This window comes from Anopheles ziemanni, chromosome X (assembly GCF_943734765.1).
Source record: "Anopheles ziemanni chromosome X, idAnoZiCoDA_A2_x.2, whole genome shotgun sequence".
In the NCBI taxonomy this organism is placed as follows: domain Eukaryota; kingdom Metazoa; phylum Arthropoda; class Insecta; order Diptera; family Culicidae; genus Anopheles; species Anopheles ziemanni.
Genome location: NC_080707.1, coordinates 3,188,773 through 3,249,720, shown reverse-complemented (window position 1 = coordinate 3,249,720; position 60,948 = coordinate 3,188,773). Strand labels below are relative to the sequence as shown.

The 60,948-nt window shown below is 50.6% G+C and overlaps 11 protein-coding genes across 11 annotated transcripts; 4 read left to right on the top strand and 7 right to left on the bottom strand.

The window, feature by feature from the left end:
- Window positions 1–1,314: 1,314 nt before the first annotated feature.
- LOC131290547 (integrator complex subunit 6) lies at window positions 1,315–5,919 on the bottom strand. The gene is made up of 3 exons (XM_058319702.1): window positions 2,796–5,919; window positions 1,972–2,693; window positions 1,315–1,863 (listed from the first exon to the last, which is right to left on the bottom strand). The coding sequence occupies exons 1-3, from the start codon at window positions 5,839–5,841 to the stop codon at window positions 1,315–1,317; spliced, it is 4,317 nt and encodes a 1,438-aa protein (XP_058175685.1). The 5' UTR covers window positions 5,842–5,919.
- A 2,867-nt stretch (window positions 5,920–8,786) lies between these two features.
- Window positions 8,787–10,400, top strand: LOC131290546 (T-complex protein 11-like protein 2). Its single transcript, XM_058319701.1, has 2 exons — window positions 8,787–8,803; window positions 8,876–10,400. The coding sequence occupies exons 1-2, from the start codon at window positions 8,787–8,789 to the stop codon at window positions 10,398–10,400; spliced, it is 1,542 nt and encodes a 513-aa protein (XP_058175684.1).
- A 958-nt stretch (window positions 10,401–11,358) lies between these two features.
- LOC131290545 (regulator of telomere elongation helicase 1 homolog) lies at window positions 11,359–15,171 on the bottom strand. Its single transcript, XM_058319700.1, has 4 exons — window positions 14,974–15,171; window positions 14,035–14,904; window positions 11,497–13,408; window positions 11,359–11,429 (listed from the first exon to the last, which is right to left on the bottom strand). Exons 1-4 carry the CDS (start codon window positions 15,169–15,171, stop codon window positions 11,359–11,361), a joined length of 3,051 nt encoding a protein of 1,016 aa, XP_058175683.1.
- Window positions 15,172–15,842: 671 nt separating this feature from the next.
- LOC131291317 (brefeldin A-inhibited guanine nucleotide-exchange protein 3) lies at window positions 15,843–23,513 on the bottom strand. The gene is made up of 7 exons (XM_058320514.1): window positions 23,426–23,513; window positions 23,130–23,263; window positions 21,873–22,513; window positions 21,479–21,793; window positions 19,538–21,265; window positions 19,011–19,446; window positions 15,843–18,881 (listed from the first exon to the last, which is right to left on the bottom strand). Exons 1-7 carry the CDS (start codon window positions 23,508–23,510, stop codon window positions 15,843–15,845), a joined length of 6,378 nt encoding a protein of 2,125 aa, XP_058176497.1. The 5' UTR covers window positions 23,511–23,513.
- Window positions 23,514–25,703: 2,190 nt separating this feature from the next.
- On the top strand, window positions 25,704–26,354 carry LOC131290544 (uncharacterized). The gene is made up of 2 exons (XM_058319699.1): window positions 25,704–25,798; window positions 25,878–26,354. The coding sequence occupies exons 1-2, from the start codon at window positions 25,704–25,706 to the stop codon at window positions 26,179–26,181; spliced, it is 399 nt and encodes a 132-aa protein (XP_058175682.1). The 3' UTR covers window positions 26,182–26,354.
- A 2,354-nt stretch (window positions 26,355–28,708) lies between these two features.
- On the top strand, window positions 28,709–32,592 carry LOC131291325 (sodium-dependent neutral amino acid transporter B(0)AT3). The gene is made up of 9 exons (XM_058320523.1): window positions 28,709–28,801; window positions 28,876–29,147; window positions 29,404–30,008; window positions 30,087–30,334; window positions 30,396–30,503; window positions 30,727–30,930; window positions 31,017–31,174; window positions 31,939–32,202; window positions 32,263–32,592. Exons 1-9 carry the CDS (start codon window positions 28,709–28,711, stop codon window positions 32,459–32,461), a joined length of 2,151 nt encoding a protein of 716 aa, XP_058176506.1. The 3' UTR covers window positions 32,462–32,592.
- A 1,551-nt stretch (window positions 32,593–34,143) lies between these two features.
- Window positions 34,144–35,271, top strand: LOC131290542 (general odorant-binding protein 45-like). Its single transcript, XM_058319697.1, has one exon. It carries the CDS (start codon window positions 34,144–34,146, stop codon window positions 35,269–35,271), a length of 1,128 nt encoding a protein of 375 aa, XP_058175680.1.
- A 1,162-nt stretch (window positions 35,272–36,433) lies between these two features.
- LOC131290540 (general odorant-binding protein 45-like) lies at window positions 36,434–37,318 on the bottom strand. Its single transcript, XM_058319694.1, has one exon. The coding sequence runs from the start codon at window positions 37,313–37,315 to the stop codon at window positions 36,434–36,436; it is 882 nt and encodes a 293-aa protein (XP_058175677.1). The 5' UTR covers window positions 37,316–37,318.
- A 1,167-nt stretch (window positions 37,319–38,485) lies between these two features.
- On the bottom strand, window positions 38,486–39,325 carry LOC131290539 (general odorant-binding protein 69-like). The gene has a single exon (XM_058319693.1). It carries the CDS (start codon window positions 39,323–39,325, stop codon window positions 38,486–38,488), a length of 840 nt encoding a protein of 279 aa, XP_058175676.1.
- A 1,585-nt stretch (window positions 39,326–40,910) lies between these two features.
- LOC131290537 (general odorant-binding protein 69-like) lies at window positions 40,911–41,750 on the bottom strand. The gene has a single exon (XM_058319692.1). It carries the CDS (start codon window positions 41,748–41,750, stop codon window positions 40,911–40,913), a length of 840 nt encoding a protein of 279 aa, XP_058175675.1.
- A 1,259-nt stretch (window positions 41,751–43,009) lies between these two features.
- On the bottom strand, window positions 43,010–43,931 carry LOC131290536 (general odorant-binding protein 45-like). The gene has a single exon (XM_058319691.1). The coding sequence runs from the start codon at window positions 43,889–43,891 to the stop codon at window positions 43,010–43,012; it is 882 nt and encodes a 293-aa protein (XP_058175674.1). The 5' UTR covers window positions 43,892–43,931.
- Window positions 43,932–60,948: the final 17,017 nt, after the last annotated feature.

The window sequence follows — 60,948 nt, the reverse complement described above, 5'->3', positions numbered from 1 at the left end:
CAATGTGAATCTTGCCAAACTTGTTGTGCATTGGTAAATTAAAGCGATCTGATTGTGAAACGTACGGCTCACCTGGGTAGGTGGTTCACACTGATTTTATGGACACCAACACATGGGGGGGTTAACCAGGTGCCGAAGGAGGCTGGACTCTACTCGGCCTTCGAGTCAGGTTCACACCTCGGGATACGAGTTAATTTTTTACGGTGATGTGATTAAGTTTTCCGCCCTGCTAAACAAACATTTTGTGAATCGAAACAAAACACTTTCACTTAAAAATAAATCCCCGCCCACATGGAGGCGACACATCGCGGATTAATGTTTATAGTAATAGTCAGAATACGATATGTCCCACGAAACAGGAATATATTCCCCAAAGACCATTTTCTTCACTATATAACGCACATAACAATAATAATAATAATAATAATAACAAACACGCAACTCTCTATCTATCTCTCTCTCAACGGGCACCCCCCTTAAAGGGATGGGGGAGCAAATTCTTCAATTTATTACCTTCACATCATCGTATGTACATTTTGCAGGGGCAGACGGTATGTCCTTAACACGCAATGGAGAGACATAAGGGGGCATGGGGGGGCAGGGGCATTAGCGATTTTTTACATTCGTGGTTATTGTTCGTCTCGCTTTACAATTGGCTAATTCATCGGGGCATAAGAGTACAACGAGAAGGGGGCCTCAGGTTGTGTCGACAACGGAATTCTAAGAGTAAAAAAAAAGAACTAACATGTCAAACAATGTTGTAATATATCGAGTTCGAATTGGGACAAGAAAGTTGTTGATTATTCTACTTGTATGCTCAACTGGTCCGTCCTTCAATCGGTTCTTTGGGCGGGTGTTATCAAGCAGTTTCTCCGTGCCGTATGTAGCTTCTTACTAAAACCCGGCCAGGAGCCTGATTAAATACCCGCACAAATTGGCGATTTAGGAAGACGGTGTATGTTTAGCATACACTCTGTTGGCGGTGCATGGGCACTTAAGGGGCAAAAATGGTCAATACTATCACCGATGCACGTAGCTTCCATAGTTCATTTTTTGTTTTGATTTTTTTTTTGTTGTGGTTGTTTTTTTGTTGGTTAGGACTATAAAATAGAAGGATGGGCGAAAACCAAATGAACAAATTAATGTAAAGATTGAAAAAAAAACCTAAAACGATAACACTCGGTCGGTTATCCTCTCTCGGAGAGAACGCGGTTTTGCGCAGGACGATTCGTTTAGCTAAACCCGGAAGTGGGTGACAACAGACTACGGTGGTGGGGGGGGCGGGAGGGTTACGGCGGAGGGCCGTGTTTTCGCTCAGGAACTCTGGGAGCTCGGCTCGTCCAGCGCCTCGGCGAAGTGGTGGTGGTGGTGATTGTTGTGACTAAAGTTGGCACCGTACACGCTGGTGATGCCGCTGCTCATGAACATCCCGCCGCCGCCGGCGCCAGTGCCGGCGCCACCGACCCCGCCGGTGGCGGCCGCTCGCGCGAGCTCGGCGCGGATGCAGGCGAACGCGTCGCCGGTCGGATGGTACGGGCCGGTCGAGGCGGTGGCGGTGATCGGTGAGTCGGTACCATCACCGGGAACGTAGGGTTTGGCTGAGTCGAGCTGCAGCTGCTGCTGCTGCTGCTGCTCCCACCACTCCTCGATGCAGGCGGCCATACGGACACGCCGGAAGCGGCGCGCCTCGTGGACGGCCATGTCGATGAAGCGCTTCCGGCACGCCCAGTTGCCCTGCACCAGCTCGAGGTCCTTCATGAGCTCGGTGTAGTTGCGGCCGGGCCGCCGAATTTCGCGGAACACGGCGGCACGCATCCGCATGTTGTGCTCGTCGATCCGCTCCAGCTCCTGCTCGTCTTCGTCCTCGTCGTCGGGGCTGCCGCCGCCGCCGCCGCCACCACCACCACCACCACCACCACCGCCGCCGCCTCCACCGCCACCGTCGCCACCTCCGTCGTCGTCATCCTCGACGCACGAGTACAGCGCTACGTTGTAGTTCCACGTGATCGGATGGTGGATCGGACCGCCGCCGTTCGTAACGATCGGTGCGGCCGTACCGTTCGCCATCGCCATGCTCGTGTCCGGCTCGGGGGCCCTACTACCAACCCGCACACCCTCGTGCACCGATCGCTCGACGACCGACCCGTCATCGTCCCGATTGTTCCTCTCCCTGTCGTCGTCCGTGCCATTGTGGCACGTTTTCAGGATGTTGGATATTTTCTGCACGTCCGCCATATCGCTGCTGTTATTGCTGCTGCTGCTGTTGTTGCTGGTGCTGCTGGCATCGGCGAGGGAAGACACAACCGACGTAGATGAGGCGGGGGTGGAAGAGGAGGAGGTGGAGGTGGCCCACTGTGATGCGCTGCGTTGTGCTCGCTGGAACGCCAGCTCGAGCAGCTGTTGCGGGGTTAGCGGTGGTGGTTTGGTCGTTGGTTCGCTTGGCTCCAGCTTGGCCTCGGCGCTGGGCTCCACCGGAACCACTGTGGGTTCCACCGCAGTGGACGTCTGTTCCGCCAGCTGTTTCGCATCCTCTCCCTCCGCCTTGAGCCGGGTGGTCTCCTGCTCCTTCGCAGGCTGCGGCGGGTGTTCGGGTTGCTCCTTCGGTTGCTTGGTGAGTTTTGTCGGGCCGCGTGCCTTCGACTGATCGATCACCACCACATTTTGCAGTTGCTCCACAACCTGCTGGATTTCCTCTTGCACGTCGCTTCGCTCAACGGACGGCGATATCGGTGGCGGCGGCGGCGGCGGCGGTGGCGCCGGCGACTGCTGTTGCTGGTCGGATGCGTTGCCCTTACTTTGCTCCAGCTCCTTCGCACACGGCTCGGTGTCATCCTGCGTCACGGCGTCAGGTGGCGCCGGCTCCGGTTGCGGTTCCAGCTCGGCCTCGGGCTCCTGCTCGACCAGCGCCGTGTCGCCCGACGTATGTTCGACACACTTCGACGGGGCGTCAGACGAATCCGCATATTGCTTTTTGTTCGCCAGCTTTGCGAGCGACGAATCCAGCGGCTGCAACCGTGGCTTCTTGCGGCTGTGCTGAAGCCCGTCGTCGCCGTCGGCGGCGGCCTGCCCATCGGAACGAGGGGGCGACTGGCTGGGGTCTTGCTCCAGCTGCCTCTTCCGCGCAGGCGACGACACATCGCCCACTTCCGGTCGCTGCTCGCTCCCGTTGTTGCTCCCGTCGTCCGCCGCCGGTGCTGGTGCTGTTTTCGATTGCTTCGCTGGTGGCGTCGGCTTGGCCTCGCTCGCTGCCACATCCTCACCGACGCTGGCCGAGGCGAGGGAAGGAGGAAGGCTGTGCAATTTGTCGGCTTTAATTGAACTACTTGGTGTTGGTACGCTGAGGACGATGCCGGCCGGTCCAGCAGCATCAGCCGGCTGGGGTACGTCATCGATGTCGGTGACCTTCTCGATGGGGCCGATTGTTGTCTTATCCGAGGCGGTAAGCGAGAGGAGGGCTATAGCGGTGTTGATGGAGGTGGTGATGCTCGCCTTCGGCGGCAACTCGGACGTCGTGTCACTCTCGCCGCCACCATCGAGTGCCATCACCAGGCAACCCTCGGTGTCATCCTCCGTGTCGCTCGTGTTGTTGCTGGTGAACCCGGAACAGGTGCTTTCGTCGTCCGACGACAACTCGTACGACGATGAGGCGGAGGAGGTCACAGCCGACGTTGTTGAGCCCGTCGAGGCATCCATCGCGGATCGCTTGAACACATAGTCCTTCCGAATCGGTCCCGCCTTCCGCTTGCGGGTGGCCCGCGACGACGACGACGATGACCCGCCGCCGCCTCCCGCCTCCAGCAAGCTCTTCTTCATGTGACTGCTCTGGTGTGGGCCGGGGCCTCCACTGTTACTGCCACCCCCGAGACCACTCGGACCCGCACCGCCGCCCATGCCACTCGGCCCCGCACCCGATTTCATCGGGGCCATGTCGTTCAGATCCGCCTCGTCCACCATCACCATGTTTTTGTCCTTCTTGTACGGGTTGCCGAACATGTGCTGGCGCACGTTGGTCGGCTCGAGCTCGCGCAGCGGCGTCTCCTTGTTCTTCAGGTACTCCTGATAGTTGCCCATATCCGCGATCGGCAGACAGTGGCCGGAGTCTTTCGTCACCAGACTGATGCCGTTCGGTGGCTCGCGGAAGAAGATTTCCCGCATGCGCGCTATCTCGTCGATCAGGTCACGCCGCGGAATGTCGTACGGGTTGCGGTAGTGCTTGGTCGAGGCGGTCTGCGCGATCGTCGGCACGACGATGTTGTAGTTCTCGTAGTTGACGATGTCGCCGTGCACCTTGGCGAACGTATCCTTCAGCATCGGGTGCGTCACGATGTCGCGCACCTTCTGCACCGGCGGCCCGGCCACCAGCTTCGCCGTCTCGAGCTGATGGTACGCCGGTTTCGGCTGCTTCAGCTGCTTCAGCACGCGCATGCACAGGTTCTCCTGGTCCTGCTTGGCCGTGTTCTTCATCTGCTTCAGGTAGTTGGCGACCGCCGGGCACAGGTAGCTGTCGAGGTTCTCCGGCAGGATGTACTGCACCAGCTGGTACGGCACGTTCGGCGTGGTGGCGAGCGCCCGCCGCAGAAACGGACAGTAGTACTGCGGAATCGTCTTCACGTAGTTGGTAAACTTGTACACCCAATCGTTCGGCGGGTTGAGGTTAAACTTGTGAAACAGATCGTTGATGAGCGGCAGCAGCATCTGGTAGTTGTAGGGCAGCACGTACAAGTGCACGATCGGCAGCGTGCTGTTCGGCTTGAGGTAGCCGAACGGCATCTCACCCTGCATGCCCGTCGACACGATCAGCGGCCACACCTTGTTCGACTCCTTCTTCGAGAGGATCTGGAGCGTGAGCGGGCTCGCCTCCAGCTCGTACTTGTCGATCGGGAAGTTGCGCGGTATCTGCGGCTCGTCGCAGCACGGCGAGATGATCTTGATTTTCGGATGGGCGTCCCGCGGCGGCAGACTGGTCAGCTTCGGATCGGGCCAGTACGGCTCCGGTATCGGCCAGTAGCCGACCGGGAACGTCTTCTGCGATGGGTGTTGCTTCGGCACGTAGATCATGCGCTTGGTTGATTGAAACTGCAGGTGGTCGGCCGCCTGCCCCGACTCACCGTTGCTCGTGATCAGTTGATCGAAGTGAATGACGACGCCCGGCTGCACCTTCTGCACCAGACTCTCGATGCACTGGTTCAGCACGTAGTGCGACTTGATCTTGTACGACCGCCCGCCCGTCACCTCGCACATCTTTTCGATCATCGAGTCGTCGTGCGGGACCTTCCCGTCCGCCCGCTCCTCGACGCGATGCCCGGGCATCCGCAGCACCAGCGAGAAGAGCCGCTGGTCCCACCGGAACGGTTCCTTCGTCAGCTTCGTGCCCGGCATTTGCGTGTGCAGTGGCAGCACGATCTCCTGGTGCACACCGTTCCGGAACGTGTACTTGCCACCGTCGGTCAGCACGATGATCACCGACGGCTCGAGGTAGAACGGGCAGCGCCCCTGCCCGTACGTATCGATGCCCGATTGCATCCGGTTGAGGTTGAGCAGATCGAACGCATTCTTCAGCGCCTCGCCCATCGACGTCAGCCCGTTGCTCTGCAGGTTCTTCAGCTCGTTCATGAACGTGGCGTGGTTCTCCTTCCAGCCCGCCTTCACGTTGTTCGGCGGGTCCTCGAACGTCAGCAGCATGTACCGGTCGCCCATGCAGTCCTGCGAGCGCTGGCGAAACTTCAGGAACGTCTCGACGGCGCCCTTCGCAATGTCCAGATATGTTTTCTGCACCCCATTGACGTGCGCCCGCTGACACATCGAGGCCGAGGTGTCCACCAGGAACACTATGATCGTCATCTTGCCTTTTGTTACATCCACACACGACGAGCCGTCTCTCTATATCTATCTCTCGCTTTCTGTCTACTCTGTTCGATTCTTATTGCTCGTATCAATCAACATGTGGCATAAACGGGACATTTTCGTACGACATCAACATAAAACTCGTCTCTTCTACTACTTCTTGTGGTTGGGGCTCAATTTAAGCTGAAACAAAATGGAATGGATTGGGAGTTAGAACGTTACCATAGCAAGGCACGCAGTTACAGTCCGATATTCAGCTACAGCTACAGCGCGCGGCGTGCTACACAGGCCGACACCAACCGCAGGAATTTTCGCGCCAACTCCCAATTTGAACGGCACGTCACCGTCGGTCCGTCGTACGTTATTATTTCCCCGTGCAGGCGCGTCTTCTTCGGGCAAAACCGACTAATTCAGCTTGTACCCTTATTTATTTTTCTTTCCCTATTTAGGCAGCTGAGCGAAAGCCCTTCTAGTTGAAATTGATTGTGATCCGCCCTATGCAGGGAGTGGGACTTATCTGCTCCTGGCCACACTACACTCGCATCAAACTGGAGCAGTGAAAACTGCCTCGCATTGGCGATGAACAGACGACGCGATTGTTTGTCAAACTGGGAGCGCGATTCGCACTTTCGCGTGTAGTGGGAAAAGTGGTCAACAGGCAGTAAACCGTACCGGCAATCCTTCTCGAGCTCGAAGGCACCGAGCAGCTTCCAGTCCGTGCACGTTCATTCGCTTTTCACCAACCACCTTAAAACCACCTACCTATCGGTCGTCAGTGGTCGCGCAGATCAAGATGCGTTTCTGACGAACTGGCGTTGTCATGAGAGGACACACAACCCGACGTACAGTGGAAAATGACACATGCATGTGACTGAACTATTTCCCTCTGCAGTTACCCATCCCCACCCCGCCCAGCACCCTGTCACGTCCCTCACTCCACAAGCGTACACTTCATCCGTTGCAACCATCCGCACATACGTATTCTTCGAAAAAAAGGGCTACGGGTGAGAATGAAATCGGATGACTGTGTAAACCGCGATTGCACACCACGTACCAATCAACCAATTCCACGATCGCTGCCTAGCACATATTGATTTTCGTTCGTTCCCTAAAAACTAATCCGAAGAAAAAAAAACCGTGCACCTTCTGTGTGTTGCTACGAGGACAGTACCGTATCGATGCGAAAGGTTCAATGCAAGCTTACTTGTTCAGTTAAAACGGCACACACAGAGTTCTCTATCGGATCCCAGGGGTCGCGTATTACAAACTCAAATCCGGTCGATGCTGCCGCCCTACGCGTTTCCGACCATCTACCTGCAATATCGCGCAAGCAAACGGCGAGAGCGCCCTATTTCATTAATTTGCCCCGTCTTCTGCAGGTAACAACGCCGTGTAGAGTGCCATGAGATTGGTAGGCAGGCAGGCAGGCGGACGGTAGCTGTCATCTGTTCGCCCTCGTTGGCTCGACAAATAGGCATAGTTTTTTCACCGGGCTGCACGGGTATGAATACAAGGCACTGTTGCAATCCGTTTTGCTATGATAATCCCATTTCCTCTGGAAATTCTTTCCTCCATTCGAACTAAGGATGGGTGTTTTACAACGAGATTTGCTAAGCAATTCCCATTTGATTGTCGTAGAACACAATTTAAACCGAAAGGCAACCGATTTTGCGGTACCGTCGAAAGGCCTTTTGTTGGTGCCAAATTCGTTTCATATCGTTGTTTCTCAAGTGGGAGAATTATTGCAAAGGTAATTGCGTACCAAAAACCAGCCACAACGAATTTAACGTTGAAATTCACATGCAGAAATCGTTACTAGCTGCCATTTCGAACGAGCAGGATTCATTACGGGAATGAACATTTGCTATGTTGGACGCCATGATGACTTTTATTCATCACTAGCGCAGCATCTGCTAGCCTACGGTTAGTCCTCGAAATTTTGCGCTGCGCATCATTGTCATTTCAGGAACTTTCAGGAACAGACGTGATTCAGCGGAACCGTGCTTGTTCATCAGAAACGTGCGTAAACTTGCGTTTGAGCAATCGACTGCACATTCACTCTGTGTATACACAAAGGATTTGGGTAAGACTTACTCGTCGCGTCGAAGATGCATTTTCGTTACGGATGCTAAATCTAAGCAGTGTTTTCGTGTAAAAGTGCAAGTATTGTGCAGTATTCAAGTTTTGCTGCTGGCTAAATAGTATATCGATTGAAACCAAGTGACCGAAAGCTGTCTTTGGAGGAATCTAGCAGGTTGTTGTTCCATTTCTTTTGATTTACGTGTTAATTACGTCCAATTGACGCAGGGGTTGATAATTTCCAAGCATTTAGCGTGAAAAGTGAGATGAAAATCGGAAAATTTCATCGGGCAGAAATATCGTCCCGTTTTGTCGCCTAATAAGGCAAGGCCACCTAGATGCGACTCCTTTCAGGTACAACTGCGCAACGGAACACAATGGTGACTTTGTTTCTCATTGTTCGTTCCGCGAAGTTTGAAGTTTCGCGTGTTTGCGCGTTTAGCGTAAAAACTATATAGTTTTTAACGGTTGGAAAAAATTAGCAGTCTACATTATTTTGCAATACGGAAAAAATATCGAAAATAGGAAATTCATTCGTACGGGTACGCGCGCGCGTTTGGTAGTTTTTGTGTGGGGAAAACGTTATTGCGAAACCCATTTCTCAACGCTTACTGCGTTTCATCATTAATAGTTTTTGGGAGCATTGGCGCGAAGTGGTGCACGAAGTTCGTACGTTATATAATGAAAAGCCAGCCAGGTTGCGCAGTTTTACCTGCATCTCAAATGTCTTTCCGTTAGTGGTGGTTAATCGTTGTGCAAGGGACTAATAAAATTCAACTTTTCCTTCACTCTCTCTAGTCGCAAGCATCTCGTTTGAAAGGAAAATTTAGTGCGAATACCACGGAGCACGTATTATAAGGAAGATGCCAGACAACACACGGTAAGTTGTGTTTTACAGGGATGAACCTGTATGATAGGAAACTAAGTGATTGTTTTTCCACCTACCCACCAGACGCGAGCCACACGCGGCCAAGGAAGAAGCAGCGGCGGAGCAGAAGTCAGGCCAGCCCAAAGACATCACGCCGCTCGTATGCAGCCTAATCGACAAGCTGACGGTGAAGGCCGATAGTAAGCTGCATGACGTGGGCATCACCTTGCCGGCCAATGGGAACCAGCCGGAACGGTTCGTCTCGCTGAACGATCTGCTGCGGGAGTACAAAACGATCGAGGACCTGCAGCGCCTGCACGAAATCGCCGTCGACGATGAGTTCAAGCTGACGCAGGCGAAGAGCAACGATCCGCTGTACGAGATGATCGCGCAGACGATGCACAACGCGTTTTGGGACTTGATGCGCGAGGAGTTGGCGCAAGATCCGCCGCAAAAGGAGCGCGCCATCAATTTGCTGATCGACATCCGTAAAGCGTTCCGCGCGCTGTTGGAGGGTAACAACGACGGCGCTTTGCGCCAAGTCGAGGCCCTTCTGGACCCGGCGAAGGTCCACCTGGCGATCGAGCATGATGTGAACGCGGTGGGCTTGTACACCAAGTTCATCATCGACTTGATGGGCAAGGCGTGCTCGAAGGCGCGCGACGAGATGGTGAAGGAGCTGGAGAAGAAAACCGACCTGGTCGATCGGCTGCGCGGCATCATGGAGTTGCTCGAGCTGATGCAGCTCGACATGGCCAACTTCGAGCTCAGCGAGGCTCGCGGAGAGGTGGTGAAGCACTCGATCGAGTACGAGCGGGCAAAGTTCTACGAGCTGCTCCAGCAGTCGCATCCCATCAGCTGCCCAGCAACGGAGGACTGGCTGCGTCGTGCCTACCGACGCTACATGTCATTCAATGCCCCGTTGCCCATGCGCATGAAGAAGATAGCCGACGCCAACGACGACGACGACGCCGCCGCCGCCGCCGGGCCATCAACGGCACGCCAGGAGCCTGCTCTCAACGTTATGGCGGTGATGAACTACGCCTACGGCGAACTGTTCTCTCCGGAACCGGAAGTAATGATCCCGGAGGTGTTCAATCTCGACGTTGAGCGCGTGAAGCGGATGCGATCGGAGATGCTTCGCCTCGCCGTTTGCGCCGCCACGGTCTACATCGCTTCCCAGGGTGAAGTTCCGCTCCCGGAGGAGCAGCGGCAGCAGCTGGCCGACCAGGTGATGATACTGGCTAAGGACTGCTCGACCGTCGCCGCCATGAAGGAGCAGCTGGAGAGCCTGTGGGTCCAGGTGCGCCCCACGCTGTCCGCGCGCGTCACCGCCGAGCAGGAGGTGGCACTGAAGGCCGAAATTCTCAAGCTAGCGGGCGATCGCTCGCAAGTCTACGTTTTTCTCCTGTCCAAGATTGCATACTATCTGGCCACGGTAACTGACTCGCCGGACGGTGGCGCCGCTATCCCCGTCACCTTCAAGTATTATGCCACCGAGCTCGCCAAGCTGGGCAAGGCCTACCGAAAGCTCATTCGCCATAATCGTGCCGTCCACGGCGACTTTTACAAGCAGATCTTCGCCAAGCTGAGTAAGGAGAAAAATTAATTCAATTAGTTTTTCATTCCCCACTTTTCATTTTTTTCACTCTCTACTAACATTCATTCAATATGTATACTGGTCTGCGATTGAGGCGAAAGGATTTATGAATTTTTCCCCCCACCTTATATTAGCCCGATGTTTGTCATTATCATTAATATATTTAGTCTTTTCATTACACTTACCATCGAAACGGGGGAGGCCCGCGGCCACTCAATAGTTTCCACAGCGCTGTGCGTTCTGCCAATGTGCTAATAAGATACTAGATACTACGAACTCTTAGCCGCAAATCGGCTACAAGAAGATGAATTGCGCGAAAGAGCGTGCCAAAGAAACCCACGCGACCATAAAAAAAAGAAGCACGCCCAGCAGGAGCTAACGCGGGTTATTGTTAGGGCTTCACGAAAGAGGGTAACTTTCACCGCGGACAACAACAACACGACCGGGAGACAAACGTTGTAGAAGGTAGCGCGGAAGAATGCCTTTAGATAGATAGCACCTACCCTTGTGCATATATGGTGCTATCCATTTGAAACGATCTGTGGTAGGAATATCAAAACAAAACGGAACTCAACGAGGGAACTTTAACATGAGGGGATAATTTTACAAAGACTAATACAAAGGCGTGATTGGCGCGGATAATTGCTGTGTTGTGATAACACATGTATAAACAAATCCTTACTATATATATATATATATAATATTACCAGATTGACACATTAGAGAAATAAATATGAAATTTATCTTAACAACGTTTTTGAAATTTATCTTAACAAATTCTGTAAATTAGGCATGTTGCTGTAGCGTTTGAAATGTGTGACTGTCTGACGGTTCACTGTGGCACTGTGGGTTCACTGTTTCACTGGCGTTGTTTTCGTTTCACTGTGGCGGAAGAAAATGTGCACATTCAATGCTTTGTGGGTTTGAATCGTAGCTCCGCGGGGAAAATGGAAACAAATAGCGCCGCTCACAGCCCCATCCGCGCGAGATGCTCGTCGAACAAATGTTTCTGATGCACCTTCACGAACCGCCGCATTGCTGAAAGGAGGAAGCGAAGGTGGTGAGTAATTAGATGCTAGTAGAAAGGCCCTCCCCTTGCCCATACCTTTTAGCAGATAGTAGCAGCTGGGGTTCTCGAAGCAGGTACACATGTTCGCAATGAAGACGACGAATACGCCCTCGCGATGGTACTGGGCTAGGGAGTGCAGGAACAGTTTGTACTTGACCGCATCCATCGAGCCCTTGACCTCCTTGAGAAAGTCGATCCGGTTCACGGGCGCTTCCCGCATGGCCGATGGGGCGCTGGCTTCGGCTTCCTGTTTAACCACCGCAGCCGGCACCGGTTGACCGTAGCGGATGGGTTCCGTCGGTACCATCACCAGCTTGCGCTTCTTGGAGCGTGCCGTCTCGTCGGTGGAGGTTTGATGGTTTTCTTGGCTCGACCGGCGCTCCCGTTTGTAGATGGTGATGAGACCGGGCTCGGGGGCGGTGGCCCATGTGTTGACCGAGTGCGTGTTGCAGTCGAGCTTGGAAAGAAACTTCCCGCTGGGGTGAGTGGAGGTGGTAGGTGGTTGCGATCGACCGGCTGGTTGTTGTAGGTAATCGCTTAGCTGGAATGCAACGTTGGCTGCCGGTGGCACCGCTTCCTGCTTGCTCCGGTACGTCGGTTTGACGTCGGTCGGTTGCGATGACGCTGGCTCCAGCTTGACAGCCGTCTCCCGCAGCTGTGCCGGGGTTGCCGTCTTTTCGAGGTTGCGGAAGAAGCGCGACAGTTCGCCGATGGTGGAGCCGAACGGGGCGCCGGTGGTCCCGCGGTCCTCGCGCAGGTGGCCCTGGACCCAGGAGGAGAGCTGCGCCTTCTGGCGGTGCTGCTGGAAGCGCGTGTCGCACAGCAGGATCGCACCGTAGTCGTCCTTGTGGCGGATGACGCGCCCGATGGCCTGATTAACGGCGCGGGCCGCCTCGAGCGAGTACCACTCGTCGCCGGAGATCATCTCGTTCTCGCGCGATCGGTTCGCCTCGAGGTACTGCTTCTTGAGCATGACGCGCGCGTCCATCAGGGGCGGAAAGGGCAGCCCCGTGATCATGACGGCGCGCCCGTTCGCGTCGGCAAAGTCGAGCCCCTCGGACACCTTGCCGCGGCAGACGGCCATAAAGATGGCGCCCTTGCTGGCCGGCTCCTGCAGCCGGGCGTAGTACTCCGCCATCGTGCTGGCGAACGCGTCCTTGCCGCGCGGCTCGATGAACACCGCCTTGGCGCGGTTGATCTGCGCCCACATGCCGCTCGTCTGCCACTCCTCGACGCACTTGTTGAGCATCGGGTAGGACGGGAAGAAGATCAGCAGGCCGCCGGGAATGACCGGACAGAACGAGAGCACCGTGCGGCCGAGCGACGCAATGTACTCCGGGTTGTTGCGGTTGGTGTAGCTCGAGTTGAGCGTCACCCGGTCCGGGCCTTGCGGTACGATCTTCACGTACACCTGCTGGCGCCCGATGATGTGCGGGTTCTCCAGCGACACCCCGACCGGGATGCTCAGTTCGTTTATGAGGGGTTTCAGTGGGGCGAGCGTTCCGCTCGTCAGTATAATACTGCGTATGCTCGCACCCGTCAGCTGCCGCATGCCGAAACCGGGATTAAAGCACCAAAAGTTCACGACCCGCCCCGCTTTGCCGGCGGCCTTGTCGGTCGACGATTCCGACTTTTTGCTCCACTTAGTCGACAGCCAGCCGTCCGTGCGCTTCGTCGACGTTCCCTTGCCGTCGGCGCCGCCACCGCCGCTACCACCACCGGCCTTCGCGTTCTTCGACTCCTCCTGCTCGACGTGCACCTTGAAGCAGCGCTCGACGGCCTGCTGGTACTCCGGTCCGCTGCCGGAAAACACTATCTCGAGGAAGTCGGCCACCGCCTGCAGGCCGGCACCGCGTCGTACGAAGTTGTTTTTCTCCGCCCGCGACGTGGTGTACGCGACGAGCGACGCGAGCACCTGCAGTATCACGTTCGCGTTGCCAAACTTCACCTTAAAAGAGACGGAAGAGGAACGGTCAGTTGGCGGCAATGGTAGGGAGGAGCGTTGAAAGCATACAGACACCCAATGCAAATACAACTTCATGCGTGCAAGTTTGATAACTGATTCCGATGAATCCGATGAATCGGTGAACTTTGTTGTGACAAGCGTCCTGCTCTTGTGAACTAAGACAAATTGATGCTCCCAGCAAAAGATTTTCTTTTTTCAACCACTAGGCATAGGACCAGGCTTAGGCAAACATATTTAGATATGATAAAACGGCAGGATGTAAATGTTTCATGGGGTTGTAATAGAAAGAACAATTTTGTTCAAATACCTGGCAATCGGAATATCGAGAAGGTCATTCCGGTGAAACCGCACTGAACCTGGCATCAGCGAAGTGGAAAGGGATGAAGGACAATGGGCATTTGAAATAGTATCGAAACCATTGTACAACATTTAAACAATGCAGTATTGAGGTAAAGGAACTCATTTGGTTCAGGATTTTTGATCGAACAAGTAGATCCCAGAAGACAATTTACAAAAGCAAAAAAATGTCTCAGATTCAGTGTTTCTGTAATAGGTGGGACTTATCATTATCCACTCGAAATAACACACTGTGTCCGCCCTTCACTTACGTTTGCCTTCTCGAGCAGCTCGAAGACGTAGGTACCCCCGAACGTGCTGCCCTTCTGCGAGAACTGGATGGGAATGTCATCGACCGCCTTCTCGATGCCGAGCAGCATTTCCTTCAGCAGCACCAGATCGTCCATGGTAAACTCGAGCTTCTCGCCGTCGCCGTCGGTGTCCATGCCGGCCGCACCGCCCGCGTCCACAAACGTACTGATGATCGACGACGTGTCCTCGATGGCGAGGGCAATGTCGGACGAGCGGATGTGCGTCGAGCCGGACTCCTCGCACATCTTCTCGACATTGTGCGCCTCGTCCAGGATGATTACGCTGTTCTGCACGCTCAGATTGTTTGCCTTGCGCGCCTTCGCGTCCAGCAGATAGTTGTACGGCATGAACAGCATGTCCGCCTTCTCGACCAGCTCCTTCGAGAGGTAGAACGGGCACGCCTTCATCTTCGTGCCGACCGTGATCAGATCCTCGATGTCGTGTATCGGCACCTGGTTCACCTCCGGGTGGTCCTTCACCTTTTCCACCCGGCTGTAGAACGAGCAGCTGCGCGCCTTCACCTTCTCCCGGCAGAGGTTCGTCTTCATGGCGTTGCTGTCCACCTTCGAAACCTCCGGATGGATGCACAGCTGGTCACGCGAACCGAGACTGATGGCACGGAAAAAGTTGTAGCTGGTGCTCTTCAGCTCCTGCATCGCTTGCGATAGCTGCGAGTGTGTGCGGGACGCATAAACAACCTTCGCCAGTCCCACTTTGGCGCTTTCCATCAGCGCGAACGCTTGCTCCGGGGTTAGGTTATGGTTTTTCATGTTACTCAATTCCAGGGGTTTCATATCGAATTCCTCCGGCCGGCAGGACTGTGACTGTGACTGAACATAAACATGCATTACTACAGAGCCGTTTTCAAACCCTTACCCTACCCCCCTGCGTATGTTTACCTTTGATCGTACATGCTGCAACCACGCAAGGGACGAGCACAGCAAGCTTAGCGTTTTTCCCGTCCCAGTTGGCGACTCCAGCACACCGTTGGTTGAATTTTGCAGACATTCGATCACCTTGGCCATGTAATTCTTCTGCACCTCGTACGGCTCGAAGGGAAACTGTACCGGTATGCCATTGATAGTATATTCCGGCATAATGACGCACGCAGCAAAATGAACGCACACGCGAGTGCTAAACACAGATAACTAATAACATGGGCCACAGAACGTAAAATGAACGCACACGCAACTACAAACGCGAGTGCATTTCACAAAATATCTAATTCACAGCCAACTTTAATTGTTTCGATACGAGCGCGCGTTTTTGTAAACATGTTAGAACATGAATTTGACAGCCAGTGACTGTCGTTTGCATTGCACCTTTGATCCCATAAAGGCTATACTGACAGCATTGCTGTCAGATAGACGTTTGACTTGCTGTCAGATAGACGTCACTGACCACCGTTGCTATGTCATGTAATGATTGCATTGCTTTTAGATAAAACGAATTTAGCAAAACTTAAAGAGATTTTCTGGATACAATAAAATCATACCCTCGGAAAATAATCGTAATAATACTCGGGCTATAATTTTACGCTATTGAGGGGGAGTAAAACAGCAGTAAAGTGTGAGTGATGTACGTGGTTCAGAAATATATATGTATATTTCACGTTTTTATATTATTTAACATGAATATTAGGTCCATACAATAATATGATTTTGTATATACACAATATGAAGCAATTTGTTATCTGATTCTGTTTTTGAAGCACTTACTTTAAAGTGAGACCGGGGTTTTGTTTTGAAAGCAGTCCACTGAATATAATTTAGTTCTGCACGTCCAGCGAAAGGAACGGGTTCTTCTCCTCGACGAAATGAAAAGCTTCCCGGATGCGGGGCGTAAGCAAAAGTTGCAAAAATTCCGACTGCTCGCTCGGCAGCAGTTTGATTAGCTCAATAGACGCGACGATGAGCTGTCGTAAGGCAGATGTCTTATACGATACGTCCTTCTGGATGCTGTGCGCTCGCTGCTGCTCGATTTCCGGCGGAATCGATTGCTTCTGCTGCTGCCGCTCGCCGTCGGGCGCTGGCGGCGAGGATGAGGAGCTCGGCTGTTTGTCTGGGGTCGCCTTTTGCTCCTGCGCCTCGTGCGTCTGGTGCTGCTGCTGCTGCTGCTGCTGCTGGAGATATATTGATGCGAACTCTTTGACCTGCTCCTGGTGCTGGCCGGTACCATTGTTATCTGCCTCAACGCTGGACTTCCGGTGCATGTTGGGCGCGTCCAGCGGAGAGCCTTCATCGCTGGTTTGCTCGGACAGAGCGTAGCAAACAGTGCCTTGGCCGTCGCCAGCGCATTGCGAGCGGTTGTCCACTGTCGTGAGACACTGTTGTTCACCTGGCTCCAGCTTGATGGTGGCCTTGCGTCCGCCAGCCCCATCGGAGTCCGTCTCCAGGTGCACTATGAAGTGGTCGGCAATGAGCTCCCAGAGGTCCCGCAACGCCAGCAGATAGTGCAGACACTTCTCGTCGCCCTTCACGGCCTGCAAGCTGCTCGGGTACTGATCGCAGCACGAGCTGAGCATATAGCGGACGTCCTCCACCGTCAGGCTGTAGATACGCACGTTGTTCAAGTACATGTCGACCAGCGCCATGTAGTGGATGATCCACGAGGAGTTCATCTGTTTGTACAGGTTGGCGGCGTAGTCGATGCCGGACACCTTCTGTATGAGGAACTTCAGCCCGGGGCGCGTGTCGAACTCGATGGCACCGATCAGGAACTGGCGCAGCGCCCGCAGCAGTATCTCCTTGCTGTGCGGACCGAGATAGAACAGCAGCTTGGAGCTGGCGCCAACGTTTGACGTGCCGGGGCTGGTGGAATCGGCGCCACTGTTGTAGAAGCACGAGTTCAGCTCGCTCGGAACGTTCGAGAGGCCGCTAAGCAGAATGTTGGCTATCAGCTGCAGCAGCATCTGGCTGGCTAGCATGCCCACGATCAGGTTCCGGTATGGTATGCGAATGATATAGCAGTCGACATTCAGCCCATACGCAGACGACCCGAACGAACCGGACTGTGCCGGTCCGCCGGCGTTGGACGGAACCGGCGTGGTATTACACTGCAGCGGGTAGAGCAGGAACGAGTACGACCTATCCTCTTGCAGCGCGTTGGTGCTGCGTGCACCCAGCGACTCCCGCTGGCTGTCCATCAGGAACACCTGCTGGGCCAGGGAGTTGATGCGCTGCTGCTCGTCGGCGGTGCTGTCCCGCCGAGCGGCCACCTTTACGTTCGCACAATCGCCATAGAAGCTGTTGGAGTTGCGGTTGAATGCGAAGATGAGCTGCTTGAGCGGTGCCATTGAAACCGTGCTAGCGCGGTGTACGGCCGAGGCGATGATCACCCACTGCTCCTCGTCGAACAGGTAGCCGGCGGAGAAGATGATGTGCTTCATGCACGACACACCCACCCGCGCAATCGTCTCCTGCGACTGAGCGGAACACTCGATCAGCACCAGCAGGAGCTGCTTAAGCGCCAGGATGGCCGAGCTGGGAAGCTTTGCGCCCGACGACGGACTCTGCGCTCCCTTCGAAGACTCCGACGGTCCGCCGTCACCCGTGCCGACTTTTGACTGACGTGCCGACGTGTACTTGAGGGAACCCCTGACAGTTTTGTGAGGCTGCGACTTGAGGGGCGTCGCGGCGGACAGTCGCGATCCGTTGCCGAGCAGCGTCGACTCGCTACCGATGACTACGCGATCCTCGAGCGTCTCGAGCGTCTGCGATTTGGTGATGAAGTCAACCACCAGATCGGTGGTCATGCAGCAGCAGTGCTTGAAGTTCTTCTCGATTAGCACCCAGTTCTTCTGCGCCTTGTTGACGTACCGCAGCCAGTCCTGAATCATCGGTATCAGCAGGTGGTTGATGCAGTAGAAGCCAAACTCGACGCCCGGGCTGACCATGAGCGACTTGAACAGCTTGAAGATCGATTGCAGGATCGGGGACTGGTGCGCGATCGGGCACACGATCAGCGAGTTGGTCAGACCGTCGAGCAGCAGGAACCAGACCTTCAGCACGCCGCTCGGTCGGTCCAGCTCGTCGATCTTGCGGATCGACTCCTTGTCGATGTGCAGGGAGCGGTAGCTGATCATGCACTGCTCGTTGGTGCTCTGCAGGTAGTCCTGCCCGAAGAAGGTGAAGTTCTCCATCGAGTTCGGAATGTTCGCGTCGATGATGTGCGTGTAGGTGATGCCCTTGATCTTGTACGTAGAATGCAGGTTCGGGCACTGGGGCATGTTGTACATGAAGTCCAGTATCGATGCACAGCGCTCGAGAAACTTGAGCGCGTCGTACAGAAAGTCGCCCGAGCGCATCACTACCGGGCCAACATCGTCTGGCGAGGAGCCGGAGCCGAGCCCATTGCCAGCGGTGGCATGCTGCTGATGGTAGTCGACTGGTGTAGGCCCGCTGCCGGAGATCTCCAGGTACGACAGCAGGCACAGGATACAGTCCAGGCCCGCGTTTGCGAACACCAGCATGTTGTCGGTCTCGAGAAATACGCGAAAGATGTCGATGATGTTCGACAGATGAACCGGCCGATTGCGGGCCGTGCGGAGCGTGCCAAACAGTGGCCTCCAGCCGGAGCGAATCTCGGTCCGGTGTGCCTCCACGATCTCGTACAGGCAGCCCACGATCTGGTCCTGCACGTCGATGTCGCACGAGTCCATGCTGAGCAGGTTCTCGAACGGCTTGAGCAACGCCTCGTTGAAGTGAAAGTGTGGCAGCTCCGTCTGCTCCACCAGCAGCGCGGTTATGATGTCGTGGATGTACTCGATCGCTCTCTTCGAGATGCTTCGATCCTTGTGGCAGGCAGCCTGCAACGATAGCGGATGGGATCAGTGCAAGCAGGCAAGTGATAGTGATGAGAATTCTCCCCAAAAATCTGAAGAAAGCTCTTAGGAAGAGGGAGCTAATCAATCTGCTCATCACAACACCATACTTACGTCCATCAGGTGCGGTCCGGTGATGGCCCAAACTTTCAGCACGTGCAGCAAGGGGCGGGGTCCGCGGAACACCTTGAGCGTCACGTCACCGACCCGATGCAGCAGCAGGGACAGCGGCAGCGAGTCATTCTTCACTTTCCACGGGCGCCCGAGCCACCACGACTTCTTGCCCTTCTTCATGGACGTGCTCCGATAAAGCTGTTCCCGCGATGCCCGGCACAGGCTCTTGAGAAACTGCTGCAGTGCGGGCAGGCTCAGCCGCTCCGCCGCCTCCGAGAACAGGATGTCGGCCTGATGCGATAGCGCGCACAGCATCTTGGCTGTGTCGGTTTGCGTCAGATTGACGGCGTCGTTGCCCGTGTACGCCTTCAGTATTGTAATGACGTTGATGTTCGTATTGGTATTCGGGGCCTGCAGGAAACTGTACACGTCGACACTAAAAAAGAAACAGATAGACTCTTTGTTAAGTGCTCCAATGTAACGCTTTGTTGAGCTAGGTCTCTGTGGTTTTGTTATGCCTAGCTTACCACGTCTCGTCCTCATCGACGGAGTATGGCGAGAGGTGTAGCCGGTCCGACTGCTCGCGTCCGTCACCTTTCGCATCCACCGATGATGCATCCTTGCACTGGCCCACACCGGAGGAGGATGCATTGCCTACGTTCGGGCCGGCGGTGCTCGAGCTGAACAGGTCGTGCTCCAGCTGGGTGACGTGCCGGCAGACGGAGAACACCGGCAGCCAGCAGTCCGCACTGTGCGAGCCCAGCTCCAGCCCCCCGGAGAGTACCACGTCCATCGACAGCGCATGGCTGGCCGGTATCTTGGGTCCCGCGTTCTGACACACGTTGGATGCGATCAGGTTGATAATCTTGCCCGCAAGGTGCTGCAGGCTGAGCGCGTTGCTCAGGGTGGCCGCCGCGTGCAGACCGTCCAGGCTGAGGGCGTACAGCGTCTCGCCCGAGCTCTTCGATTCCTTCTTCACGCGGAGCGTCTTCTTCGAGAGCTTCACCAGGCGGGCCGTGTGGGAGCTGCCCGCCTCACCCAGTCCGGCGGTCAGCACCGCCACCATCGAGTCCCAGCAACAGGTGAGCAGCCGGCGAGCGATCTTTCTAGCCGCCTGCTGCTTCAGGCTCGACTCGCCGCTCCCGTTCGCGCCATTGCTGTTGCTGTGGATGCGTACCACGGACTGCAGTCGCATCCAGTCGGACAGCATCTGGGTCGGGCCGATACCGCCAGCGTCGTGCAGCATATCGATCAGGGCGCAGTGCGTGCCCACACCGGGCTCCCCACCGCTGTGACTGTGGTAGGCGAGCGATTTAGCCGCGTGCAGCGGGTTCGCTGCCAGGATGCACTGGTATAGCTCCCGTAGCCAGGCCGATGACAGGTACACCAGGATGCCGGAGTTCAGCACGGACGTGACGAACTGCTGCTCCGAGAGCGGAATCGCTCCGGAGCGACTGGCACCGTCGTCGTAGTGGCCGGAGCGGGTCAACTGCAGGGCGAGCAGCAGCGCCGAGTACGTCGCCAGGTAGATGCCGTCGGCGTTGAGCGCGGTCAGGGTGCCGTAGTCGGCCGGTTCGGGCCGGTCGCGGACGCAGTTGCGCTGGCACACCTTCGACGCAAACTCCTGCACCGCGTCGTCGATCTCGATGGATGACTTCAGCTTGAGCAGCGCCGGCACCAGCTCGTTCGTGAGCACCGAGGCGAACTCGCGCGCATGCAGCCGGTCGCAGTCGCCATCGGATCGGGAGCCACCGGAACCGGATCCCGACGCCGACGACTCCTCGATGTGCGACCAAAGCCAGTTGCCCTGGCTCGTCTTCGAAGACACGTCGTCCCCGGACGAGTGAACCTCGTCCTCGGGACCCTCGGTGTCGCCCGAACCGACCGAACCCAGCTCCGGATCGATACCGGTACCGGAATGCTCCAGTCCACCCTCGGCATCCGACTCGGACGAGGACTCGAAGCCGCTCTGGCGTAGTTCCGCTACCGCGTCCCGGTACGGCGGTGGCAGCCGCGTCATCGACTGGTACGTCAGCGGACCGGTGTAGTCCGCGTCGGCCAGCAGCGGGTAGCGCTGGTTGACCGCTTCCGCGATCCGGTCGCCGAGCAACGCCTCGTCGAAGCTGCCGGACGACAGCACCTGCAGGCTTTCCAGCAGCGCCACGATGCACTCCACGCTGGAGCTCAGGGCGGCGTACACCGAGGTGCTTCCATGATGCCAGGCAGCGGCACACTCCTCCATCGCGTCAATCACTCTGCAAACGATTAGAGTTTGGAAAACGAGCCGGATGAGAGAGTGATACATAATCACAGTTATTGACACCTCATGAAGACCTCTTCAGCCAATTTTCGGAACGATCTGATACGATGTTGCTTCTCTTAACCTCTCATTGATCTGATGACCTGATGTCAATCAATGTGTAGAAGGCCAGCAACAGTTAGTTCAGCCGAAAGAGCGCCATACTTACAGCCGAAAGAGCGCCATGTCGTCGCTGCTGCTCTGTGACTTGTCCGGATAGAGTATGATGGCGAGGTCGATCAGCCGCTCCGGGCTTTTGAAGATTTCGCGCGCGTACCGCAGCGGCTCAGCCCGGTTGCTCGGCACCGGCAGCAGCAGCATCCGATGGAACAGCGCCTCCAGCATCGGCCGCAGGCTGCCCTGGGCTCCCGCTATCCGCAGCAGCTGGATGCTGGTCAGGTAGATGCAGCGTGCCTGCGGTCCATCCAGTCCCGGGCGCGTGAAGAAGCCCCGGTTTTCGCTTTCGATCAGATGGATCGCGTCCCTGTGGGTAGCGTAGAATGTTCAATAAACAAGAAGCAGATGAAAATGATCAGATCAAAAATGGAGGAAGCATCGGGTACCTGTAGGTGAACTTCTTGTCCTTGTTGACGCGCCCCGGTGAGCCCATCGTGGCCGCCAGCGTGGGGCAAAACTTTTGCCACAGAAAGGTGGTGAAGTGCGGGTTGGCGTGCACGTCCGCGGGCAGCGACACCACCAACGTAAGGATGCACTCCATCAGGTAGAGCGAGCTGCCGGCGACGGTTTCCGCCGCCTTCGGGTTGCCACCGGCGGCCGGCTCCGCCAACCGGCTGCAGAGCCACTGCATCACCGGGATCACCTCGTTGTAGACGGCCGCCGCCATGCCGAGGCTGATGATGCCCGTCGGATCGAGCCGGACGATCTCCTCTGCCTCATCCTTCAGGAACGCGCAGAACGTTCGCAGGCACTGGCTGCCGGCGGCCAGAGAGGCCGCCTTCACCGCCCGCGACCCGTTCTCCCAGCACTCGCCGCACTTGGACAGCACCTCGATGAGCAGGCGGCCGTTGAGGGTGCAGGTCTGCGAGCAGGCCATCGCCAGGATGAGCCGCAGCACGTTCACCACCGTGTCCTCGTTGGCGATGGTCGACAGGCTCGACGTGGCCCGGAGCAGCTGGGCCGGCAGCCACAGCGAGTCATCCTCCGGCTCGAGCCCGATAAAGAATCTCTCATCGCGGATGATTCTCTACCCGTTGCCGGAGCGGGTGAAGGCGAGGGGAAAGTGTTTACTTTATTTACATCAAATCAACACAACTAGTAACGGTAACACAATGCGTCACCATGCGTCACCACCAAACAAACCAACCATTATGCATCAAAATGCTACACTGAGCGAGCTATGAATAGTAGAACGATGTTTGGGAAAGTTGAAACAATCTGCTTCAAAACTTTCTTAGTACGACCTGTACTTCGGTGTCTTTTTTTACATTTAACACGTGAAATGCTTATCTTTTCTTTCAATACATTTTAAGAAATAAACTTTATGGAAAATTGTTGTTCCAAAAATATACTAAAAACAGCTTGGGCTCCTAGGAAACACTATCGAACCAAACCATTTTTTACCAAAAAACTTCCCAATACATCTCATTTCATAAAATATTCAAAAATACTTTAGTATGAATTTAGACTTTAGTACTCAGACTAATTTTATCTTCCTTACTACTTTCCATAATTCATTAGGTTCAAAAGTTTCCAACTGGACGTATCCGGTGTAGAAATTCCGAAAAAAAACTTTGTGCTACTGTTGTTATTTCGCTCAGTGTAGAATACTTAACTACCAGCTGTCAGCTGGAGCCACTTACATGCAGGCCATTCAGGCCATACGTGACGAACTTGGGCCGCTTCGTTTCCAGGGCCATTTGCAGCGCGGTGAAGCACACCGAGCGCAGCTCGTACGAAGGATCCCGGTGCATGCCATGCTGTCTGGACAATTTTTCTGCAATATGTAAAAAAAAACAAGGGGCGGGCAAAGGAGCCTCTACTGTAGTCCTGCATTGGCGACTGTGCCCCAACTCGGTGGTTGCTCCTGCTGCAGGGCTTCGTGTTACGGGCGAATGCATTCCTGCCCTTCTTCGTTTTCTTTTGTTTTTCCACTTACCGTGTGCAATTTGTGCGGCTTGTTTGAGATTTTGCAGCTTGCTTCCCGTTGCCTCCTTCACGATCGACATCAACAGTTCCTCCATGGTGTTTGAGAGGGGTTGCGGTTGGCTCGTTTACTGTGCGATTCTCCTTTCCGACACGCAAATGGTGCTCTGTTTGTTGATGTAGCACGCAATTATGTATTAAAACATAGAATAAATTATTCACTGGCTTCACTGCGATATAATTCCACTACAATACTTTAAGTTTTCCCACCAACAAATACAGAATTATCTGTATTTTCATTGATTTCAGGTAGGACCTAGGTTTGAGGTTTATTTTTTAACTATTATTATTCGATTGCAAAAAGCCTACAGTAATGCAATCAATGCGATATGTTATCACCTTTTGCTACAATTGTGGCTGCTCGGCTAGCTAAACACTACTGCTCTATTGCTCATTGCAGTGAAAACACTTGCAATTCCTCACATATGGTTGCCAAATCGGTATGGAACATTGTGCTGCGAAGGACCACTGTGCACCGCTCTGTTCTGCTGTTCTTCTATTTGCAAATCGCCAGTGTTGCAATTCGCTACAATGTAACGCAAGGCGATTGGGAAAAAAACTACTAAAATGTCCTTTCTGTGTGCCGAGCGCCCGCAAACCACAAGTTGTAAACTTTCTGGCCTTTTTTTTGGCTACAAGAAGTGCTGGAGTTACTGGATGCGCATGCCCGTGCTGCGATTGCATCGTAAAATGGATCCGTCAGAATACAGATCGATAAATGGGTAGAGTAAGAAGCGAGGAGTTTACTGTAAAAATGCAGTCGACATAAACCTTCCTGCATACCGATGCCGATCGTAGATTAAATAAAGTAGCGGTTTCATTACGCCGTTCGGTTCAAGAAGGAAAATTTGAACACATTTTCCTTTTTATACCAGTTTGAAAAGTTGTGTCCAGTTCCGCTTCCGCTCACCTTCCGCTTTAAACATCTTTACCCTACATTATGGCAGCAGCGGTATGTTTTTATGGCAAGTGACATTTTGGTTTGTTTATGCATTGTTTTCCGGCGTATTGTTGGTTGAGTTTTAGCTCAGTTCCAGGTCGGCGTCGCATCAGAGCGGATGGTTAGCAGTGCACGAGGTTCCTGAAAAGGGTTAGCTGAAAAGTAAGGTTATCTTAGGCACGGCCGCGTGGTGTCGCCGAGCTGGAGCTCAAGTCAGAGAAATCCTAGCCGACGCACATCTCGTGCTGTTTGAGTAATCAAGCGGATCACGAGTTTCGTGCGATCTGACAAACGGAAGGAAATATTCCTTTCGTTACGGCGGGTGAACAGCCGCATTTTGACGGCGCACTAGCGTGGTTGGCTAGCAGTGCTCCTGGCCGCATGGTGGCAGTCAAAAGGCGACGCCTACAGAAAATCGAAAACCACAGAAAATCAGGACATATGGCCTTTAGTTGCCAGTCCTAAACCAATAGAGGTCTATGTCTCCAGGTTAGCTTGCGAAGGCCCAGGAAGCTGGATTCAATAGCCGTACTGGAGTAAATCCTCGCCGAATTGAAGAAGAAGAAGAAGAGTTTTAGCTACATCTCAGTTCAATTGTGAGCCTACATAGATGGAATCTATTTTGAATGCGATGGATCGTACCTTTTCCTTGCTGCATTCAATTTTTTTCTTCCACAACGGCCGTGTTTCATGTTAACGATGGAGCTAGAATCCAAGGTAATGAAATTTCGATAGGTATGAAGCGATATCTACTAGATGGTGGCGTTCAATCCGTATCCGTTTTCCGTTTTCTTATACAGCAAAAAACAAGCTGCGAAAATACCCTATTCGGTGAGCCACCCAAACCGCAGCGCAAGTGTTTTACTCGCAAGAAGCGTCCATTAAGCGAGGAGCAACAGCAGCAAACGAACAACGAACAAAATCGTATGGGCACCGAGCAAAAGAAAGCAAAGGCAAGCTAAACGAACGAATCCCGCACGCTAAGAGCAACACGGCTAGCTGTGTTTTGCTAAGATATTATTCCAGTAGACAGTAGACTAGCCGTGAAAAATGTACATAACCAGTGACGAATCTTTTGAAGTCGAAGGGAAGAATGCTGCTAGTGTAGATACAAGACAGGTCGTGAACCTGATGCTTGAACTACACACCGAGCTTGGGAAGGCACGAGGTATATTGAAACAGATGAACCCCCAGATTATCAATCCCAACACGTAAGCATCCGCTACAGCCTTGGTGGGCATTTCGATTTCATTCAAATCACTTATTCGCGGTTTTTATTGTCAGCACCGAAATGGCAGCAACCGCTCCGCCGGAAGTTGCAGAAATGTTGCGAGCAGGGGCGGAGGCTGCAGTCGGCAATTCTTTCGCTGAATTCTCCAAAGCCATGTAAGTGTACACTGAATGTTAATGGTGTAAACGCACTAGAGGATAGTTTTGTTTGCTAACAATAAAATTACACTTACAGCAAGGGTTCATCGTTAACACTGACCAAAGCGTTGGAAACATTGAAACGTATCCATCACGAAAATGCTTCTGTTTCGCAGCCGGACAAGATGCTGCAGATACAGACACAATGTGCCTCTTTGGATCAGGCAGAGAACTTGTTGTATACGATCAATTTAGAGTTACGGGAGGTGCTGCTGGCGGCTAACGCCTCGTTCGTCCACGGACTGTGGCACAACAACGATCAGCTGTTGGAAACGGAAGGTGTGAAGGATGCCCTGTTGCGTCTACTAGCTACACTGACAGCGGCATTATCTATAGAATAACTTTCTATGGAAGGATAAGAACGTTACGTAAAACCGATGGAGAAACAGAGGACTGACAAATAGGAAGGCAGACTAGATTGTTTGGATTTTGTTGTAGCGCATAGAACGAATTTTAAGTCTAAACAGTTGAATTGGGTCCAGCAATAAGAGTAATAGAATTGTATTGCAAGGAATGTAAACGGCCACAATAAAACGACTCCTTACGTCGTGTAATCATTTCGTGTTTGTCATGTAATCAGAACCGTTCTCGAGAGAAATCACTACTTTCTCACCGACCTTTCTCCAATTCGACCCCCTCCTCTACCTTCCTTCTACCCCCCCATGGACTGTTCTTGCTCTCTCTCTCACTCTCTTTCTCTTTCGTGTGGGCTTTGGTGGCTTTTCCGCTCTCAAAAGGACGAATCAGTTTGTTACTCTCCATATCCGCCACGCTGACGGATGTCTTATCGCTCCGGGTAAGTAAGGAGCGCCTTTGATTCTCCTCTTGTTCGCTGGGTAGAAAAAAAAGGAATAAAACGGCACAGAACTACGGATCCGAATGGTGAATGGGCTTCACCAGTCTTGGGTTCGCTCGCGTGACGTTGTCCTGGCTGGTCAGTTGGCGTTCGCTCGTTACCCCAGGCGAATCGTTCTCAGTGTGCATCCGCCGCCAGAAACAGAAAAACAGATCGGGCTCCAGGATACAAGGTAGCGGGGCACCTGCAGACGTCAACCAACCAACCGTGTGGTTTGGGGGGGGTGAAAAGCAAAACATAATGAACAAATAATTTTATGAAAGCTCTCTGAGGCCGTGCCCATGCAAAGAACGTTCTTTGCTGCCACAGTGCAGAGTTTGTGCAGGTGAAGGCCAAGTGGTGCTGAAGCAAGTGTTGAATGTGCTGAGCAAGTGTGCTACCATCCCCGAATCACATGATCCCAGTGGAGGTGCGTCGCCGTGCAACAGTCGCGCGAAGCTATTGGTAATTTCAATTTACCGTTCGCTGTTAGAAAAGCTTGCATTCTACGCTGGTGGAACCCTCCGACTGCCATCAAGCCAGCTAGTCTATAAGCTTACCAATCAACCAAGTGTGTGTGGTAACATTTACAGCACGCAAAGGCGTGTGCCATGTGTTATGTAACAATTAACGTATCTCGAACCGTCTCCGTTCGACACCTTCCCACCATTGTCACTAATCGAATAAGTATCAATTCGTCCGGGTTACAACATCGGTGGAAAATCGCTCGTAATCGAGAAAAATCGCCACCCCGCCAAAGCCAAAAGCCAAAGGATTTTCGATATCGCAACCGTTGTCGAGCGCGCGTTCTCTATTGATTTTTCCTGCCCCATTTCCCGCGGGGATGCGTTCTCGTACCTCTGCACGCGCGCGAGAGACGGGTGCTATAGCCTTTCATTGAACTTTCATTCATTCGGGCCTAGAGCTGGTCGTGTTTAAAACCATTCCACAACGCCTCACGCTCGCAACTGTTTGTTTGTTGTCCGAGGACCTCAGTCGGCCATGTTGCTTTTGTTTTTTTTTGTAATTCAGGTCGGTTTTGACCCCTTCGCTGAGGAGTGTTGCTGTGAGGGACGGTAAATCAGTAGATTGATGGTCACTAACCTTCTAGCGTGGACTGGCCGAATGTTCTGGTCCGCCTGTGACCGATCCCCACGTGGTGGTGTAAAATGCACCGGCGTTTTATAGCTGAATTCCATCTAAAAATATATGAAGTGAAGGAAAGGAACGATTATTAACTTGTTTATCCATAGATCTACTTCATAATTTAGCAGAAAACGAGAAACAGTTGTTGAATTGAGATATGGCAACCATTTTTAAGGCTATCCGTTGAAAAGGATTTAGTAACATTAATCGAAATTCCAAACTGTCCTCTAATAAGCTCCATACCAGGCACCTCAAGCAAATAAATAAATCTTCACCCCTCATGCATACTTCAAATCATTTCTAACACCTAGCACCGGCATGATACCTACACGGGAATGTTTTCCATTTCGCATGACCTTTACAAAGTTCTTACCAACACCCGACCACCATGATTCTTCACCAATTTCACAAATTTTGTTCGATATGACGCATGATGTTGAGGTTATGGGTTGTTGGTTACCGCTGTGTAAGCTTAGGTACCCGGTCTCGTCGACATAGACACCTGGTTTTAGGAGGTTTCTTATCCGTTGCTCCATTTGCATCCACTGACCGCGCCTGCACTGATGTTCCCGTACACGTTTCTGCAGGTTTGATTTGAGCCTCCAGAGTGAACTAGTGAGACACCCTTTGGATACCTTCGCACAATATGCACGACACAGCACTGCACCGCTAGATAGGAGTTAGGACGCACCCACGTACACCAGCGGCCACCAGCCTTGTTGTTTTCCTCCCCCCCCCCTTTGGAAGAGCGTGTCTTGGAAAAGAGCGTGTGTGGAGCGAAACGAAAGCGATCGGCGTAACGTAAACAGGATTGGTGGAGGCGACGGCTTTGAGTAGTTCCGGGTGCATCAGAGGACTCACGTACCGTTCGGTCATTGCTGGCTGCGATGGCCAACACTGCACATTTATTCCGCAGACAGAGCTCGCGCGATCTAATTCAGCAGGCCACCGTGCGCAGCCTGGATGAGCTCGAGCTGAGGGTAGGTGTTTGGAATAAGAGGGTCCTTAGCTCGTAAAAGGTCCTTAACTCTGACTTTTTCCCGTTTGCTTCCAGGAGTTGCGCAGCCGACTAGTGCGAGCAGAGAACGGCTCACAGAATGTGGTGTACGGTGCGACAAACCAGGCATTCATCAGCGACGATGATCCACCGATGGGCCGGATACTGGACATCGGACCGTCGGCGTCCGGACCGCGCACCGGAGCGGCCAAGCTGACCATGCAGGCGTCGATCGCGTCGCAGGCACAGGAGGCCGCCATCGTCGAGCGGCCGGAAGATGAGCGCGAGAGCTGGGACAGCAAGTGGACGTTCCTGTTGGCCACCATCGGGTGAGACTTTCAGTGTCTTGTCTTAACCGCTTTGAGATAATATATAACTACTCCCCAGTCGATTTCCATCTGATTCTGACCTTATCACAACCAACAGTCACTTGGTACTAGTCTTTGTAGAGATTTTGACTCATATATGAACTCCTCTTATTACGTACGGAGGAGGATACCACAGCTCTTCCACATGCGATATATATGTTGATGTTGAATGATCATTCTTGGGAGTAACCCCAGTCCTCTTTGCATTTCGATGTAGCTATGCCGTCGGACTTGGCAATGTGTGGCGCTTTCCGTACCTGGCGCAGAAGAACGGGGGCGGCGCGTTCCTGGTGCCGTACTTCGTCATGCTGCTGCTGCAGGGCCTGCCCATCTTCTACCTGGAGCTGGCGATCGGGCAGCGGCTGCGCAAGGGTGCGATCGGCGTGTGGCACGAGGTGTCCGGATACCTCGGCGGCATCGGCATCTCGTCCGCGTTCGTCAGCTACATCGTCGCGCTGTACTACAACACCATCATCGCCTGGTGCCTGATCTACCTGCTGCACAGCTTCGAGTCGCCGCTGCCGTGGGCCGAGTGCCCGAAGCGCCTGTTCAAGAACTTCACGTACGACGTCGAGCCGGAGTGCGTGGTGTCGTCGCCGACGAAATACTACTGGTACCGCGAGACGCTGCAGGTGTCGCCGAACGTGAACGAACCGGAGGGGATCAACTATGCGGTCGCGCTGGCGCTCATCACCGCCTGGTCGCTGGTGTACCTCTGCATGGTCCAGGGTATCACCGAGTCAAGCAAGATCGTCTACGTGACCGCCATCTTCCCGTACGTGGTGCTCATCATCTTCTTCTTCCGCGGTATCACGCTCAAGGGTAATCTCTTTTACGGAGGGTGTTCAGCGCTTCCGAGCTAGTACTAACACTGCCACTTCTTCTTCTACGTTTGGTCAGGTGCATTCGACGGCATTGCACATCTGTTTACGCCTCGCTGGGAGTCCATCCTCGAGCCGGTGGTGTGGTTGGAAGCGGGGACGCAGATCTTTTTCTCGCTGGGGCTTGCCTTCGGCGGGCTGATCGCGTTCAGCTCCTACAATCCCGCCAACAACAACTGCTACCGGGACGCGCTCGTCGTGTCCGTCACCAACTGCTCCACCTCGATGTTTGCCGGTGTAGTCGTGTTCTCGGTGATTGGGTTCAAGGTAATGGTCCACCTGCACCTGAATGGGAATTCACCACCTAACTCCTAACTTCAACCCGTAGGCTACCTCCATCTACGACAGCTGCGTTGAGGAGCGCTCCGAGATGGTGCGGCAGAACAAGTCCCATGACCTTCTGCCGGTGTGCGATCTACAAAAGGAACTCGAAAACGTAAACGCATCCTGCACTTCCACCTCCAGTTCGTTGTTGTTGCCCAGTAGTGTCGATGTTCGTTGTATTTGGTGTTACCTTGGTGTTGTAGCTCTCGGCCTTTAATTAGTACTCCTGCGCTGCTAGAGCGTAGGGCAATGCTTGCATCCCCTTGGTGTCGTGCCACCGTTGTTGCACCGTAGCGATGCAGCGAAACTGAGCCCTTCCGTACTTTTCACTGCAGAGCGCTTCCGGTACCGGGCTGGCGTTCATCATCTTCACCGAGGCCATCAATCAGTTTCCGGCCGCGCAGCTGTGGGCGGTCCTGTTCTTCCTGATGCTGTTCACGCTCGGCATCGACTCGCAGTTCGGCACGCTCGAGGGCGTCAGCACGTCGCTGATGGACATGAAGCTGTTCCCGAACGTCCCGAAAGAGATGATCACCGGCGTAAGTGACCCTCACTCTTTCTTTTTTGTTTCCCCCCACTGCTTGAAGTTAGTCAACTGTTTCCTATCTTTTCACTCGGGTCCTAGGGTCTATGCGTGTCGTGCTGCGTGCTGTCGATGTGCTTCGCCAACGGAGCCGGTAGCTACATCTTCCAGCTGATGGACAGCTTTGCCGGCAGCTACACGCTGCTGATCATTGCGTTCTTCGAGTGCATTGGCGTTAGCTACATCTACGGGTTGAAAAGGTACCGGGGCTTTGGGGGATACGCTGCCCTGATGTCGTGTTTTACAGAATTTACATATCAACATTCAAGTCCAGCACACTTCAGCAAACGATGCTTGACAAAATGAAGAGACAACGCTAACGGTCAACCAGCTTAATGTCGTATCTCCGGTTGTTCCCGACGTCGTTCACGCTGTTTTCATGGTTGGATTCCAATAGTTCCATCTAGCAGCTCGTACAGCTTGTCGTTCCACATCCTTGTTCAAGCGCCGTCCGCATCTCCTTCCAGTAATGTCTATACCTCAAGTCCATAGAGCACAACGGGCCTTATTAGAGCCCGGTAGAGTGTCAATTTGTATCCATCTGAGGCCCCGACCTTTTCGCAGCCACTTGCGTGAACTAAAGGTACGGTTTCCAGTGAGGATGTGCTTCCGAATCTCCAAGGACGTGTCAGAATCACAAGTGACTTGAGATCCGAGGTGTACGAAGGAACCCACCTTTTACAGGGTGTCTTCGGCCATGGTGCTATAAGAAAAGGTGTTTGTTTTTGAGGTATTAGTCTGGAGTCCAGCCAGCAGATACTCTGACTTAAGTCCAGTACACGTTTCCACAGTCGTCCTCTTGTTGACTGCAATGAAATCTATATCGTCCGCGTAGTTCAGGAGTTCAATCTCATAAGGTTACTATCGGGCATCGTTTGATTGACGAAGAAATGTGCTGGACTTGAGTGTTCATTTGTGGAACGCTGTATGCTCATCTAACCACTCACTCCCGCCGCGGTCGCAGGTTCGCCGACGATATCGAGCTGATGACCGGTGCCCGGCCCAGCCTGTACTGGATGCTGTGCTGGAAGTACATCTCGCCGATCGCCATGATCACGATTCTGGTCGCCTCCTTCCTGGAGCTCGCCTCCGAGGGCAGCAGCTATCCGGGCTGGAACGCGCTGACCGGCGGCACCGACCGGCTCGAGTGGCCGCACTGGTGCATCGTGGTGGCCATCCTGCTGATCCTCGTGTCAATTCTCTGGATTCCGGGGGTGGCCATTCTGCGGTAGGTTCACCGGCCTCCTTTCACTTGCTTGGTTCTAGCTAATCGCGCTTCCTCCCACAGGTTATGCGGCATCCATGTGATCGAGGACACCGAACCGGCCTGGTTTCCGTCGGCCGAGCTGCGCGACGTGCACGGCATCGTGCCGCACGAGCCGACCGACGTCGAGATCTCGCTGTTCTGCATACGCGCCGACGGCTCCGAAGGTCTCTGCTGTCCGACCTACGGACCTCGCGAGCAACCGCTGGACGAGGAGGAGTAAGGCGGGTGTTGTGGCCGCGCTGTTGGCCCTATCGGATACTACCACGAGTGAAATCGGTCTCTGGTGCGTGCCCCCCAATGCTGTACGCAGCGTCTGAACGACATCCTGCCTGAGCAAACGGTCACAAGTGAATCAGATAATAATGACGATAATAATAATAATAATAATACATTATACTAGCGAACCATTATTGCAACAAATGCACATACATCAACACACACACACACACACACACACACACGCATACATACGTTAGACGGAAAAAGAATAAAGCCACTAGTAGCTGTAATGGTTCGACAGTTTAGAAAGCCATCCTACGCTATTTTAAGTATGTATGTTCGAATATAGTGTTACAAGAAGAAAACAGAGTAAACGAAAAAAAAAACAAGACAGTGCAAAACGCTTTCCCCCCAGGCTGTCGGGGTGGGCGGGGGTGGGGGGAAAGGGTCACTTGACAAGACTTGAAGATTATACAACCGTTTCCATCAATCAATTAGCGCTACCAGACAGCCGTAGTCCAACATCATTGTCGCTACCCTACCGACATTTTTGGCATATCAGTGTGTTCTCAAATCGACCGTTATTTATCCCTGGGATGCTCCTGGATTAGCTACCAGCCACCCAGCCCCTCTACCCAGTTGTTCGATATAGCGGGGTGAAGGTTAGTGCCGCACCCTTTAACCAAAAACCTAGTAAACGTTGACAATAACGATCGTCGCGGGCCGTCGATGCAAGGCGTCGGCGGGCACCGGGTGTTTGCGTTAGGAAACGAAAAAGAAGAAGAGCAAAAAAAAGCCACGAGACAATAAAGGAAAAACCCTCGTTATACCATGATTAAACTTGCGCGCGAATAAACGCGAAAAAAAAACAAAGGCAAACCACTAACAATATTACTATAAGAAAAACACTTGATTGTTGAATGCAATATATATATATAAATATATACATACATATACATATATAGATATATATACATACACCTGCATACACTTATACATCTATCTGTACATATTAAAATAATTTATAATAAATGCGATGATGTAGAATGGGTCTAAGATGTTACCAAACTATGCCAGCGCTTCGGTGTTTAACTCTTCCGGTTTCTTCTCGTCGAACTTTCTTACAAACACACCACACTGGCTAACACACCTGGGCTCCAGTGGGCTTACGAATCGTTCCGAAACATTCGAAACAGCGTTTATACCCTTGCATGCTGCCTTAATATACACTATATTATTCGTTAAACAATATTTTGAAGTACTTGATAAATGGAAAAGACGTCTCAAATAAAGTTCATATATTTTTACAATACTTAATTCAGCCAAAATTTGGTGGATGATCGTGCTCCAAACTCCTTTATGAGGTGTGAGCTAAAGTGAAGGTCAAAGTGAGTGCGAAATGTGCAGCTGAATTCAAAATGGGCATTTGATAGGGCCGATGCAGCAACAACACTTCCTTCACCATGTTTGTCCTTGGTTTGTCGAAAACGACTTAGAATTAGAAAACGCGCCTTTTGCGCCGCGGCGTAACATGTTTAGTCTACTCCGTTACGTGACGATCGTGGTGAAGTACCTTCCCCGTGGTGTTTCGCTTTGGCCTATATATAGAAAGGTGTCCAGCACATTAGGGATACAGTCTCTGGACTCGGTGCTTGTTCCCTTCAACGTCCCTTTGCAGAGAGTATGGTGCGAAGCGCTTTGTATCGATGCGTGGAGTTGGCGTGTCTGCTAGCGGTGGCTAGTGCCGCTTCTCCGCACTGTCAGGGAGTGGTGATGTACAAGAGCATCAAGCAAGCACAGGAGGAGTGTGTAACGTATCTGCGCATTCCGCGTGCCCGGTTGGCGGTGTACAACGAGCACATATACCCTCAGGATATCGAGACGAAGTGTATGGTGCGGTGTATGGGGCTCAATCTCGGCTGGTGGAACGACACCGTGGGCGTGAAGGAGTCAGCCCTCCGTGCGTACTTTCACCCGGATCCGGACGATTGCCAGCACGAGCGACGCACCTATCACTGCCTGAAGTCGCAACGGCTCGACAGCTACGCGCCGCAAGGACTCGACCCGTGCGAGCGCGCCTACGAGTCGTTCCGCTGCTACTACGAGCAGTACGGCAACATCGTGGTCACGCCGCAGTTCGTCCCGTTCAGCCCATTGCGCATGGCCGCCGTTATGGAGGACTGTGCTGCCATCATGCATCTACCCAAGACCGTTGGCGGATGCTCCAGGAAGGATGCTGCCGGTTCACTGCACGCCACCCGTGATGTTGGCTGCTTCCTGCGCTGCGTGTTCCTGCGCAGTGGACTATATAGCGAGCAGTATGGACCCAACCTAGACCGGATTTACGTGCAGGGTCACGGTTACTACAACGCGACCCGGTTCCGCGACAACACCATGGCCTGCTACAACCATCTCAAGTCTACATGTTTGGACGAGTGCGATCTGATCTATCGGTTTGTCAATGAGTGCTTCCCTGAAGGAGGGGTGAATTTATCCCTTTTATTAGGGGTAACTATTGCACGCTCCTTGTTAGGAGCATTAGGTGCACTAGGAAGTCTTTTAGGAACTGTAGGATCTGTTTTAGGAACTGCAGGAGGTGTTGCATCAACTGTAGGAAGTATTGCAGGAGCTGTAGGAAGTATTGCAGGAGGAGCTGTAGGAGGTGTTGGAGGTACTGCAGGAGGTGCTGTAGGAGGTGTAGGAGGTACTGTAGGAGGTGTTGCAGGTACTGCCGGAGGCGTTCTAGGAGGTGTAGCAGGTACTGCTGGAGGCGTTCTAGGAACTGTTACAGGACTTGGGTCTCTAGTATGATCTCTGTGTTCTGAAGAAGCCGAGAAAAAACACGTGTTTGGATTGAAAATTATAATTTGGAACAAACAAATCAATAAAGTATACCTTTTCGGACAAAACATTGGAATTTTGTTGCACTATCCTTACGTTGAAAACATTTTAAGGCACCCTCTGATAGGACACGCGTCTTATATCAGGTCCTAAAGCTTTCAACTGTTGAATACATAGCACGAGTAAAGGATCTGCTTGCTGTTAGGTGATTCTATCTTCTCTAAATATAGATAAACCGACATCTCTAGTGGAACTTGGCCTCCCTCCGATGGCAGCTATTGTGAGCTTTTAATCAACCCGTGACGACACCACCCCTCTGGCATAGTACCGCTGGACCATTAATACCCCCTGATGAAATATGTTGAATATTCGTTTAGTCAACAAGCGCCACCGCGATTAAGGATAGCTAGGGTGTCGATCCCTCTTAATTTTGGGTTAAGCTTACGCCCTGTACACACTGTACGAATTTTAATGTTGATAAAGATTCTGGACCTCTGGTGGACGGACGTCTACGGGATTCACTGGATGGTCAATCCTTTAGTTCTGGGGAAGGTTCGATGTTTGTTTTAGAATTTACACAATCAAATGAGATCATCTAATCAAAACAAGTATTTTAAGTGCTTTTCGATGAAAGTAGCGGTTCAAGTAGCTTAAAGAAACATTTCTTTCTTCGTTAAGAGGTTACCATCCATGCACATCGGCTTTGGTAGCAAGAAATCAAAGGTCTTTACAAGGATTCCAATTTACGACGCTATTCAAGCCGATCAAAGTAGTGCTCCCATGACAAATCGTAATAGGGTAGTCAAACATTCCCTGGCAACAATTATCCCTGGTTGATTTTGCGATCCTGATTCTGAGAAGAACTGGTCCGGAGGATCGCGATATGAATGATCGCTAGTGACATTGAATGTTCACTATCAAATCCAAATCTGTAGACATTGGTAAATTCGGTGTACTAAGCACCAGATGTAGCTGAACGAGACACACATATTTCTTGTGAACAATGTTGGTTACACTTGTTTGGACCAGGATAGTCAAAATGTCAACACATTAGCTAAGTTTGCATTGATTTATTAGGTTTCATCGCAATTGGGTCGTTCAGTTAGCTGACAGCAACTAAACCATCCGCTGATTAGTTCTTGTGCAGGTCGCAAAGCTTAACCTTGCTGCAGTGGCAGACGGGCTGTCCGAGGACGTTCTTGGCGGCATCGACGAACACGGTGTTCACCAGGTAGTCGCGGGCCTTGGACTCGCCGAAGCAAGCCTGGAAGGAGTCGTAGGCGTGCTGGCACTTGGTCTTCTTGCAGGCCAGCTTCTTCTGGTTGGCGAGGCAGGCGACGGTCAGGGCGTTGTTCGGGTTGAAGACCTCCTCCTGGTACTGGTAGTACAGGTATTCCAGGTTGTAGCCGTCCTCGTCGTTGTAGAGCTTGGAGCGGGTCACGAAGTTGCGGAAGAAGCAGAGAGACTCCTCGCCGCTCGGGAAGCAACCGCCAGCCAGACTCTGCAGAGTGGGGCGCGAGACGTCGAGCATGCCGAACAGGTCGTACGCCTGCTGCTGGTCCTCCAGGTAGGTGTTGACGACGAACTGCGGGCACTCGCTCAGGGCTCCGTAGTGCTGGTAGTAGCACTGGAACGCCTTGTACACCTGGGTGCAGAGGTCATCGTCGCAGGTGTAGAGGTTCTCCGCCAGGCACTGCTCGGTGCGCTCGACGTTGTGGAAGTCATGCGGGTACGGCACGAAGTATCCGGCCACTCGCTCCTTCTGCAGACCGGTGGTACGGTTCCAGAAGCGCAGGTTGAAGGCGACGCAACGCAGCAGACAGCGGACTTCCTCCTCGTCCGGGTAGCCTTCCTTCACGTAGCGCAGCAGGTCGTCATCGCGGACACCTTGGTACAGGGCGCACTCGGCCTGGGCCTCGCTGAAGCTCTTCTCCACCGCGTAGTGCTGCAGGGCGTCGCTGGCCACGATCACTCCCGCCGCCAACACCAGTGCCGAAATTACGAACGAGTTCATTCTTGCTCTAGCTTGTTGATTGCCGCAAGTGCAACTGAAACTGTATGCCTTCTGGGAGCGCGACTATACTCTTATATACCCCCGAGCTGGTTCCAGTCCACCAACAACCGCTGGGACTCCATGGATCGTGCCCATTAGGTGAAATCGCTCCCTAATCGTACGCGTACGAGCGATTGTTGTAAGGTTCACGCACACAAAAAAATAAATAACAAACAAAACAAACAGTCCAACTTCTACCGGTGCAAGTAAAGCCGTTACAAGATCAGCGCAATGAATCCAGCACGTGAACATTGCCATTTCACCTCAATAAATAGTACGTGACCCTTGTCCGTATGTGGAAGTACTTAAAAATTGGTAGACGAAAAACGTTTTCAACGCTTTTCCAACGGTGAGCGATAAATAAAACAAACGACAAACAATAACTATATTTCCCGAAACTTTATTATGTTGGTTTAAAATGACTTGTCTTTTGTGGTTTATTATCTTTTTACAATAATAAATCAAATTAAAGATAAATGGAAATTCAAACAATCTTGAACAAAAAACCAAACAAACAAATTTGAATTTGTATTGTATAGTAAATGTATACACCAATCTATATTTCATTAAATTGTTGTCATAATTATGTCGACAAGAAATTCGAGCATAGTAACAAATCCAAGAACGTTTTGTTTTTAGTTTGTAACAGTGTTATTTTATTTTTAAGCACAACCTTATTTACTATTAATTAATAAGTAAAGGCAAAATGAAACACAGAACAAAAACCAACAGGCTCCCATTTGTCAAAATTTAGCTAAGTAAGTTGACTCCGTCGTGTAGGTATCCAGTAAACGATATAAGATTTATAAAGCCAGGCAGGTGAGGAAAAACAAGACTTCTTGTGCAATATTTTCGGAAGGTTGTCAAACATTGGAACAAGCAGGATTTATTGGTAATGCGCTTTGCACTTCAAGTATCATATTTCGACTTCGCCAATCGGTAGGATCGGTCTGGCAGGAATTAATTAGTTAGATGTTGCTAGTACAGTTGTGCGTGGGCCGTTTGCTTATATCCTTAAAGATATTCTTATTTATAAAATAAAGAATTCAGATTCGTATATGTTCATTTTAATGCAATTTATTTTTCATGAGTCCGACTAAACAAGTCTTGTTGTCACGAGTTCCGATAGAGTTAAGCCAAACGCTGGGTAGCAGCCACCTTGAAGACACCCTTAAGGTAGCTGTACAGCTTGGTGGAACCGAAGCACTGAGTGAACACCTCGGTGGCCTGTTCGCACTTGCTCTTGTTGCAGGCCAGCTTCTTCAGGTTGGCCAAGCACACCTGGGTAGCGGCGTTCTCCGGCTTGAAGGCCTCCTCGGCCGTCTGGGTGTACAGGTTCTTCAGCAGTGGACCCTCCTCATCGTCGTAGGCGCCGTAGCGGATAACGTAGGCACGGAAGAAGCACTCGGACTCGGGACCACTCGGGAAGCAGCCTCCGGCGAGCTTGCGCATAGTCTCCTCGGACACGTCCAGCATGTCGAACAGGTCGAAAGCCTCCTGGAGATCTTCATCCTTGTAGCTCGGGACGTAGGCCGGGCAGTGGGTGAGCGTGCCGTAGTTCTGGTAGTAGCACTGGAAGGCCTGGTAGGCTGCCACGCAGTTGTCTCCGTTGCACTCCTTGGGCAGGTAGAACAGGCACTTCTCGGTGCGCTTGGCGTAGTCGCAGTCCTCCGAGGCGGGCACGAAGTAGTTGGCAAGGACATGCTCCTGCAGTCCACCCTCGAGGTCGTTCCAGGCGCGCAGGTTCTCGAGGACGCACAGGACCAGACAGCGCACTTCCGGCTCATCAGGGTATCCTTCGCGCATGTAGCGTTGCATACGGTCATCAGGGACCTGAAGGTACACGGCACATTCTGCCTGAGCCTCGACGAAGCTCTTGCGGACGTAGTAGTGCGGCAAGAAAGGGTTGTAGGCAGAGGCAACCTGCGACCCAGCGAGGACCACGGCGATCAATATGCAGAAATGGTTCATGGTTGCTCAGCTACTGTTTGCTTCACACAAGGAAACTGTATGTTTTCTCTGGCTGCCGGACGCTCTATTTATACCGCTGTCGAGCCCCTGATTAACGTCCGCACGCGCGATTCGTGCTTTTCCGTTGTCTATGAAACCACAACTTCCAGCAAATAAACAACAAAATATCATGCCTAAAAAATAGACAACAGTGGTCCACTGCAGACGGACAGTTGTTTGACCTATCCTACCAGGTTTTTACCCAACGTACCACGAACGTGTGATTGTGCAAACTTGGTTTTGTAGGTTTGCGTCAAGCATATTGTGGTTCTTACAATTATTATAGAATAAGGTATTTCATATATTGTAAGTTACACCTTACAATAAGACAAAATTTTAGTGGTTGTTTAAGCCTACCTAATCCGAACCAATTTTGAACAGTCCGTACATTAAGTTGTACATCAGTTATTCATGAGCATGTTGTTCATACACTGTATGATCAATATTCTCAATGTTAAGTCATATTCTCAATCACAGACTTAGAATAGTTGCGTGACAATACTAAATACATTGTATTTTTTGGAATATCGGATTAGATTGACTCATGAACCCGTTCATTGATGTTTTTTTTCATTTTTGATGGTCAGAATTGGTAGGTCGGATCGGACTAGATCAAATGATCTGACCGATATTTTCTTTCAATATTTTTCAAAACATAAAAGAAAAAGTTCATTTGGTGCATAACATTTTATTATAATATTGCGTCTACAATTGGGTCGGACACTTTCGCTCCTAAATTGGCTTTTAAATATCGCTTAGACATTCATATTCCATTCTATGCTAAATACACAAAAACTCAATAATTGTTATGGATCATATGGTTTATAAATGCATAATAGAGTACTTGAGTGTGTAATAATTCCAACATTTAATTAAAATTTTAAAAACAATAAACGTTCGGCAACAATCGTGAAAAAATAAACATAAACAGTATAAACTCTCAAAAGTCAATAAGTCAAAAATAGTATCAAATTTCAATAGTATGAAGTAACACATGTGAGAGCCTGTATACAAATAATAAATACGAATACGTTTACAAAACTAACTTTTTTGAGTTAGAATAGCTGAAGTCACGACAATATTAAAAAGTTCAAAAGTGTGTAACAATGTCAAAGACCACAAGTATTAAAATTGTTTTCATCGTATATGTCAAAATGATGGATGAAAAGTTTTGTTTGTAAGGTGTAAATGCATATGAAAGAACACAATTAATGAGAAAAGGAAGGAATTTCCAATGTTTGTTATGACAAAAAAGCAAAAATGTGGAACTATTTATTGATTCATCAAACACAAAGTTAAACATTTTGTATACAACAAAACCGGTTATTTGGATGAGACTAACGACATAGCCATTTATAAAATTGCAGCAACAATTCATGTTGGCAATTGCTACCACTTTCTTTGACGTTGAAGTTTCTGACACTTGCACACATTTTCCGAACAGTTGTAGTAGAAAGAGAAGAGATTAAGCTTTTTTTAATTTTTCATGTTATGCAATTTATTTTTCATGAGTTCGACTAAACAAGTCTTCCGAGTTCCGATAAAGTTAAGCCAGACGCTGGGTAGCAGCCACCTTGAAGACACCCTTAAGGTAGCTGTACAGCTTGGTGGAACCGAAGCACTGAGTGAACACCTCGGTGGCCTGTTCGCACTTGCTCTTGTTGCAGGCCAGCTTCTTCAGGTTGGCCAAGCACACCTGGGTAGCTGCGTTCTCCGGCTTGAAGGCCTCCTCGGCCGTCTGGGTGTACAGGTTCTTCAGCAGCGGACCCTCCTCATCGTCGTAGGCGCCGTAGCGGATAACGTAGGCACGGAAGAAGCACTCGGACTCGGGACAGCTCGGGAAGCAGCCTCCGGCGAGCTTGCGCATAGTCGCCTCGGACACGTCCAACATGTCGAACAGGTCGAGAGCCTCCTGAAGATCTTCATCCTTGTAGCTCGGGACGTAGGCCGGGCAGTGGGTGAGCGTGCCGTAGTTCTGGTAGTAGCACTGGAAGGCCTGGTAGGCTGCCACGCAGTTGTCTCCGTTGCACTCCTTGGGCAGGTAGAACAGGCACTTCTCGGTGCGCTTGGCGTAGTCGCAGTCCTCCGAGGCGGGCACGAAGAAGTTGGCAAGGACATGCTCCTGCAGTCCACCCTCGAGGTCGTTCCAGGCGCGCAGGTTCTCGAGGACGCACAGGACCAGACAGCGCACTTCCGGCTCATCAGGGTATCCCTCGCGCATGTAGCGTTGCAAACGGTCATCGGGGACCTGAAGGTACACGGCACATTCTGCCTGAGCCTCGACGAAGCTCTTGCGGACGTAGTAGTGCTGCAGCACAGGGTGTTCGGCAATGGCCGAGCCGAAAACGGCGACTAGGGCAATGACCGACAGAGCGAAGTGATTCATCTTGAATACCTTGTTGTATGCTGCAAGTATTGAGCTGTACTACTGTTTCTGGCGACGACGCAACCTATTTATACTCACCTGCTAGCCAGGACCACTAGGCAGTGTCACCACAGTACAACGCGTGCCTGATGGAGGACTTCCACCTTTCTTGCTGATCCATAATACCGCTATCGCTGGGAAAAAAAGGCCGGTGAGCACGAATTTTCCATCATGGATAGCGATACGACAGTTCGTGCCTAGCAGTTGACAGCGATGGTTACGCAATGCGAGTTGTTTACATGAGTAAGGTAAACCACTCGCATATTTTGACACCATGTAACAACGACGAAAAAATAAATACGGCGAATAGCTGGAACTATGGTATCTAAACAATTTCACCAAAATAGAGCATACGATTACTGTATGGTTGTACACCAGCGATCACTCACTTGTCAGTCAGACTTGTGCAATGAATTTTGATGAAAGCATAGTTTATTCCAATGACATTTGTATTGAAGTATTACTACAATTAACCTAAGTTTAACATTTTTACAGTTTTTTTTTCATATACTGTGTTGGTTTATCGCTGCACGGCAACGTTTTAGGCACTCTTGTTATTAATTACATAGAATATAGTAATGGACGGTTTATTAGTTTTTATTCGTAGTCTGTAGACTTAATATAACGCAAACTCGGCACGCTTGTAGCTGTAGGGAAATTAATAAAACAATTAAATATTTTTCTCTCTAGCAGAGGAGAACTTGGAACTTGGACTTGAAACATTTCATATGATAAAACCGGTTAAGAAATTAAGTATTGGAATGAATAATTGACATAAATTTAGAAGTTTATAATGAATAAAACATAATTCGTGAAAGTAAATAATTGGTCCGCGGGGATCCGCGACAGCCGAGTGGTAGCGCCGGTTAGAAAATCGACCCATGAGCGCCGGGGCTCACCACTTCGACGGTGTGGGTTCGAATCCCAACTGAAACCGGACCGTCCCCTGTACGAGAGAACTGACTATCCACGTACAACAGGGAAACTAGTCTCGTAAGCCCTTAACGGGCAGGCATGACAAAGAGGTCGTTACGCCAAGAAGAAGAAGAAGAAATATTTGAAATACTTAACGAGACTAAGAGTATTGCAACAAAATAAGGTAGGAGGGATATTGAAATAGACACATTGGAATATATATTTGAGTGATGATTTATTGCATTTTGTTTTGTTTTAATTGCTTGTTAATATCGCATCATCCATTGGGACAAGCCATCCGGTGATTAGTTCTTGTGCAGGTCGCAAAGCTTAACCTTGCTGCAGTGGCAGACGGGCTGTCCGAGGACGTTCTTGGCGGCATCGACGAACACGGTGTTCACCAGGTAGTCGCGGGCCTTGGACTCGCCGAAGCAAGCCTGGAAGGAGTCGTAGGCGTGCTGGCACTTGGTCTTCTTGCAGGCCAGCTTCTTCTGGTTGGCGAGGCAGGCGACGGTCAGGGCGTTGTTCGGGTTGAAGACCTCCTCCTGGTACTGGTAGTACAGGTATTCCAGGTTGTAGCCGTCCTCATCGTTGTAGAGCTTGGAGCGGGTCACGAAGTTGCGGAAGAAGCAGAGAGACTCCTCGCCGCTCGGGAAGCAACCGCCAGCCAGACTCTGGAGAGTGGGGCGCGAGACGTCGAGCATGCCGAACAGGTCGTACGCCTGCTGCTGGTCCTCCAGGTAGGTGTTGACGACGAACTGCGGGCACTCGCTCAGGGCTCCGTAGTGCTGGTAGTAGCACTGGAACGCCTTGTACACCTGGGTGCAGAGGTCATCGTCGCAGGTGTAGAGGTTCTCCGCCAGGCACTGCTCGGTGCGCTCGACGTTGTGGAAGTCATGCGGGTACGGCACGAAGTATCCGGCCACTCGCTCCTTTTGCAGACCGGTGGTACGGTTCCAGAAGCGCAGGTTGAAGGCGACGCAACGCAGCAGACAGCGGACTTCCTCCTCGTCCGGGTAGCCTTCCTTCACGTAGCGCAGCAGGTCGTCATCGCGGACACCTTGGTACAGGGCGCACTCGGCCTGGGCCTCGCTGAAGCTCTTCTCCACCGCGTAGTGCTGCAGGGCGTCGCTGGCCACGATCACTCCCGCCGCCAACACCAGTGCCGAAATCACGAACGAATTCATTCTTGCTCTAGCTTGTTGATTGCCGCAAGTGCAACTGAAACTGTATGCCTTCTGGGAGCGCGACTATACTCTTATATACCCCTGAGCTGGTTCGAGTCAACCAACAACCGCTAGGACTCCATGGATCGTGCCCATCCGGCGTTCCCTAATCAAAACGCGTGCGTATGGTGTGATGTAAACTCAACCATAACAACGCTTTTTTCCTTCACAACACACACGGATTTAAATCAACACGGTTAGGGTACATTTCACCGATGGGAAAGCAGTACGTGACTCAGCCCGGTTCGTTGACACTGGCCATCCTCTCAACTACCAGCTGCTCCATTTTTGTCGTTTATCATTGCATTGGTACGGTTTTTGCCACTTCACTGGTCTTCGGGTCCTTTTGGACGCTTGGACAGCTTTTTCCAACCTTCTACGTTGCGGAATGATAGGTTCTATATGACGTGAGATACCAGAGGGCGTAACCATTTCGATAGACAATTGAGGACAAAAACATGTCTCACAGGAGTCCTGTGTAGATTTTCACACTTCCAGGAAGAAGGAACTATCCAGAAGAAGTCGTCGACACGTACTAATCTGCGGAACGGGCTCATTAACGTTCAGATCGTGGGGTCAGAAGGTTGCAGTGCAGACACAAAGCTCACAGTAAGTAGTTCTCTGATGGGCAGAACAGTTGGTACAGTTGTGAGACTCAAAGCTGCCGTCTTCAGCAAAGCTTTTTATTATAATCATGAGTATCCAGAGACAATCCGGTCCGTATAGGGTGAGTACTTAAATAAGGCTATTTAGATTAAAACTAATTGAACAGGGGGTAATGTTCCGGAACGAAACGAGAGGCGAAGCCTTCCAGGATTCAGAATCATTGTTCACATTAAACACAGTCGTTGTACATAGCAAGTACATTTTCTATCAAAAGTAGGTACTATGGGCCCTAAAAGATGATTTATTTGGATGGTTGAATCTTTAAGATATCGTTTATTGTGTAACGCTCCCTGAGCCTCAAATCAGCGCTTACGAACACCATTTCCTCGGCAGTAATTGTCACGAAGTTCATTCACTTTGACCTGCCAAGGAACTGCACTTCCAAGCGCAAGGTCTACAGTTCGGTGCGGTGACAAACCCAGTTCGGATACCCCCGATCGACGCGGCATACCTTCGACAAGCCGCTATCAGCACGGAGCCCACCTCACACCCTTTTCTGGCCGACCAGGTGGCGATCCTATCATGCGCAGCCGGCCTTTTAAATGATAAGCGCAAACGACCAGGTACGGCCCATGCCCATGACATAACGCCGTGCCTTTCGGCGGACCTGATAAGGCGTATCAAAACGCACCTCCGTACAGGTACAGGCAGAAACATACACAACCAAACGGGTCTCAGTGGCGGCGAGGGACCACTGATAGGGTCCTCGTACTGCCATGGACCTCTAAGAGTGGTGGTGGGGGACGGGGGGAGAACGCGATAAGATAGGCTACCGATACAAGCTTCTCCAACATCCGTGCTAAGCATAGCCTTAGCTAAGGGGTCTGTCAGGAATGTCGGTCGACGGGGAAACAGTGGACGGTGTGGGGCGAGTTCACGGTACTCACTTATACGATCTTATCTAAATAGGTTATCACAATCGGCTATTACTACCGCATCATGTCCAACAGGCACGGAGGTATCATTTGTCACAGTGTGGGCACCAGGGTGAACCTACTCAGCGCCTTTCTCCTCGATAACTTCCGTGATTGGGAGTGGAGAAAGTGAGGAGCTTGGGCAGGGCGCGACATAGTTGCAGGCGAAGCTGCCGCACTCACTTCGCGCGGAAGTGTAATGAGGTAAAGCATGGAAAGCGAGGCATTGATGTACTATCATCACATAACCACAGGCTCTTTCCATCGAAAGAAATTATCGATCAAGACCGATCTCGGCCACAGCGTCGAAGTCGTTAAAATCTGAGCAGGAGATTTTCCAAAACATCTCAATGCGGTCAGAATTCGTATTGGAAGCTGCAGCCGGTGTCACGTTTCGGCAAGAAAGAAAAAGTTTATTTTAAACATAAACTGTATACCTCCACGTTTGTCATGCAGTTCGCAATCCTGGTTGGCTTCTTTCAGTGAGAAGTTGTGAACTGATAAAGCATGTTACGTACCAGAGTCTCCAACAGTGGTGGCGATGTTGAAAGGGGGAGAGGGAACACACGACTGTATCTATTCTTGACTTGCTCGCCAAACATGGCGCCACGCAACGTGTCAGATGTCGGAGCGTTCTGTTATCGCGCAACGAATTCTTTGGACGTCCCTGTTACCGAACAGCATCACCACCACTTAACGGAGTTGAAGAACTGCTTTTGATGTACGGAAAACTTTATCCCGCTCCGCTATAAGGTTTCTGTGTTACCTGACAAAAACATTGAACAGCTATTAATAACTAAACAAAACTTACAAAAGTTACAAACGAAGCGAAAAACTAACCTGCAATGAGCACTTTTCCACTTTTGTTGGACTTTGACTTGCGCCAGCTTCGTCTATCAACAAGTTCTTGTCTGATATGACCAAGTCCAGTCCAATTACACAAATCAAATTTATACGTTTTTAATATAACTTGCAAACAAATACCTACATTTTCTCTATTTATAGGAGAAAGAGTGGTGAAATGAACTATTGTTTTTGGGATACTACCTTAAACTTGTCCAGTTCGTCCCTAAGACTGTTGTTAAAGGTATTACGTGGGTTTCTAAAATATGTGTTACTGCCAAGTATCTGCCTTACTTATCTAGTGAAAGACTAAAGTGTATTCCTTCCCATAATCATTTCATAAGAAAAAAAGCAAACCATTTGCTGTTGTTTTGTTTTTTGGATCCCAATTTTTGTAAACCAATTTTTGAAAACCGGTCAGGATTAAACTTTACGGTAATTTATCGTAGCTTTGTATCCTGAAGAAGAAATTTTGGTTCAGAAAAAAGTATGGGCTGCACATCTGATGCTATGTTCAATAGCTGGAATTTGTTCTGAAATCTTATTCTTATCAGTATCTATCAAATATTCTGGTTTTATATTTAATTCTATTCTTTTAAACTGTTTGTTTGTGTTAAATTTGTTTTGTTTTATTCCCTTTTCACTCACTTCCATTACTTCATATATTTAACTATATAGTTCAGCAAAAATCATGCCCTACCGGAACATCTCGCTCCACTTTACCCTACCTTTTGTTTATCAAAAAAACCAAACCAGACAGGTTTAGAGTTCGTTTTCGCATAAGTTCTTTGGAATATGTTCTTTGGCATAAGTTCGTAAGTCCGGGACAAATCTCTACTCCCTTTCCACGGCTAAGAAAACTTCTGCTGGGTGAGAATTATGCCCCCGACTTGAAACCCTTCTATGCTGCTCGTGAAGTAGCGGCCCAGGGGAAAAAAAGGAAGGACAATCCCATCACAAAATGTTGATGGTTTCGTAATGAGCTGCCTCTCAGAGTTGTCCCGCACGTGTACGAGAACGGGCGTTAAGGATAAGGGGGTTTCGGGTGCAAAAGACTTTGGAGGGGGGGGGGGGGGTGTAGAAAAGTTAAAAACAAAAAAGAACCAATTCATCCCTTACATAAAAGCGTGCAGACAACGGGTTGGTTCAGGGCCAACGAGCGACGCTCCGTTAAGGGTCAGTCGGATTGACATTTTAATGACTGCCCTTTTAGAGACCTTCGGTCGTTCGAACGCCAATCGAATTTGGTGATTTTAGTTTCTCGTGTTCGGGTGCGCGAAAAAAAAACCTAGCTAATTCCACCCCACCTGAACCTTCCTGCCTGCGTTGCCAACCCCTGGCCGGGATGAAGACAGCTCGTAAAAACCGCTTTGTCTCTGCCAGTACTCGCAGACTATGTCTCTCGGTCGCGAAAACGCACCCCCTTTTGATTGCCGTGCGTGTGGTGGGGAGCGGGGGGAGGGGGTGGCGAGGTTGGTTAGTGCCAAGTGGCGGCTTTCGAAAAAGCTTTCGCGAAACCTAATAATTAACCTAGGCGAGCGGAACCTTACGTACACGCATCGGCATCGAGATAGGATCGAAATGCTGATCGCTCGATCGTTCGATGTACAATTCAATCCCCCCCCCCTCCCCCCAACCCCCAACGACTTCCCGAGTCCGCTAGTAAAACTCCGTCCAAGCACCCACTGTGCAGAGGTTACAATTCCCTTGCGCAGCATGGTCTGTCGTCCGTGGTGTTTAGATGTTAATATGTTGTAGGAAGCATGAAAGAAAACAAAAAAAAAAAGGAGTACGGAACGCATAAAAAGCGATAGCCACACACACGCACACAACTCGTGAGATGGTCGAGCAACTGTGTGCGAAAAGTTTAAAGGTCCCTGAGGTTGAAACGCGGAGCTGAGATAAACGTGGAATCGTTTACCATTCCGCCAGCTTGCTCATCTTGCGAGCGAAGCAAACCGAGGCTGTTGTTAGAAGCGGGTGAAAAAGAAAACTACCATCAAGACAGCAATCATTTTGCACGCACCCGAGCACGGGGGGTGGCCGGCGAAGGGGATGAGGCGCTGCACGGCGGTGACTTTTTACGGCGATGTAACACCGGTTAATGGCGGGCGGCACGGTGCGTGTGGCATTGTACCGCTATACTACAGTACGCGCGATCGATCGATCGCCGGCGGCGACGCACAGTGGGCGCTTCCCCGGGGGCAACCCGACCGTCGAGTCAAGAAAACAAAAAGAACAAATATAAAATTTCCAATAAATGAAATTTTGAAATCTATTTACATGTCTTACTTTACTAAGTAGTTCACTATTACTTTCATTCTTCAAAAAAATAGTAAATTGTTGACCTTATAATCAAAAATGTCGTTGGAAACTTGGTGCGACGCTGAAAACGCAAAACAAATGTTGTATTGCAAATTTCACTCTGACAGAAGTAAAGCCTTTACTTCCAAATGCCATCCAAAATCAATCGCCTTCTAAACGGTATCTCTGTAGGACTTATTAAGGACTTGTTTAGATACCTAAGTCGTCCGTGGTACAAAGCAAACAAAGCAAAAATTGTGGTTAATTTTATTTCATTAGTTTGTGGCATATACTTTTTCAATCACATTTCTTAAGGCTGAACAATTCTACCAAATGTTCCAATGGAATGTACATTTTTATGTATTCAAAAATAAAATTTTCTTTTTCATATTGAAAATAATTTGCGCTAAAGTTTCAAGCGTAAAAACCGCGGTAGTTCTAGTGTTAAAAAAAAAACGTTTAGCCTCAATTTACAATTAAAATTTAACGGGTTCACAATGGTACTTTCCCAAAATGTCTGTCCTGGTACAAAAACCAGTATTAAACAATGGTTTCAGAAATGTATTAGAATTGTTGTTATTAGCATTAATGAATAAAAGTTTTACTTCAACGGTTTCAAATGAACATAATGAGGTACACATCGTATAAGAATTGTGCTATGCAGTAACTAATCAATTAATAATTTATGGAATTTGTACTTAACACTTTGTTGACGGGCGTTTTTTTCCCAAAACTAGCTGCTGTCACCGGGGCCAGCCGCCCCGGTAACGAACGACCGATCGAAACGGATACGACGAAACGAACCAAAAACCCGAATGCTCGGCTGTGCAATGGTATACGTGCGACGTACATGTCCGTCTTTCCGTCCTCAACGTTGAGTCAAAAACAGACGAAGATCTTCGTCTCCCGTCAACAAGGTGTTAAAACCGAAACGACCGTTCCGAGCTCCATGCACAGATCCCACTGTGCGTTGGAGGCAATGGCATATCGAACGACCCACCCACCGGCACACCGCTCCCACCTCCCCCTGAAGCACGATTGTCGCGAAAAACCGCCATCAAACTCAAACCCCCCATACCCCCCCTATCCCTTTCTTAACAATCGCTTTCGTCTAGACGTTATTTCATCGCCGCGCGCTATTGAAAATAATTAGAAGACCTCGAAGGGACGGACGCGACCCATTGTGCGAGGTTAAATGCGTGAGTGGGACCAGCGGGGAGAGGGGTGGTTGTAACAGAGGTTAAACCGTCGACCACCGGGGTGAAAACCGGATACGCACATTTTACCCCCGCCAACCGGTGTGAACACACACACAGGCTTACAGATACATAAAAGGGCGCAGACGGCGGAGGGAGAAAGCAATTTGCGGTATGACAAAAAGTTGCGATGAAGAATGAGTGCGGGGGGGTGGAGGTGGAGGACCCATGACAGACGCAGCCGCTTACGCACTCACGCACGCACGCACGCACGCACGGAACCCCCTTCCTAGAGGCAGCACCACCGTCTCGCTCCAACTCCTTTCCAGACGGGGTTTTTTCTTCGTCTTCTTCCGAGTTGGACGACGTCTTCTTTGCCCCTCGCCCTGCCCCTCCCCCCCCTCCCGCTATGTGTGACCCTGTGCGAGTCGCGGCGCATGGCAACAGGGTAGGCGCAAAGGTAAAGGCGCACAGACGCCGGCTAACAAACCGCAACAACGCGCGAAAGCTTCGCAACACCGGTTGCCGGCTGGAGGAGGAGAGGGGAGGGGAGGTCTGGTGAGAGGGGGGGAATGAAAAATGAAAATATCAATAAAGCTCCAAACGGTGCTCCGTCTGGTCGGGCTCTCCTGGGGGAGGGGGAGGAGGTGGACCAGGACCAGGAGGGCGCCCGTGCGGGGGGAAGGCTTGCAGGAGACGGACCGGGGTTGACCCTCATTCGAGGCACGTTTCGTCTGATGAGCTTCCGCTGCGCATCGGCCGGGCGCAGACAGCTGAAGACCACAGTTTGTACTATTATACTTTTTCTTTCTTCTTTCAGAGAAACCTTCTCCTTCGCCCGATGGCTCTCGAGTTGCGTAAGGCTGTCTGGGCTGCCGGGTTTGCCAAAAAAAAACACACACTTGGACCCCCTCGTTTGGGGTCCAAGCATGTTTTGGGCAACCCCTCGCAGTGCTGAGATACTCGTTGTTGCAGTATGGTAAACATGCGCCAAGGAGTGCATTCACACACAACACACACGTCCCGAAACAATCACCAAAAGACAAAACCCCAAAAATTAATAATGTACTGTTATATACCCGCTATATTGCAAAGTGTCTATAACGACCACCAAAAGCGGTAGTTTTGAACTTCACGCAATTGTTTTATTTACCTTCCTTTTGCCTTGTCTTTACAGAAGACGTACCTGAATATAGGAATCGCCCTACGCCGCGCCCGTTTTTGAAGTTATCAATTGCAAATGCGTCTAATGTCTCATCTTCAGATGCAACTAATGCCTCATCTTCAGATGCAACTAATGTCTCATCATCAGATCCAACTAATGTCTCATCTTCAGGTGCAACTAATGTCTCATCTTCAGATGCAACTAATGTCTCATAGGTATAGTGATGTTCTTCCTTCTGTCTTGTCTTTACAGAAGATGTGCCTGAATATCGGAATAGCCTTACGGCTTTCGAAGTTATACAACTAATGTCTCATCTTCAGATGCAACTAATGTCTCATAGGTATACTGATGTCTCATTTGACGATTTTCTGGGAGAATATATGAAGAAGAAAGGAAACAGCTGATAAGTATCTATCCCTCGACTGGTACGGCCTTAGAGTATTTGACAGTTTGTAAAGACTGTTTTTTAAAACCAGTTAGGATTCGTACCTTACCACAATGTGTAAGCAACTTTCCTAGTTGGCGGCTTGAATTGCAATCTCAGTTTTACGCCCAGTATTCCTACCAAGGTTTTGGGCTAGGAGGGAGTATTCATCTCAGATAAGGTCAATGTCTATGAATGTGGTTGATAAACATGGCATTGATCATCTCCGAAAAGAGAATCTCTAAAGTCTGTAAAAGAACTCATCTACAACCCTGGAATCAAAGCACTCAATTTTGTTTGGGGATATAGGCATACGACTCGACATCTTCTCTTCCCGATCTTCCCTTGTTGGTGGAGCCTGATCCGCCATCGTTTAACGAATAATTCTGGGAAGAACTGAGACGGCACCACGGGACGAGCCTACGGGTCTGGTTACTGGTCACATTTCAATCCTCTATAGGCCGCACCAGCGGGTCACCTTCAACGGTGGACCTGCACCGGATTGAACCTGATCGTAACCAACACGTTAGCAATAAATAATAAAGTTTTACAACCTACGAAACCAGCAGGCCGCGACTAAAGCGAGGTAAAGGTAATAACAATATAGTGTCGAATCGATTACTTTAATAAGAGATTAAAATGGTGACAGGCAAATTACGCCGTACCTAGCCTTTTTATTTTATTTTCTTTCACCCTCTCAAATGTGTTCTATTTTAATCAGAACCCTGTAACGACCCTCTTACCACTGATGAGTTGGGTTTACATTTGCATCGTTGCGAATTCAATCGTTTTGATTTAATACGACAAAAACTGCACACTGGAGTTGTTTTTTCTACAGTTGCCAAACCTCGAAACATGTTCATTGATGAATTGTGCATAAGAGGGGTTTTTGTTTTCCTTCTTATTTTGGAACTGCAAACGTAATTCAGATTGATTAATTTGTGCATAAGCAACATACGATAAAAAAAGATCCCAGCTCCGATTCCTTTGATAGCAAACGTCAGCAGTGTAACTTCAGCTGGTACTTGATTTACTACACGAATGACAAAAAAGAGAACAGGGTAGGTAAGGGTACTCCCTGTTAGCTCGGACAACAATTGCAGACGCAGCAGGACTGCATGCGGGCTGTTTCGCAGGGCAAAGGCGATATAGCTGGATACTGGTTTCACGTGAACAAACACACATTCCCTGTGCGTACTTCGATTCGGATTTTGCGGGAACTTGTTTACACTGTGTTTTGGGCAGTACGCGGGTTGGCCTTGGATAGTACCGCGCAACGCCCTTCCTCTGTTGGTTTCGTACACTAAAAGCCGAGAGCTTAGGCTTGCGGTAGGGTAGGCAAGCGGAAGGGCACCATGTCCGGTTCAAGGAACCTGCTCCGAGCAGGTGGTCAACCTCCGTACGCATAATGGCGTCAGGCCAGCGCTTCCTGCATTAGAACTCACCTCGCACCAAAACAGCACCTCGTCCAATCAAGAATCTTCTTTTGGAGTGCCGGTACGTGTGTGGATTGCCCAATTGAGCAATGGCCTGAAGTGCCTTGGGTCGCCTTTGCACGTTCGTATAAATGAACCGGGTCCGTAACCGACATCCGTCCAGATCCTAGCCGGACGTGGAAGAGAGCGCGCACCCAATTGAGCCAAAGCGTACCGCCGAACTGAATTAGGAGGGCCGAGGGATAATCAGGCTGTTGCGACTGATTAGTACCGAGCGGTGTGCTACTACCGAGCTCCTACGCGATTGCTCACTCACCAGCTGGCGACACGCAGAACGACTTAAGTACGCGCCTTAACAGCTGGTAAATCGCTACGACATCTCCATCTTGAGTGGAAGTAGCGGAAGTAGCAAAATGGACGCCATTTAGCTGGAAAATGGTGCAAATCCAGATGTTGGACGATGAGACAATAAAAACCATACAAAGTCCTAAAAAGTCTCCGACAGAAGAGGCTGTCCAGTCTTCTACATCTCTCAAAATTCATGAACTCAACGGTCTCGAACAGAGCCTATAACTCCGAATAAGTCCCGAATGGTGATAAGTTCGCGAGCACCCTAAAACAGAGTGTCCAGCTTTGGTCATCGCAGGAAATGGCAACCGCTTCCAACACTTCGTCCAGCTCCGCTTCCTGTGTCTGTGTTGCTTTTTTTTGCGGTTTTGTCCAACAACGAGGGAGCATCTGGTCCGTAATGACGCATAACGTCTGCAGGCAACCGGCGCTGATAGAGGTCACGCGAAATTATTCTCCAACCCCCTCGCCTAAACTGGCAGCCATGTGGACCTCATCTCGTGATAGCGTAGAGATGATGCTTTTTTGTCGTTTCCTCTTTACTCATAGTGACCCATGACTGCCTCACCCTACGGCCTTTAGTCTGGAAGTGAAATCGAAAGTGGCTACAGATAGCCCTAGATTGTACTTTCGATGATCTTCCGCTCGTTGTAGGGCTGTGTGCGGAGTGGTGGTTAACGTCACCATCGTCGGTTTGCCACCATCGTTGGGTTCATTCTCTGGACTTCAGATTTTGTCCGGCGAATGTATTGTTTGGCCTTGACTTCTTAGGCCTTAGCGTAGGGTTTGCGTTGGAAGCGAGGTAAAATGGGAAAATTTATTGAAACGATTGCGATGTTTCCCACCGACCAGTTGGGAAAACTCTCCCCCCTCTCCCCCGCCATTTTCAACAGCTCGATCCACAGACGCAGACATCTTCGAAAAAACCGCCAAGCCCCAATGGTGTTGGCCCCCGCGACTTCGTGTCTATATACGAAGGGGGTGACGGTGGTTGTTCCGGGTGGTTACGGCATTGACAAATCGAATCATCGCCGGGTCGAAAACCGGCGGCGAAGAACGTCCATTGGCGGATTTGGGATCAAGAAACACTGTAAAAGAGGCTCGGTTTGCTTGGCTGCCTGCTACCACCTGCTCGCGCTACACTCTTTCGCCTAATAGCTTGTCTCTGCGGTTAGCGGTTTGGAGCGTGGCTCCCCTCCCCTCCCCCCCCCATTCCACAAACCACGTCCGCAACACGTTCGCAGCACGTCCGTCTCAAACATGGTGGCGCTAGCTGTGGGCGACACAGACAGAGGGCGAGTGTACGGGGTATAAAAATGCTCCGCGGTAGGTGAGACGGAAGCGAAGGGCAGGTTGGGGGGGGGGGCGCCGTTAACGCGTAGATCGGTGTCAACAACCTGACCTTGAATGTGTGAGTCGGTGTGTATGTGCACGCGCGCGGGTCCAGAGTGCGCGGAAGAGGTGCAAAGTAACCAGCCGATTCGAATGAAACCAATTTCAGTAGTGCTCAAAAGACCGGCTCGCTGTGATGTATGGATCCGGAGTGCAGGTAAGGGGGGGAGTGGATGGGTGCAGTGCAGAATTGAACCGCAGCCGAAAATCGTCGTGGATTATCATCATCGCCGGTACCGCGTTCGCGCGCTGGTGTGAATGAATGAGTAAGTGAGTCAGCTCGAAGCAGCGACCGGGAGAGCGAGAGGGTGGGTGCGGAACGCGGGGAAGAGCTGTTTGATCACGAATCCGTTCTACGCAAAAAATTAGAGACAGCGAAAAAAAAAAACGCACAAGAACGCTTCGTGCGTTGTCATTGCGTATTAAACCTGCGACGCAACGTCGTGAATACTAATCCGAGTGGTCCCAGGGGCCACGTCCCCTTAGGTTTTCCCGCCGGGTGATTTACGCCCCGAGTGGGGCAATTGCTCAGGAATGTACAGCAGCTACAGCAGAATTTTCCCCCCGGGGAGGGGGGACAACATCGGAATCAATGGTGGACCACAACGTCAGCTCCACCTGCTGAAGCGTCCTCCGAAATTCTGATGAAGACCCTAGAACTGGCGGTGATCCAGCAGCGCATACCACCCGTCTGATGACCGGTTCTGAAGTAAACCCGTTCTTCGGTCTTCCAAAAGGAATGGTTGGAATTCAACCTGACGCCTCTATCCACGAGCGTTCGGTAAAGGCGCGACATTCCTGGAGACATAGAGCTGTGTCCTATGAATCTTATTCGATAAGTTTCATCCATATGTATCGTACACTTGTTACTCATTCGAGTTGCTTTTATTAATCTTAGGGGATTCTAATCGGTAGCGTATGATGAATCTATAAACATCTTTATGATCCGCCAAAGACTCATGAATCTAAACTAAAAAAAAAACAACGACTAACAACATCGAAGATTCATGAATCTCTCATACAAAGAGTCATTCAAAGATTCAGATTCGTTGAAACAATACAATCAGTGATTCAGATTCGTGATTCTTACCCAACCCTATAGAGAACGCCACTGATAAGCGCAGAGTGTTTGCTAAGCGGTGCTAACCACAGCATCCCCAAGGCAACATCCCCTTTGTCAGCTGCCAGTCTCACCGGTTTCGGGTGGTTTCGGGTGAGCGCGCTGCGTAGTATTTAAAGTTTTTGCATAACTGACGTCGTTTCAACACGCGCGTGCGAGCTCTCAAGATGCTACCAGGTGAGGGGGCGTGCGGTGGCGGCGGCGGTGAGAAAAATGCCAGGGATCGTACGATATTAGCCCCACGTGTGCTACGATATTCTACCGCCACTCTTCCAACTTCTTCGCGCGTACTTCTAGCCCAAAATCTATCGAACGCTTAGGCCGTAGAGTCGGTGTACTTCGCCTCCATCTTGAGGTTGTGCACGCCGTTAAGCAAGCCAGTGTACAGCTTCTCCTAACGTTACACCGTTTCCATCGAAACGAAAGACATCGTAGTTCGATCGCCGTTACATTGTACGCCACTATCGCCGAGAACCCTTTAGACTTTATAGGCGCGTGTACAATAACATTGATAACAGTGCGCTTCCACCCTGTCGTCATCACGGCGGCAGCATCACTGACACCATCTGCAAGCGTCGGGTTTGACCTTCTGCAGCCAACGTTGTAGTCATCTGAATTCAATTTCGTAGAACACACACAGCTGGTCCTCGAGGCTGAGAATAATCTACCACAGGAACGACAACCGCGTACGTTCAGCGCTACGGAAGATGTGCACGATCAATCTGCGTGCGATCTGCGATTCGAGTCACGAGTCCAAAGTTCCGACAGCCACTTACAGAGAAAAGGAAATCTAATATGGATAAGTCAGAATCACCGGTATATCTCCGAGGACTCATCATTAGAGTTCTCCACGGTTCCATAACTTGGTGCTTTCCGCGAAGGATGCATGCAAACGGGATGTGCGGAGCTGCCTCTATCAGAGGTATCTCGGAGAACCCTCCTTCCAGCAAACTTGTCGCGTCATACAAGTGTTCACAGCTCTTGCAAGGTAAGGCAGGGTAAACATTTATTTCATGCAGCCTGTTGAAGAATAATACCCCAAGTTTTCGCCGACCGCTTCCCCGGTTGTTGCAGAAAAGCACCAAAACAAAATCAAAATAAATCCAATTCTATATAAATACAAGATTTTTAGGAGTTAGTGGTAATTATGGAGGTATGAGATTCATAAACTTGTTTTTCCAACGACAAAAAACTTCTGATGCATTGAAATTTTTATTACATGACTCACTATAAGATGAGTTGGTGTAGTTTGGACAGCAATAAAGTTAATGAGCTTAGAGAGCTTGAGGGTTCTGCCAACCCAATTATAGCCGAGCATTCTGACATCATCCTCAATTTGTTTCATCTTGTTTTCTCTGATGAATTTTGACGTAAAGTGGTAGAATTCGCAAAAGAGCGAAATCAAATAGTCACTTAAAATGAACTGAATGAAATTGAAAACTTTTGGTAGAATAACATTGGATATAACACAAAGCTTTTAGTAAACACACCGGCCATTCGAATGGACAACCAATTAGTCGGCTTTGCGAGCGGCGAGCTGGAAGTAGCGACTTCGCCAAGGATTAACCTTGCACATAAAATAAGCTAATGCATTTCGGCGTTCGCCAACATCGCGGACCGCGTCTAACCCTCGGTCCAGTTTATTAATTAGCTGGGGGGACGCTCGAGAAGCTGCAACGAACCTGCGCAGCGCTTCTCGTCCGGCCGAACATGATACTTTCGGTAATGCTTTCGATCATTTTATGCACGCCACCGTCTCGGATGGGGTGGTTAGGAGACGTTTACAGCAGGTAACAAAGGCGTAATAAACTCACGAGAAACGAATAAAAAAGCAACAACCGACCTAACACTACCTGCGTCGACGGTCTCACAAAACGCCAACATTTTGGGGGAAAAAGAAGCAGCTCGCCCGCCGGTGGTACGGGTTTTCCACTAATTGGTTCGCGGTTTTTTGGCGCGCGAGGTGTGTGCGTAGTTTTCGTTTTATTTTTACCCTGCCGGGCCTTTTTTTTTCTCTTCAGCTCTAAGGCAGGCAGCATCAGACGAAAGTATCTTTCGACATTTTCGGCCGATTTAGCGCGACTGACCCACATCTCTTGCGGTCCACGGTGTGTGTGTGTGTGTGTCGTCGGCGGCCGGCAGGTCTGGGCATGTTGTGCAAGTGAGGCCGGGAGGCTACTAACGATTTTTTTTTTTTGCGCCAAGGTGCGGATAAAGAAAAAAAGGGTACGAGCGAAGACCTCTTTAGAGACAAACCCGCCCGTCATGGTTACCTTCCGCGTGAGCGTGAGACCCGCCGCTCCCGGCCGTCCGGTTGGGTCGGCGGAATCTGCGCCGCGAACCGCTAACCTTCGCCTTTATTTAGAAGTCTGATATGTCTGGCCACCTCATTCGTTTGATCCTATCCTTCCCCTCTCCGTTACGTCAAGCTTCTCGTCCTGGCCGCCGCGAACTGTCTCGGTACACCTTCCGTATTTCCGTCAAACGAAATGCGGGGCGGGACAGAAATAAGAGCGACTTAGAAAAGGCCGAAAGGGACGGGGGAAGTTTGGTTAAACCGTCAGAGGAACTCAGGGTGAGAGGCATGCAAGACAAGCCGAAAGGTTTGACACCGAAGGTCTCCCCAAAGTCCTTCCCCAAAATCTCAGAAGTCCACTCAGAATTCATACCTACTGTGGAACTTGGTGTTCTTCCGTCTTTTAAAGATTCGCAGAGATCAACTACACTACATCCCAATTCCAGACCATAGACTTGTCTTCCCCTGAAGTCTCCTAAGCAATGTTAAAGGGCTATACTCACTAATTATTTTGTTGTACTGAACACAACTGATTCCCTTTCGAGAGGTGCCTCACTAGCTTCATATATGACTCGAGTCCCTTAGGGCGATATCTTGTCGTCCAAATTAACTCTGACTAAAGTGTCTTCATTGATTTCCACCCCAGCTCCCCGAGCAACAGTTCACCCACCCAACGAACGAACGCAAGACCTCCCAGACATTGGGAGTTGAGTTTCGAAACCTTGACTTCTAAAATCGGCTCAATCCTCGAACAACTGGTTCTGGCGGGTACCTTATGCTTCAACCTCATAAAACTAACTTATCTAAATTATTCATTTGACATTTACGCACCTTTAACGAGTGGAATAGAAGCAAGAGGAAGAGGGTAAGGCATGGAACAAGTAAAAGAACGCTCAAACAGGTCCGGAGTCGGAGCCGGAGGCCGGTCTTCTTAGGCCGGCGAGAGACCACCGATCAGAGATTCCGAACTCGTTTAGGCGGCTCACAAATCGGCCGAAGCATCATTATTACGGTGCATAGTTTTTAAGCCGCCTGTCGGGTTGGAGTGTTGAAAGAAAAGGACCAATACCGGACGTGTTTCTGAGTCCCCCCGCCCCCATCTTCCTGCCGCGGGGGAAGTTGAAAGTCGATGGAGTTGTTTTTGATGGATGTTGGATGTTGGCAAAATGGATTTGGATACCGAGCGAAGGCCCAATCGTGGGCCCAAAATCGCGATCACCACCGCCTGTTGGCGCCTTCTTTCCCACGTATGTGTGTATGTATGTGTGTGTGTGTGTGTGTGTGTGTGTGTGTAGATGAATGTGTCCCAACGTGCCGCCCATGTCTGGGCCTAATCTGCCCAACTTTCAACCCATCCACCCGAAGAAAAAAACTCCACCCGCCGGGGCCGGGGCAGGAGCAACGTGTGGTGGAGAGGGGCAAATTAGCCAGACAGTCGCACGCGCAAAAAAAAAATAAAGGAAACAAATGGCTGGCCAAACCAAATCCACCGTAATCATGCATTTTTCCCTCCCTCTCGCTCTCTTTCCCTTCAAACTCCAAAACAAACGCCCGCTTTCGCCGGGCAAGCGATGGATGTAGAGTAGAGGGAGTGTGGGGCAAGATGCACCGGCATGCTTTTGGCATAAGCATTCAATCCAGAGTAAATTTCATGGTTTTACGTCAAACAATGATGGACGTATGAAATCTTGTAGCATTCCCGGACCATATTTGAAGTTAAAGCAAATGTTCAAATGGAGTATATACAATCTAAATAGATTGTTAAATAAATACTGAAACGGAATGAGTTTATAGAAACTGAACACTTATTCATCGAATACCTGAATACATTTTTAGACGAATATAGAAGCAAAATAGATTTATTTTACTTGAATTCATGTTGAATCCTCGTCCGGAACCGAACGCGCCATTATTAATTCGAGGCAAAACACACTTTTTCAATATGGCACACAGTGCCGGTCTACATCTGTATACACAGTTATTTTTTCACATGGACATTTCATGTTAAAATTTTCTTCGAAACATTCATTTCAATCTAAGTTTTTTTGTTTTGAAGATGGAAGAAAATTTAATTCTCTTGCTTGGCACGACCTGCTTGACTGTTTTGGAATCAGAGATACCCAAAAACTATTATTACTATTAGCATATTTATTAATAGGTCATTGTTTCTTACAATTTTATACGAGAAATGGAAAAAATGTACCTTCCAAATTTTGGTTTTAGCAGCCTTTTAAGAAACAAAATATGCAAAATGTTGTGGCACTCGTCTAGAATGGAGTGTGAAAAATAAATGTTTTTTCACCTCGCGGGTGCATACAGCCCCACATTACCCTACTCGGCGTGTTTCATCGCTTCGCTTGTGCTCCGCGACTTTATGCCGCTGAAAAGCCGCGACGGGCCGGGAATCGCAATGTCGCGCTCAGGTAGACCGACGTCCGAGATTTAGGCCGGTCCTTGACGGCATCCAGGAGGGCGGAAGGATCCGCGTTCCGTCTGCCAAGCCGGCTAGACGCGGCGAATTAACCTCACATCTCATTTTCGGACTTCGCTCGGTTTGCAAAAGCGGTGCCCCAAGGAAAGTTGCGTTTTTGTTTTTTTACCCCAACCTGTTCCCAGGCCCGGACCCCATTTTCGCATCGAGACCCGGCTCCGATGGTTCGTTCATATCCTTTTATTTTCTCCTACCCTTCCCACCTACTGCATCCAAGCACTGTGTGTGCGAATTAATGTGGTTTGCATACGGGTTTTAGCTTTTCAAAACTCGGTGTGTTTTCGGAACCGCATTCAACAAAAGTCAAACATAAATCAAACCAACCTCTAAAGGTGGCTTAGGACCCAAAACCCAAACGAGCTAGAGGCTCAGCTTGATTTTATTCCTACTCCAGTATGGTTTTCACAATCAGCCCACCAAACG

Bases quoted from the DNA above. Each gene is read 5' to 3' on its own strand.
- LOC131291317 (XM_058320514.1), bottom strand. From the start codon at position 23,510: ATGGAGGAACTGTTGATGTCGATCGTGAAGGAGGCAACGGGAAGCAAG. The intron at 22,514-23,129 runs GTAAGTGGCTCC...GGCAACGGGTAG, and splicing joins ATGGCCTGAATGGCCTGCAT to AGAATCATCCGCGATGAGAG. The intron at 19,447-19,537 runs GTAAGCTAGGCA...TTTCTTTTTTAG, and splicing joins GTCGATGAGGACGAGACGTG to TGTCGACGTGTACAGTTTCC.
- LOC131291325 (XM_058320523.1), top strand. From the start codon at position 28,709: ATGGCCAACACTGCACATTTATTCCGCAGACAGAGCTCGCGCGATCTA. The intron at 30,335-30,395 runs GTAATGGTCCAC...TTCAACCCGTAG, and splicing joins TCTCGGTGATTGGGTTCAAG to GCTACCTCCATCTACGACAG. The intron at 30,504-30,726 runs GTAAACGCATCC...TTTTCACTGCAG, and splicing joins TACAAAAGGAACTCGAAAAC to AGCGCTTCCGGTACCGGGCT.
- LOC131290540 (XM_058319694.1), bottom strand. From the start codon at position 37,315: ATGAACTCGTTCGTAATTTCGGCACTGGTGTTGGCGGCGGGAGTGATC.
- LOC131290539 (XM_058319693.1), bottom strand. From the start codon at position 39,325: ATGAACCATTTCTGCATATTGATCGCCGTGGTCCTCGCTGGGTCGCAG.
- LOC131290544 (XM_058319699.1), top strand. From the start codon at position 25,704: ATGGCAGCAACCGCTCCGCCGGAAGTTGCAGAAATGTTGCGAGCAGGG. The intron at 25,799-25,877 runs GTAAGTGTACAC...TTACACTTACAG, and splicing joins GCTGAATTCTCCAAAGCCAT to CAAGGGTTCATCGTTAACAC.
- LOC131290542 (XM_058319697.1), top strand. From the start codon at position 34,144: ATGGTGCGAAGCGCTTTGTATCGATGCGTGGAGTTGGCGTGTCTGCTA.
- LOC131290537 (XM_058319692.1), bottom strand. From the start codon at position 41,750: ATGAATCACTTCGCTCTGTCGGTCATTGCCCTAGTCGCCGTTTTCGGC.
- LOC131290547 (XM_058319702.1), bottom strand. From the start codon at position 5,841: ATGACGATCATAGTGTTCCTGGTGGACACCTCGGCCTCGATGTGTCAG. The intron at 2,694-2,795 runs GTAAGGGCAACG...GCGACGTGCAAG, and splicing joins TGCGAAGGAGCTGGAGCAAA to AGGAAATCCAGCAGGTTGTG. The intron at 1,864-1,971 runs GTCGAGGATGAC...CCCGACGACGAG, and splicing joins ACGTAGCGCTGTACTCGTGC to GACGAAGACGAGCAGGAGCT.
- LOC131290536 (XM_058319691.1), bottom strand. From the start codon at position 43,891: ATGAATTCGTTCGTGATTTCGGCACTGGTGTTGGCGGCGGGAGTGATC.
- LOC131290545 (XM_058319700.1), bottom strand. From the start codon at position 15,171: ATGCCGGAATATACTATCAATGGCATACCGGTACAGTTTCCCTTCGAG. The intron at 14,905-14,973 runs GTAAACATACGC...GTTTATGTTCAG, and splicing joins TGCAGCATGTACGATCAAAG to TCACAGTCACAGTCCTGCCG. The intron at 11,430-11,496 runs GTATGGGCAAGG...TCCTCCTTTCAG, and splicing joins CTGCTACTATCTGCTAAAAG to CAATGCGGCGGTTCGTGAAG.